We start from the raw sequence: 65,171 nt of genomic DNA, 5'->3' as shown, positions 1-65,171 counted from the left end.
AGAGTCAGAATGAACAGGGGAAGCAAGTTGTCCTTCTACAGGGGGATCAGAGTGAGATAATAGAAGATTAGAGACACTGCATTCAGCTTTTGAAAGATTAGAATTGGAGATAGAAGAATCACCCTTAGCAAGAGGGACATTGGTATCAAGAGAAGAACAAGAAGGTTCTTTACTGGAATCAGATTCATTAATGGAATTCTCAACCTTTGAAGGAGAAACAGTAGGCAGTGGGTTCAGAGTAGGATCAGTATCTCCAGGGAGATTATTAAGAGCAACAGTAGCACCATTTTTTCTCCAAATTTAAGAGGAAGTAGGGGAAGTTGTCGGTTTAACCAGACAACCTTTCTCACTATGACCAAATATATTACATTTTCTACAGCAATTTGGATACCAAGGAACTTCAACAAAAATCATGGTTGATTGACCATTAGCAAGAACCACTTCAACAGTTTTAGGAATTTCTTTATTCAATCCTATCTCAACACAGATTTTAGAAAATTCAAGTCTAGTTTTTGAGGCAGTGACTAAATCCATTGTTAAAGGATTTCCTACGGCACTAGCTATGTAACTTAAGCCTTCTCTCGAAAATAATTCAAGAGGTATATTATAGAGATGAACTCATAGTAGAATACAAGATAAATCAAAGTGAAGCCTTTCTAAATTAGGTTCTCATTTCCTTAAGATTAGAGGCTTGTTAAGGATGTGCCAAGGACCATTTTCCAGCACCCAGTCTCTAGCAGTATCTGAATTGTGGTAAAATCAGGAGCAGCCCCGAGGAATTGTCCCACAAGAGATGTTTTCTATTCAGCAATACCAGCTTCAAAGACTTTGGGGGAGGATGAACAGTGGGAGTTGGGTCGCAAGATTTTGGAGGAAAATAATTTAACTCCTGCCCAGCTTGACATCCGAATAATTTCCTTCAATCCATGAATCGATGGAGAGAAAGCAACAATAAAAGGTACAAGGAGTAACAATTAGAGAAAGAACAATCCCTTTACCGGAAGCACAACGGAGATCTCAATTCTGTTAGTCCTGCTAACGTGCACCCAGAGAAAACCTGCTATCGTGTGCCCAGTTGGTGATGAACTAACTTTTACCCAAATGTTTTGTTCATATTTTACTTTAAAATATTACCTTCATCCACCACGTTATTTTCTTCGTCTGGTCGTTGCTTATCTACTAGTGCCACGACAAATTCTTCTTCTTGATCTATTGCTAGAGTATGAATTTATATATTAATGATGAACTAACTATATATTATCTTATTTTTAAAATTAAAAAATAGTTTAAATTTTTTTATGTTATTCATTCATTTTATTGTTGTGTCCGACTTTCTTAAATTTTGAAAGACCCTTTTGTTTGATAATAAGAGCATTTATTGTTAGAAATATTGAGTTATCTTAATGGTTAAATTGAGTACTGTTTTTCCTTAAGCTTTTTATTTTGATTAGTTGCATTTGTAGGCTGTGTGTTATCAATGACTTAAAAGATTATGAACATGTATTATCTTATAATTATTTCATATTATTTTTAAGAAACATTTATCATGATACGTTGAACAACCTCAGTAGTTAAAATATTAGGGGAGACAAACATATAGAATTTTAGGGGCATATTATAAATAGAAAGTATAAATAAAATATTTAAAATATATGAGAATTTAAAGGTCTGTTTGGTTTTAAAAAAATATTTTCTATTTTTATTTTCAAAATATAGTTTTTATTATCAGTTTTTTTGAAAATTATAAAACATGTTTGGTTAATATAATAAAATCTAGAATTCATAAATAAAAATAGTAAAATATGTTCTATATCTATTTTTTAAAAATAAAGATGAACAAATATACATTCAATAATTATTAAAAAATTATTACATAAATTAAACATGTGAGTTATGTAAATATAAAACAAAAAAATTTCTAAAAAAAAATATATGACACAACTTTAAATTTATAATAAGAATATAATGTTATTGTATATTGGACATCAATTAAGCTAAAAAATACATAAAAAAAATATTGTTCTAAGCAAGAACATAAAAAAATGTCATTAAAATAAAAAAATATTCAATAATATGTAATCCTCAAACTTGGGGGACTAGTGTAGCCCCTGAATTTGTTTTACACCAAATGTGACCCTTAATTTGAGGGGGAAATTAATATAATCTTTTGACCGACAGAATCAAATATTGACAGTTTACAAAGTTTATATGGTAATCTAAAATATTGATGTGATAGTTCACAATGGACATGATGTGATAGACGAACTTAATTGGTTTTTGGCTAAGTTCGAGCCTAATTAATTTTTCAGAAAGTTTGAGGACTTATTTAATTTTTTAGAAAAGTTAAGAAATTATTTAAATTTAAAACAAAAATAAAACATTTAGTAAGATACTCAATTCATTAAATATTAAAATACTACAAAAATAAATTAGTTAAAAAATTAGTTTAAGAATCACATTGAGTATAAAAAAATTTAGGGACCATACTATTTTTTTTAAAAAAAAGATTGAAAGTTTCAAGATCATTAAGTCAAAAAGTTATTGTAAGAAGGATTTAAATCCATATAAGTTAAGTTTATATAAATAATTTTTAAAGGAACGATCCACTTGTTTTTGTCATTATTGTTTATGATATAAATATTTTTATATTATGCGACATATTTATATAATTTATTCATAATATTATCTCGTATCATAACTTACTCATGCCTTGTTTATGTTGTTTAATATAATTTATTATAATAGTTTAATTTTAATTATAAACTAACTAATTTGAAAATTGATTAATTTCATCTATCATACACTAATTAAATATATTTTTATAAGAAATCATTAATAATAATATTTAAAGTTTTAGTATAATATTTTGAAACATGGAAAGAGACACATCTTTTTTAATAATATATGGCGATTATAAGATAATATCCGTTTAAAATATTTTTTAAGCATTGATATTGAACACACACATTACATACACGCTGCTCGAACTTATAATTTTTAAAGAGAACAATACTCTTCGATTATTGAAATCACTTAATTGATTCAACTGAGACACAGCAACTGATAAGGATATACAATCAAATTGAGAAAGTCAAAGGAGAAAATCAAGGGATTTGTTAAAAATATACAATCAAGTTGAGAAAGTCAAAGGAGGAAATCAAGAGATTTTCACTTTTGAATATTTATTTGTAATTATCTGTAGTATCTGGCAGTCACTCAATTTATTTTGATTTCTTTTTATTAGTAATTATTTTCCTTCTTTTATACTCACATAATCTGTATATATACTGCCCATATCAATAACAACTGCAAAGCCATATATTTCTTCATCCTGTTATCTTCTTTATGGTATCAGCGCCACGGTTTGGTCTTTGATCTCTAGCAAGCTTCTCATCTTTTTTTTTCTTTCCAATGACCAATGAGAATAACCAAGTCATCATCCCCAATGCCCAAGAACCCACAAAATCGCTATCCATGATCACTATCCATAACTCCATTAAACTCATACCCGCCAACTATCTTTCTTGGAAGACCCAAGTGGAAGCCATTCTCATAGGCTACGACTTATAAAAAATCATTGATGGATTCTACCCTGCTCTTCCACCCACCAACACCACCAATAATGTTATCTCTATTAACCCTGCATACCAGACATGGTTACGTCAAGACAAACTATTATTTGGAGCACTTGTCGGCACTCTTTCACCCTCTTTAGTTCCTCTCATCACCCAATCCAAAACCTCCTATGAAGCATGGCAAGTCCTTGCCAACACCTATGCTCGCCCATCTCGTGGCCATATCAAGCAACTCAAAAACCATCTTAAAAATATTACCAAAGGTTCTCAATCCATTACAGACTACATGCAGTCCATTAAAATACGGGCCGACAAACTTGCTACTCTCGGTAAGCCTCTTGACCATAAAGATCTAATTGAAAAAGTACTTGAAGGCCTTGATGAAAATTATCAGTCTATCATTGATTCTGTCAATGGTTGTGATTCCACCATCTCTTTTGATGAACTCCATGAAAAACTCATCAATAAAGAATTGTCACTCCGCAACAAGACAAATCATTCACCTCTATCGGCATCAGCTCATCTCACCAATGTTCGTTCTACTCCATGGTTCGCTACCAATCGGACTCCTTGGCTCCCTGGTTACACATCCATACCCACTTAAGATATCACAAGAAGTTCTCCTAGCAACACTCGAGACAATCGTTCTCCTACTCGTACATTCCTTGGTTGCTGCCAATGGAGTAGTACTCAAGGTCATGTAGTCTCCCGCTATCCTTTGTTCCGAAAACAGTTTCCACATGTGCAACCACCTCCTCGTCCTAACAACACATCACAGTATCGACCACCATCTCCTAGGCAAGCTCAAGCAAATATTGCCACCACTCATCCCTCTAACACTACATGGATACTTGACAGTGGTGCCTCACATCATGTCATAACTGACCTTAACAATATTTCCCTCCACAGTCCTTATGATGGCACAGATGAAATTATGATCGGCGATGGCTCTTGACTCCCTATATCCCACACTGGTTCCACCTCTCTTACCATTCCCTCTCACTCATTTTCCCTTTCTAATGTTTTATGTGTTCCCACCATGAAACGTAATCTTATTTCTATTTCTCAATTTTGCAAAACCAACAATACTTCCATTGAGTTCTTACCATCTTCTTTTCATGTGAAGGATCTTTGCACGGGGGCAATCCTTTTGCAGGGTCGGACTAAGGATGGTGTGTATGAATGGCTGCTCTCCACTACTCAGTCACCTTTAATCGCCTTTTCCAGTGTCAAAACCACTTTGTCCGAGTGGCATCATAGGCTAGGTCATTATTCTTTATCAATCTTCAAAAATATTATGTCTTCGTTTCATTTAGATGTTTCTCGTCCTTCCAATTTCAATTTCAATTGCAATTTATGTCAATGCAATAAAAGTCATAAATTACCATTCTCTACTTCTACTCTCTCCACTTCTTCACCACTTGAAGTTATATTTATCGATATATGGACATCACCAGTCTACTTTGTTGATAATTTCAAATACTATGTTATATTTGTCGATAATTTTACCAAATATATATGGCTTTATCCCCTCAAACGCAAATCTGACACACATGATGTCTTTGTGCGCTTCAAGGCCCTCGTCGAAAAATTCTTTAACTGTCCAATCATAACTCTCTATTCTGATAATAGGGAAGGGAATATCAATAACTCTCTTCATTCTTAACTATCAATGGAGTCTTATATCTCACTTCTCCACCTCACACTCCAGAACACAATGGGTACTCTGAATGTCGTCATCGACAAATTGTCGAAACGAGTCTCTCTCCTTACCCATGCATCCATGCCTCTATCATATTGGCCTTTTGCCTTTTCTAATGCCGTCTACCTCATCAATTGCCTTCCTACACCAACTTTAAACCACCTTTCACCATATCTCAAACTCTTTGGCACATCTTCCAACTACTCCAAACTTTGAAGTTTTAGATGTCTTTGCTATCCTTGGCTTCGCTCATACACTTCCCACAAACTTGAGTCTCGCTCTTCTCCTTGCATCTTTTTCGGGTATTCCCCCACTCAAAGAGCTTATCTCTGTCTTAACATATATACTGCTCATTCATACACTTCTTGACATGTCCGCTTTGTTGAGTCTATTTTTCCTTTTGCCACTTCTCAAACTTCTCTTTCTCGTGTCACTCCATCCACCGTTTCTGAGTGGTACTCTATGACTTTACCAGTTGTGAAAACACCATCCTTAAATGTCGTCTCTACTCCCCCACAGAATCTTCATACTCCCCAAGCCAACCCCAATACTCAGCTCAAAACAATGCCACCTGCATCACACCTACACCAGAGTCTACCAATCATTCTATTGAAACCGAGCGTGACCTTGGTAGTGACCCACCGCCCTCGTCTCCTCACAATGACCCTAATCTACCTCTCGACCCCTTAGCCTCACCTCGTGTTATAGTCACTCGCTCCAAACACAACATCCATAAACCAATTCAAAAGCTTTAATTCGTAATGGTACATGGGAACTAGTTCCATTTCATCCCACTCAAAATTTGGTTGGTTGTAAGTGGATCTTTCGTACTAAATATCTCCCTAATGGCTATGTTGATAGGTACAAAGCTCGATTGGTTGCTAAAGGCTTTCACCAACGCCCTGGAGTTGACTACTCCAAAACTTTTAGTCCAGTCATCAAACCTACCACTCTTCGTCTTGTTCTCAGCCTTGTGGTTAGTCAGGGTTGGTCACTCAGACAACTTGATATCAACAATGCCTTCCTTCAGGGAACTCTCATTGAGGATATGTTTATGTCTCAACCTCCGGGCTTCATTGATCGTGATCATCCTTATTATGTCTGCAAGCTACGCAAGGCTATTTATGGCCTCAAGCAAGCTCCTTGTGCTTGGTATCACGAGTTGTACCAATTTCTTCTCCAATCAGGCTTCACCAATTCAGTTGCCGACACCTCCTTTTTCATCTTCAACGATCGTTGCACCACTCTTTATCTTCTAGTCTATGTCGATGATATCATTATCATTGGGCACAATACTGACGCTACACAGGACTTCATCAACAACTCTCTCAGCGCTTCTCTCTCAAGGACCTTGGCCCCCTTACATACTTCCTTGGAGTGGAAGTCACCTCCAACAACAATGGTATTTTCCTCAGTCAACATAAATGCATTGTTGATCTCCTTAATAGAACTCACATGACTGAAGCCAAGCCTGCTCCTACACCACTAGCAACTAGCCTGACTCTCACTTTACAATTTGGGACTCCACTATCTGATCCGACCGAGTATCGAACAATTGTTGGTAGCCTTCAATATCTCTCACTCACTCGGGCTGACGTTGCCTATACAGTGAACAAGCTCTCTCAGTTTATGTATCAACCAACTAGTGACCACTGAAATGTGGTCAAACGTCTATTACGGTATCTCTGTGGCACTTTAGAGCATGGCATCACATTACGTCACACCTCCCCACTAGCACTTCATGCCTTTTCAGACGCTGATTGGGCAGGTACCAAAAATGATTTTACCTCCACTAGTGCATACATAGTCTATCTCGGTCACAATCCTATTTCTTGGAGCTCCAAGAAACATCTTATAGTGGCTCGCTCTTCCACTGAGGCGGAGTACCGATCGGTTGCCTCCACAGCTACTGAAATTCAATGGATTTTCTCTCTCCTTATAGAACTAGATGTCACTTTTCCCCAACAACCAGTTATTTATTGTGATAATGTTGGATCCACAAATCTCTCTTCCAATCCAGTCTTCCACTCGTGCATGAAACATGTCGCTCTTGACTATCACTTCATCCGAGAAAAAGTTCAAAATGGTTTGCTTCGAGTGTCACACATCTTTGCAGCTGATCAACTTGCCGATGCTCTTACCAAACCTCTTGCTCGTCCTCAATTTGACTCTCTTAAGGTCAAGATTAGACTTGCTTCATGACCGTTCATCTTGCGGGGGCATTATAAGGATATACAATCAAATTGAGAAAGTCAAAGGAGAAAATCAAGGGATTTGATAAGGATACACAATCAAGTTGAGAAAGTCAAAGGAGAAAATCAAGGGATTTTCACTTTTGAATATTCTTTGTAATTATCTGTAGTATCTGGCAGTTACTCAATTTATTTTGATTCCTTTTTATTAGTAATTATTTTCCTTCTTTTGTACTCACATAATCTGTATATATACTGCCCATATCAATAAGAACTGCAAAGCTATATATTTCTTCATCCTATTATCTTCTTTATCAACGATATAAACATATAATTTGTCAAGCATATGATCCAATACAAAATCTAACAATAAAAATCCAATCATAACAGTGTGTGGTTTGAGATTTGAGAATCCAAAACACACAGTTGAACATGTCTGCCCATAACCGTAACCCCCAACTAGACTAGATTCTTATTAGTAGCAAAATATCAACTTTGAAACATACCCAAAATGTTTCATTCCATGCCAACAAAAAAAAATACAATTATCATCTTCTTATTATATGGTGTTATTTTATTAAATCTTTTGAATATTAAAAGTTATAAAATGGTTTATCGAGTATTTATATGATCTAAACTCGTCATTTTTCGTTAAACTATTGAGTCTCCTGACTATTAAAAGTTATAAAACGGTTCACTGACTATTCATATGTTTTAAGTTGGATGTTAACTTGTTGATTGAGATATGATAAAATCTAATCCAAAAATTGTTTGACCTATATTTTTTTCGCTCAACTCTCCGTTTACATTATGTCATCGAGTCAATGCTTGAAACATTATGTTGTCGAACCAATACTTGAAAGCAACGACGATGCCAATAAACATAATTAAAATATAATTTTATCATATCTCAGTCACCATGTTAGCATCCAACTCAAAAGATTATTAATGTTTAACAAAAAAAGGGATGAACTTTGGAATATATGAATAATCGTGTGACTATTTTATAACTTTTAATATTATGAGGACTCAATAAAATAATACATATAGTTGGATGATCATTTATAACTTTCTTATTATCGGATGACTGAATAAAATAGCAACAGATGATAATCAGAGAACCAATTGTGTACTTCAACCTAATTTTTAATTAGTAGATGTAAAAAATAATAGAGAATAAAAACAGTAGTCCAGGGTTGCACGGCTTTGATGGTGAGGTTTCAAATGGGCACCGTTGGATGGCCCCACCAGCAGATTCCTAGGCCTCAAATCAGTTGATAACGAAGTTTTTTCTTTTTTTTGGGCAGAAAATGATATTTCATTTTTGTTTGGACTCTGAACTTCTCCATTCATCTCAAATTGGTCCCCCCAATGAAAACAAAATGAATCAATTCATTAAAACTAGTGATTAATTGAATTATATTATTTTGGAATATCAAGTGCATTCTTGAGTCCAGACCGGTTCAATTATCATATCATTCGTTTGCTTTTGCAAGTTTGGTTTGTACCGGTTGGATTTTACAAAATGGAATTCATATGGTCATGTCCAAATTTTTATATAAATTTAATGTTAATGTAATTTTATCTAATGTACAAAAATATATCATTAACTGTATACTAAAAAGATATATATATATCTATTTATAAATATGAACATATTTTTAATATTATTTTAATTAATGAAACACATCGACATAAATCTAAATTCGAATTTGAAAGAGAAAAGTTAAAATTAAAAAAAAAATCGCAGGCTCACCCATATAGAGACATCTACTCAACTCAAACTCAGTTAATATTTCTACTTCTGGAGACAAGTGCTAGAAATCTCCAAGCTGTCAAGACGAATACAATGAAAATAGTCGTTATCCCATTAGTTAACTATTGTGCACAAACAAGACCTATACAATATCTCTTACATACCCACCATATTCAAAGTCTGATTACTAAATCTGTCTAGTATCTGTCAGCCTAATAATCATGAAAATCACACAACTAACATTCACACTAGGAATCACTATAAATATTCCCAACCAATATTAATAAAAGGGGTATACATACACACACTTCATCTTGTCTTCTTCATTCTCCATACTCCTCTCTGTAATATAAAAATATCGATCAACGACCGTCTCTCCACCCAAATTAAAAGCGATGAACTATTCACAACCAACAAAACTCTTTTGTCTCGTCAATAATTTTATTTGCTATTGTTTAAAAACATATAGGGTCAACATAAAGAAATCGTTTATGTTTTAAAATTATGCATATATATATATATATCCAAGGTGATTCTAGCAATTAGTGGAATAAAAACATTTCCTAACGGAAAGATTAAGTGTCAATCAATTTCGATAAACTTTTCCATTGAAATAAAAGCATCAATATGCATGCAACATGCAGAAATAAAATTATTAATATATATTTTACATTTATAGTTAAATTAGTTCTCAAGAAATAAAACTTAATACTATTAATTACTTGTGTCAGTCACCCAATACATTATATATGAATGAAATAGGTACAATAATTTGTTGAAGTTGTCCGTCTACATGAAAATGACAAATTTTACACAGTTTTTTTTAAACTAAAAAGTAAAAAAGAAGACAGACAAATTTTACGTAATTCCTCTTTATTAACAAATCGCCAAGAAAGGGACCTTTTTAGCTAAATATAGTGAAAAAAATATTACTTAAGTAACACTAATTTCTAGTTATTTCTCTAAAAAAATATTTTATACAGGGAACGCCTTAAGCATACACCACGATATCCATAAAATGTTCATTTGTTAAAAAATGTCTTTCAGTACTTAAAATCACCTCCGATTTTTCATTAAATGATTACTCAATCATTTTTCTAAAGTTTCAAGACTCGTTTTTATATATCATTCTCAACACTAATTTTCATATTAATTTCTAAAATGTCTATACCAATTTGTTAATCTTTTTGAGTTGTCTTTATGGCTACTGAAATTTGACTACTTAAAATTTTATCGGATATCATAAAACACATTATTAAATATTCTACTCTTGAAATTCATTGTGTAGCTTCAGTGTTTAAAGAAAAAATGTTCTACTTTGAGGTATTGGAATCAAACAGTTGCATTTGCAAGGTGTGTATGTTATCAATGACTAAAAAAGATTGTAAACAATATTATCTTATAATCACATCAGACTATTAAAAAAATATTATACTCTTGATATCTGATATGATAATAGACGCCTTAATATTATACTACATTGTCGATATGTTATTAAGTGTACGATCACAAATTTAAGGGTTACCTACCATTCCAACTGTAACACAATACATTTGTAGGTGTAATGAGATTATGACTTACATTTTGATGTCCAAATTATTATTGAGTCATTAAGGTATGATATCTATTCAACTTTACTGATTTTATGTCTGTTATGATATCTATTAAACCAGTTAACTGTTTAAAACTCTGGGAGTCTAAGCTTCAGCAGCCACTTGTCCAAGGAAGATGAAGAGATCTCTAAGTATGCTCTTTCCACTTTCAGAGCCAAAGAAGAAGAGATCGAGAGGAAGAAGATGGAAGTTAGAGAAAAAGTTCAGCTTCAGTTAGGCCGTGTTGAAGAGGAAACTAAACGCTTGGCCGTGATTCGTGAGGTATGTTTCAAAGAAAATTTCCCTTTTTTTCTTCTTGATTTTGACATGGAAAGATACAATTTTTAATGTTTATATTATAGCTTTTGGTTTTCAAACAAGTTTACCTTTTTTTGGTCAATTTCTGCAAAAAAAAAAGAGTTTAGAGGGTAACATGGCGATGAGAAGTCTGTTGGAAATAAAACACTCACACAAACAACTTTTATTGAAACTCAAACAAATATTACAAAAGCATTCTCACTCAAAAACAAGAAAGACGACTCACTCTTATAAGACTTTACTTCTTCACTCACTTAGAAGCTCTTAATTTTTCTTGATGCTTAAACTAAAATGGGGAGGGGTATTTATACTACTCAAAAACAATCCTACACCACACAAATAAAATAATTTAAACCTTTAAAGTCCACAAATACCTAACTCTCACCTAACTAAATTGATGTAAGCAATGACATCTTCATCTAATTGATGTAAGCAATAACATCAATTTAGTTTGGGTTTGGGTTTAGGCTCCCAAAATGGATCAAGTTTATGATCCAACACCCCCCTTAAACTTGATCTTGTGATTCCTAGTAAGTTCCTTAATCTTATGAAGTCTTCGCTTATTAGTGGCTTGGTAAAAATATTGGCAACTTGATCTTGTGACTTCACGTATTCAACTTCCACATCGTTTCTTGCAACACACTCCCTTATATAGTGGTAGCGAATATCGATGTGCTTGCTTCGATCATGGAATACGGGATTCTTTGCTAAAGCAATGGATGACTTGTTGTCGACACAAACCTTGGTAGGCTCTTCTTGTATCAAACATATCTCCTTCAATAGATTTCTAAGCCAAATTACATGACAAATGCATGAGGTAGCAGCAACATATTCCGCTTCACAAGTGGACAATGTGACAATCGGTTGTTTATTTGACATCCATGTGAAAGCAGTATCTCCCATGAAAAATACGAATCCAGTAGTGCTCCTTCGATTATCTATGTCTCCACCCCAATCACTGTCACTATATCCAAAAAGCTTGTAATAATTAGAAACTGAATAGAACAAGCCAAAGTCAATTGTACCTTTCAGATAGCGAAGAATTCTCTTTGCGGCTTTAAAATGGGTGGTTATTGGAGATTCTATATAACGACTAACCAATCCAACTGCGTGAAGAATATCAGGCCTCGTGCAAGTTAGATAGCGTAGACTTCCCACCAAACTTTTGAAGAATGTTGGATCTATACTTTCGCCTTCTTCATGTTTGGACATCTTGATCCCATATTCTGTCGGTGTGCTTATTGGCATACAGTTCTCCATCTTGAACTTCTTCAGGATCTCCTTTGCATAGCTTTCCTGTGAAATGAAAATTCCATCCTTTTGTTGCTTAACTTCAATGCCAAGATAGTATGCCATGAGCCCCATGTCTGTCATCTCGAATTCTTTCATCATTACATCCTTGAATTCATTAAACGTGCTTGGGTTACTTCCGGTGAAGATCAAATCGTCCATGTAGAGGCACACGATCAAAATATCTCCATCTTTGATCTTGATATATAGAGCGTGCTCGTAGGGACACTTGTTGAACTCATTCTCTTGAAAGTACTTGTCGATTCGACTATTCCATGCCCTTGGTGCTTGTTTTAGCCCGTAAATAGCCTTATTCAACTTTAACACCTTGTCTTTGTGCCCTTTGACTTCGTAGCCTGATGGTTGCTGAATGTAGACTTCCTCTTCAAGAACTTTGTTTAGGAAGGCATACTTTACATCCATTTGTTGTATCTTCCACTTGTTTTGAGCTGCCAAAGAAATGATTAGTCTGTTAGTCTCTAATTGAGCAAGAGGAGCGAATACCTCATCATAGTCAATTCTAACCTTTTGACTATAGCCTTTAGCAACTAGCCTCACCTTGTGCCTTTCAATATCTCTTTTGGCGTTTTGCTTTATTTTGTACACCCATTTGACATCTATCGCCTTATGTCTCTTGGGAAGTGAGGTAAGTTCTCATGTTTCATTCTTCTCGATGGCCTTGATTTCTTCGCCCATCGCATCTCTCCATTTCTTTTCTTGTACCGCTTCTTGAAAGCTCACTGGTTCACAATCAACAAACAGACAAAATAATGTAAGATTATCTTGTCGTTCAGTTACCTCATAGAGATCTCTAAGGTTTCTTGTACGTTGCACAACTCTTTCACTTTGACTCCCACTTGACGATGACGAAGGTGATGAGTCTCCTTGAGTGGTTGATGTTGGTGAAGTGGTTGATGTTGGTGAAGTGGGTAGAGTCTCAAGCTCTTGTTGAGGTTCACCTAGTTGTTCCCTCATTGTTTGCTCATCTTCTTCAAACTGAGGAAAGAAATTGAAGTCTTCTACATGAGAGTTAAAATCCCATTCTCCTTCTTCGTTGAAGTCCACATCTCGACTAATCATAAACTTTTTATTGTCTGGATTGTACAGCTTATAGCCTTTCGAATTAGTATCATAATCGATGAAGATAAAACTCTCGCTTTTATCATCAAGCTTCATTCTTCTCTCGTCTGGTATGTGAACATGGGCTATACTTCCAAAGGTTCTCAAGTGGGAAATGTCAGGCTTTCTTCCACTCCATGCCTCTTGTGGTGTCTTTCTTTCCCCATACACTTCTTGTTGGAGATCGGTTTGACAAGTAGATTGCGTACGCTACTACTTTCACCCAAAATTCCTTGGGTAGTTTCTTGCTTTTGAGCATGCTTTGTGTCATGTCGAGGATAGTTCTGTTCTTTCTTTCTGTCACACCATTTTGCTGAGGGGATCTAGGAATTGTCATTGGTCGACGAATTCCATTTACTTCACAAAACTCTTGAAACTCCCTGGAAGTAAATTCTCCTCCTCGGTCGGATCTTATAGCTTTGATATTTCTACCACTTTCTCTCTCCACTGCTTCTTTGAACTTCTTGAAGACTTTGAAAACTTTTGACTTCTGTTTCAAGAAATATACCCAGGTTTTTCTTGAAAAATCATCAGTGAAGAGAAGAAAATAGTTACTGTTACCGAGAGAGCTTAGCTTGATCGATCCACACACATCGGTATGGATGAGCTCAAGTGGCTTCTTGGCTCTTGTCTCTGACTCCTTTGGAAAGCTTTTCCTAAATTGTTTCCCTACTAGACACCCTTCACAAAGCTGGTCAGGATGGTTGATGCAAGGTAGTCCCTTCACCATCTCCTTTTTAAATAGCAGCTATAGTCCTCCAAAATTGAGATGCCCAAATCGAAGATGTCAAAGCCATGATGCATCTTTGTAGCAAGCTTTCATGCACTTTGCAACATCATTTTGTTTTTTGATCAAGAACATTATATTCTTTGACATCGGCACTTTAGCAATGAATTTATTCTTATCATCTTTTATAGAAAGATTATAATTATTCATATGAATATCATAACCTTTCTCTACCAGTTTCCCTAAAACTAAGATGTTACATTTCATATTGGGCACATAGTAGACATTTGAAATAAATTGATGTCTCTCATCTTTCAAACGGATAAGAATGTTACCTCTTCCTTTCACTGCTATTGTGGAATCATCTCCAAACGAAACATTTCTGCTTACTGACTCATCTAGCTCCACGAACATGTCTTTCCTTCCACACATGTGATTGCTTGCACCACTGTCAAGATACCAGGAATTTGCTTGGCTACCATCAGCTTCTTTTTATGCTAGATGAAGAGTTTCTTTTCCATCTGTCTTTTCCTCCACGTAGTTGGCCTTCTCCTCAATTTTGTTGTTGGGAGCTCTACATTCTGAAGCATAATGCCTAAACTTCTGACAATTATAACATCGAACTTGAGATTTGTCATATCTTGAGTTCGGATTGATTCTTCCACGGCCTCGTGTTGAGCTTTCTCCTTTCTCTTAGTTGTTGTTGTTGTAATTCCAACCTCGTCCACGTCCGCGACTTCCACCTCGTCCATGGCCTCTACCTCTGCCTAGGCCACGTTGGTTTCTATCATTGTGTTGAGTTTCATGCATATCTTTGAGTTGTAGCTTGAGGAGTTGCTCAGTAAACCCATGCTTCTTCTTATGCTTCTCTTCGTATGCTTGCAATTATCCTTGGAGTTGCTCGATCGTCATTTCTTCCAAGTCTTTAGTTTCTTCAATCGTCACAACTATGTGCTCAAATTTGGGATCCAACGAACGGAGTATCTTCTTTATTATCCTCACATCTTCCAACTTTTCACCATTTCTTTTTAATTGATTAGAAATAGCTACTACTCTTGAGAAATAATCTAAAATAGACTCGGATACTTTCATGTGTAAGGATTCGAATTCACCTCTTAATGTTTGGAGACGAACCTTCTTCACTTGCTCAAATCCTTTATAAGAGGTTTGCAGCTTCTCCCACGCTTCCTTGCTAGAGGTTGCACTCGAAATCTTTTCAAAACCATCATCATCTAATGCTTGATAGATGAGGTAGAGAGCCTTGTTGTCTTTCTTTCTTGAATCCTTCAAAGTTGTCTTTTGATCTAGTGTAAGAGTAGCAAAAGCATCATCATCTGTAGGCTCGTTATAGCCTTTCTCTATGATATCCCACACATCTTGTGATCCAAGAAGTGCCTTCATTTTGATACTCTAATTGTCGTAGTTGTTTTTGTTGAGTGTTGGAACTTGGAATGGTGTCATACCATTTGCCATATCTCTCAATATAATGACTTGATTTTCTGACAGCAGTCCTCCGGCGGCGCGTGGCGGCGCGTTAGAACTCAGATTAGGAAGATTTTGGCGGCGGCGGATTCCTCTCGTCGAGATCTTCGATCTTTCCAACTCTCTCTGATGCCACTTTGTTGGAAATAAAACACTCACACAAACAACTTTTATTGAAACTCAAACAAATATTATAAGAGCACTCTCACTCAAAAAACAAGAACTACAACTCACTCTTATAAGACTTTGCTTCTTCACTCACTTAGAAGCTCTTAATTTTTCTTGATGCTTAAACTAAAATGGGGAGGGGTATTTATACTACTCAAGAACAATCCTATACCACACAAATAAAATAATTTAAACCTTTAAAGTCTACAAATACCTAACTCTCACCTAACTAAATTGATGTAAGCAATGATATCTTCATCTAATTTATGTAAGCAATGACATCAATTTAGTTTGAGTTTGGGTTTAGGCTCCCATAATGGATCAAGTTTATGATCCAACAAAGTCATGATCTGGGCATGGATTTAAAATTTTGGAAGAGGGTTTTCCGGTTTAACCTTCATAATAAATTTCTGCTAGAGATTAAGAGTATTTTATCTGTCAGATTTGTAGTTCAAGGATTCAATATAAATTAAGAAATTGTTAGTTAATTTTTGGGCATTACATCTTGTTGCAAAAACAACCATTTAAGTTAATAGATCAAGGTTATCTTTAAATGGTTTACTATTTTAGCACATAAAGGACTTTTTTTTTTGGTTTTATAGTTTCAAACACGAAGATGTTCTTAAGTTCCACATGATAATTTTATTGTCACTGTCTCTCATTTTAAATAAAACCGTGTGAATCTACAGGAGCTTGAAGCACTTGCAGATCCTATGAGGAAGGAAGTTGCTCAGGTTAGGAAGAAGATTGATGCAGTTAACAAAGAATTCAAGCCATTAGGGAACACGTGCCAGAAAAATGTTCCTACTTTACCCAACTTTGAAGCTAATAATTGAACTTTTCCATCAAATTTCATTGTAAATTATGGGGCACTTGTTAATTATGGTACCCATTACGCCACTGAGTTCGGGTTTTTTTGGCATTCTGTAATTGGAAAGGGAGTACAAGGAAGCTCTCGAGGTCTTTAACGAAAAGAACAAGGAAAAAGTAAAGCTAATCACAAAGTTGATGGAGGCTAGTTTTTATAATTGCATTGTAGAAAACAAAATTCCAGATTCAAAGCAACGTAAATTCGAATCTCACCTTGTTGTTATCTGTTTTTATTGATTGAACAGCTTGTGAGTGAAAGTGGAAGGTTGAGGATGAAGAAGCTCGAGGAGCTCAGTAAGAACATAGATTCCATACACTGATCATAATTAAAATCCTTTATCTTTGTTTAACTGATTAGGTATAATGTGATGTATTTAAGGTGACTTCGAATATCTATATATGGGTGTTGATGTTTTTCGGGTTTGGTGTATTGTATGTTAATCTTTTGGTTGTTTCGTTAGACATTCGGTGAAGAATTTTAGCTGATTTAGAAGGAGAAATACCTATAAACAGATATGTAACTAAATGCCTCCGGATCTATTGTACCTTTTGTTTAGTTCTTTCAAGTTTCCTGTAATCCGAAGTTTGTTTCGAGGCAAAAGGCTTGGAAGGGGCCTTTGACTTGCAGTCTGTAATTAATCCACAATACCCTTTAGCTGTTCGTTGAAATTCTTGGTGAAAACTGCTTTGATGAAGATTGATTTGCTTTTGAAAGTTAACTGGTAAAAAGCTTTGTTAATGTATTCTTCCTTGAAGTTTCTTGTGAATGAATTATGGTTGGCTGTTGCAGTAACTTTGTTAATGTGGTCAAATATCAATGTAATGGTTTTCACTCCATCCAGATTCTTCAATCCGAAGAATCCTTATTGTATACTAGAATTTGAATACAATAAATATTCAGTCGGAACCAAGGATGGACCGAGGTGGTGGATGGGAGCAGTCGTCCCCTTGAAAATTTAAAATTGTCATATATTTTAGATTTTTTATATATATTTTCTATTAAAAATCTGTTTTTATTCTCCTGAGATTTTATTTCGCCCCCTAAGTTTAAGTTTATCCCTCTAACATAAAATTTTGTGTCTGTCAGGAACTTGAAGGTTTGAGAGTCAGATGTAAGTATTTTGTGGAAGAGGCATTTTGCCAAATTCGTATCCTTAATAAAAATAGCGTTCAAACACCCTCTTTGGAAGCAATAGGGATGTCTGGTGGAGATTAGATGCAATTTTTGGCCTTTATACATGATATTTGCCAATTAAACATTAAAGAAAATAAGCAGAAGAAATCTTGGTCATTTTGGATTCTATTAGAGGGTGTTGAACCCGTCAAACATAGTTGATGCGATTGCTCTAATTTGATTTGGAAAATGACTCGAAAATCAATGTCAACAGTTATGGTTTTTTGTCTTTGAGAAAAAAGAAAAAAAAATCTGAGAGGCATAATCATACAAAGATTTGTCTGTTTTCTGCAACAAAGTTGTTTGCCCATTCTGTCCATGTGTTTAAACGATTGTGTTATCAAAAGAAGGGCATTTATCTAGCATTCCACATCATGTTCTACGATAAAAGCTATCACTAATTATTATAAACTTTAATTTTATTATATTCTCTATTAATAATTTATTTTTATCCTTAGACTTTTATAGGTTCGTTTATTCTTAAAAATTTAGTAATATAAAATTTTACGTCTATCTGACACTCTAATCAATTTTATGTGCTTTTTTTTTGTCATATCAAACAAACTGAAACAGCCAATTTACACATGGATTGAGGGAATATATTGCTAGCCGGGGAGTGTATATATGAATTAAAAGACGTGGGCTTTTCTTTGAAAGGCGAAATGCTGCACTTTTATAAGTTGCAGAGCATCTTATGATCTTACTTAAGTACTGGCTTTTTCCAGGAAAACCTGAGAAAGATGAGCCACCTGACATTTTTATTGAGATCTTTTTCAACTAATAATAATGCAGATCTGACTGTTGGGGAAGATGGTCTACTATGTAATCAAATTGTTAAGCAAGGACGTGTTGGGGGAAAAGAAAATAAATATCTATTTGAATGCATGTATAAAACGCTGTTTTTAAGAATATTATTTTTCTTATAAAGCATCCTTATGATCAACAAGTTTTTAGTTATAAAACAAGCTTAAAAAATCAATAATAATTCTCCATATAAATATTCAATAAATTCGAAAGCACTGAAGATAACACGAGAAATGATAGGTTCTATTTTTTTAACGTCTCTTAAAATGATAATGAGAATTATTTATAGGCTGGGAAATGGTGGCAAACGGGTCATTCGGTTCAGGTCATTTTAATTTAGATTTAATTCAGGTTGGGTCATTTTGGATTTCAGTTTTATTTAGGTTTATAGTAAGTAGGGTCGGGTCGGGTCATTTTGGGTTTCGGTTTTATTCGAGTCTATAGTAAGTCGGGTCAGTTCGGGTATCGAGTCGGGTCAATATCAGATCGATTGATTTTGGGTCGGATCAAATCGTATCAGTTGATTTTCAAATCTGGTTAATATCCAGTCAATTGTTTTCGGTTTGGGTCAACTTTGTATCTTCAAGTCAATTTAGATTGAGTCGGGTACAAGTCAAATAATTTATATATAGAATTATTGATATATTTTTGTAAAAAACATGTTTTTTTATCTTATCATTTGTGTTCAATTTCGCTCAAATTCAATTATCATTTATGAATTATAATTTAACTGAAACTTGGCCTATAAGATATGTTAGAGTTTGTGATATTTTTTTATTGTTCCGGTCTGAAAAGTTTATGATACAATCTATTTTATTAAAAAATAAAATTTTTAATTATATATTTTACTATCTATTAAAATTTTAAATTAAATACTTAACATTTACTTATAAATATAATATTTCTATTAAATTTAAAAGTAATAATAATATAATATTTATGTTTGAATAAATATTATTATAAATATATTTATAAATGATATTATATTATTATATCATCGATAATATTTTGATTTTAAATTATAAATAAAATATATATCTTGATATTGTAAAAATAAGTTATTTGTATAGTAGTTTTGGAAAATTATTTTAGTAGTTCCAAAGTAAAATATTAAATTAATATTGAGTTAACTGTATAATATGTCCTTAAACTACGACTTTTATATTAAATTAGTCTTTAACTTTTTAAATATTTCAGTTTCATCCTTAAACTATGACTTTTATTCTAAATTAGTCATTAAACTTTTGAACAATTAATTTTATCCCCAAACTATAAATCTCATTCTAAATTGGTTCCTAAACTTTTAGACCTTTCAATTTCATCCCCAAATTCATCCAAATATGTAATCCATTTCAACCATAGTTTAACCTAATTTTTTTTCCTAACATATAATAATATAACTTGCCTAATGATTTTATTAACAAGAGATGTGATTTCATCTTACTGTTGCGTTCAGAGGTCGCATGAATCAGATTTCGAAATTGAAGGTGCATAACTCGGTGTTCAAAAATCAAGTAGGGATTCAACAAGCTTTTGCCAACCATTTCCGCTATTACTATAACGATGTGAATACCATTCCGATCAAGAGGATTGATATTCCGTTTAAAAGGATATGCACTGCCACTAGAAAATGGATCGAACGATTGTTCTCTGAAGAGGAAGTGTGGTCTATAATAAATTTATCGGATGGTACAAGAGCTACTGGTCCAGATGGTTTTAGCTTGGATTTTTTCAAGAAATTCTGGAAGGTTATTAAATCAGACGTAATGAAGTTTATGGTGGATTTTTACTGGGGTAAAATTGTAGATTTTTCCTTTAACAAGTCCTTCATTGCTCTAATTCCAAAGAAAACTCAAGTTGTCCATCCCGATGATTTCAGACCTATTTCGTTGGTGGGAAGTATCTTTAAAATTGTGGCGCGTTTATTGGCGAAGAGATTGGCTTATTGTATGAATAAAGTGATTGGCGAGAACCAGTTCGCCTTTATGGCCGGGAAACAGATAACAGATTTTAGATTGTTCCATGATAGCGAATAAGATTGTTGATGATCTGAAAAAGAAGAAGTGTGAACAGTCATGGTTAAAGCAGATTTCAGCAAGGCATATGATGTTGTTGACTGGGTCTTTTTGAATTTGATTATAAAGAAAATGGGTTTTGGCAGTAAGTGGAGGAAATGGATTAACTTATGTATTTCGACGCCTAATATTGTTGTTTTGGTTAATGGTGTCCATCGAAATATTTTTCTATTAAAAGGGGCCTGAGGCAAGGCTTCCTGCTGTCGCCATTTCTGTTTAATGTAGTGGGCGAGGCACTTAGTGGATTGTTCAAGAAAGCGGTTGATCTAGGTTTTTGTCAAGGGGCGTATATTGGGTCAAGTAAAGTAGGGGCCTTCCACATTCAGTTTGCTGATGATTTAATCATTTTTTCGGAAGCTAAAGAAGAGAAAATCTATAATTTGTTTCGTGTCCTTTGAATTTTCGAGGTCGCAGCTGGTCTGAAGTTGAATATGCAGAAGAAGAAATTATTCGGTATTAATGTGGAGGACAACAGAGTTAAAGGGTGGGCAGATTCGTTGTTATGCGATTGGGCTAAGCTGCCGATGACGTACTTGGGGTTGCCTTTAGGTTATAAAAAAACCAAAAGTTGATGTGGCATCCGATATTGGAGAAAGTCAGAAATCGTCTACAAAGCTGGAAATGTAAGTTTCTATCATTCGGGGGAAGGATTACATTGATTAAATCAGTGTTGGCTAACGTACCGGTGTATTACATGTCTTTATTTTCCATGCCCAAGTCTATAGCAGAGTCGTTAAATAAAAGTATAGCAAGATTTCTGTGGAACGTTAAATCTAATAGAGGTATTCATTGGATTAAGTGGGATATGGTTAGTGGGTCGAAATCTCATGGTGGTCTTGGTATTTTTGATGTTAGTGTCAGAAATCGAGCATTGTTGAATAAATGGATTTGGCATTTTAGTGAGGATATTGAAAGTTTTTGGAAAATGATTATTGTCGCTAAGTATAATTACAATCCTCAAGCGATTCTACCTAATGGTATTAGCGTGCGTAGATCGAATGGTTTGTGGTATGACATAGTGCACCCGTTTTTATCGATTAAGGATGATTTCCTTGTCGATGTTCATTGTGTGATGGGGAATGGTTCTAGAATTGATTTCTAGCTCGACCATTGGTCCGAGGTTCGTTCTCTAAAATTAGCATTCCCAAGAATCTATGGGATGGCTATTAAGAAAAAGGGGAAGATTAGTGAGTTTGGGAGTTGGGTGAATGGAGTTTGGATATGGAGGATTGAGTTAAGGCGTGGACTGTTCTCTTGGGAGGTTTCGATTTGGAATCAATTTAATCAAGTTATCAACAGAGGTGTTTCTGCTAGGCCAGGGTTCGATAGATTGGTGTGGCTAGGTGCTTCTAATGGATTTTATAACTCTAAAGATTTCTGCATCAAGTTGGTATTGACCGGCAAGTTTCAAGACCCTTTATGGAGTAAAGTTTGAAATAAGTTCGTACCTCCTAAAATGGCTGCTTTTGTTTGGAAAATGGTTTATAACAGGCTGCCGGTTGCGACCGAATTGATTAAGAGAGAGATTAACGGTAATGTCTAGCTTCGTTGTGTATTTTGCAAAGATCACCCGGAAGATGTTAGCCATGCGATATGCCATTGTTTGCTCTTTCTCTCATTATCCTGATTGGTTTCTACTTGGATTTGAGTTTAGTCTTCAAGAAGCGTTTGGTGTTTCCATTTTTTAGTGTCGAGCTTCTCCTCATAGACTCTGGAAGTCCCATATGAAAGTCTTGTCTTGAGGTGAATCTTCTTTATTCTATATCTCAAGTATCGGGCTAGCTGCATAGAATTAAGAAGTTTTCGATCACGGGAAATAGGTTATGTCATTGGATGAGAATAGTTGCAAATCAGTTATCGGCTCGTTCTATTTTTTTGAATGTTGTATTTTTAGGATTGATTTGTTGTGAGGTGCATCAAATTTCTTCCATGCCTGTCGATTGGGGTCTCTTAGTAAGATTTGCATTGTTATCATCCCAGGTTATTATGGTTTTGTTCTTGCTTGAGATTGGTGGATACAGTTTAATTCGGGGAGCTGTCCTGATGGAAGTTAGCAAGTGTTCGATTATTTATTTTTGTTTCAAACACTGCATGCTCTTAAGTTTTATGCTTCATGTTAGTCATTCTTCATTGTCACTGATTCAAAATAGTGCTTGGCATTGCTCATAGTCAGGGTGATGATGCTGGTTCGTTTTGTGGTGTTGTTTCTGCTCATTGGTGTGTTATCTGTGTTTTCTAGTCTTCCATTCTGTTATTTGGGTTGTATATGTTCGTCTTTCTTGCGTTGGTTTGGGGAGTATAGTCGGAAGGTGTATGGACTGTATTATGTACGACTATTATGTGTATATACCCTTACCACCTCAGGGTTTCACTCTTTTTCCTCTATATAGGATTAGGGAGGGTTTTTAATAAGGTCCTTGAGGTGGTGTACTTTGTTATCCTTTCTAATACAAAGTACCATATTTCAAAAAATATATATATATGAATAATTTAGGATAAAACTAAAACATTAAAAAATTTGAGAACCAATTTAGTATGGAGATCATATCTTGGGGATGAAAAATGAAATGTTTAAAAGTTTAAGGACTAATTTAGAATAATACTCATTGTTTAAGGATGAAATTGAAATGTTTAAAAGTTTATGGACTAATTTGAAATAAGGGTCATAGATTGGAGACATATGATTCAATTAACTCGTTAATAATTCGTAATTTGATTTAAATAAATTGAAACGCATCTAATAGGTTATTTTAGTATTTTTTTATACACTTTAACTTAATTATCGGGTTAAAATCATGTCAATGTTCAGTTCATAATGGGTTTGGGTAAATTAAATTCAGGTTACTTTTGGTTCACGTTATTTTCGGTTTGGTCACTTTTGGTTTAGTTTGCTTTTGGTTTGAGTTACTTTTGGTTTGACAAATTCGGGTCGATTTCAAGTTGGTTCGGGTTACTTTCGGTTTGGCTAAAATTTGGGGCAATTTTAGTTTGATTCGATTTTTTGAGTTTCGGGTCAAATTTGGATCATCATGTTCGGATCTATTTTGGGTCTCGATTCGAGTAAATTGATTCGGATAATCGGGTTCGAGTCAAATTTATCAGGTCTACTAGACATTGGTTAAAAATAGAATATATGTTGAGATAATTAAGGTTAGATGGATTCTAATTTTTTTAAAATAGATATAGAGAGTTTTGGGAGTTTGAAATAGTGTAAAAATAGTTATTACATTTAAAAGTAACCATTAAAAGTTTTAAACTTTCTTACATAAGTCTAAGTTTTTTTAGACTTTTATTTGATTATTAAATTCCATGGGATATTGTATCAATAATAAAATGGTATCAATACTTGCTTTTATTATCAGGGCTAATTTAAGGTTTAAAAACCCAATTAGTGATTCCCTATATTAGGTAACGGTACTCTAGAATCTGAATTATATTTTTGTTTACAAACCCGAAAAGAATAATAACTAATTCTACCTGAAGTCTCTGGGAAAAAGCCACTCCTCTAGAATCCGCTTTCAAGAGAGAGGATACTTCGGTTGGAGGGGATCTAAATAACATGAAATCGTCATCCAGGGAACATCCCATCTTGGATAGGGCATTAGCATAAAATTTCCCCTCACGTTATGTTGGAAGTATAAGATCTAATTACGAGCTTTGAAACTTTGAATATCTTCAATTAAATTCCTAAAGGGTGTAACGAGCTCTCTCATTCCCCAATAAGCCGAAGAACCACTTTGTCATCAACTTCACAAACAGTGCAATTCTAGCCAAACTTTCGAACCAGAGATAAACCAATACGGATGTCATACCGTTCAACTGCCACGCTTGTACATATATACCCAAGTGAGTCGCGAACCCCAACACCCAAACACCAACTTCATCACGAAGTAAACTACCTGGTCGAGCAACACCTTGATTTCCTTTGCTCGCCCCATCAACGTTGAGTTTTAGATAGCCACTCAACGAGGGAGTGTTGGAAATGAAACACTCACACAAACAACTTTTATTGAAACTCAAACAAATATTACAAGAGCACTCTCACTCAAAAACAAGAACTACAACTCACTCTTATAAAACTTTGTTTCTTCACTCACTTAGAAGCACTTAATTTTTCTTGATGCTTAAACTAAAATAGGGAGGGGTATTTATACTACTCAAAAACAATCCTACACCATACAAATAAAATAATTTAAACCATTAAAGTCTACAAATACCTAACTCTCACCTAACTAAATTGATGTAAGCAATGACATCTTCATCTAATTGATGTAAGTAATGACATCAATTTAGTTTGGGTTTGGGTTTAGGCTCCCATAATGGATCAAGTTTATGATCCAATACCCCCCTTAAACTTGATCTTGTGATTCCTATTTAGTTCCTTAATCTTATGAAGTCTTCGCTTGTCAATGGCTTGGTAAAAATATCGGCAACTTGATCTTGTGACTTCACGTATTCAACTTCCACATTATTTCTTGCAACACACTCCCTTATATAGCGGTAGCGAATATCGATGTGCTTGCTTCGATCATGGAATACTGGATTCTTTGCTAAGGCAATGACTGACTTGTTGACGAAACAAACCTTGGTAGGCTCTTCTTGTATCAAACATATCTCCTTCAATAGATTTCTAAGCCAAATTGCATGACAAATGCATCAGGTAGCAGCAACATATTCCGCTTCACAAGTGGACAATGTGACAATCGGTTGTTTCTTTGACATCCATGTGAAAGCAGTATCTCCCATGAAAAATATGAATCCCAGTAGTGCTCTTTCGATTATCTATGTCTCCACCCCAATCACAATCGCTACATCCAACAAGCTTGAAATCATTAGAAACTGAATAGAGCACGCCAAAGTCAATTGTACCTTTCAGATAGCGAAGAATTCTCTTTGCGGCTTTAAAATGGGTGGTTGTTAGAGATTCCATATAACGACTAACCAATCCAACTGCGCGAAGAATATCAGGCCTCGTGCAAGTTAGATAGCGTAGACTTCCTACCAAAATTTTGAAGAATGTTGGATCTATACTTTCGTATTCTTCATGTTTGGACATCTTGATCTCTTATTCTGTCAGTGTGCTAATTGGCTTACAGTTCTCCATCTTGAACTTCTTCAGGATCTCCTTTGCATAGCTTTCCTGTGAAATGAAAATTCCATCCTTTTTTTACTTAACTTCAATGCCAAGGTAGTACGCCATGAGCCCCATGTCTATCATCTAAAATTCCTTCATCGTCACATCCTTGAATTCATTAAACATGTTTGGGTTGCTTCCGCTGAAGATCAAATCATCCATGTAGAGGCACACGATCAAGATATCTCCATATTTGATCTTGATATATAGAGTGTGCTCGTAGGGACACTTGTTGAAGCCATTCTCTTGGAAGTACTTGTCGATTCGGCTATTCCATGCCCTTGGTGCTTGTTTTAGCCCGTAAAGAGCCTTATTAAACTTCAACACCTTATTTTCGTGCCCTTTGACTTCGTAGCCAGATGGTTGCTGAATGTAGACTTCCTTTTCAAGAACTCCATTTAGGAAGGCAGACTTTACATCCATTTGTTGTATCTTCCACTTGTTTTGAGCTGCCAAAGAAATGATTAGTCTGATAGTCTCCAATCGAGCAATAGGAGCAAATACCTCATCATAGTAAATTCCAGCCTTTTGACTATAGCCTTTAGCAACTAGCCTCGCCTTGTGCCTTTCAATATCTCCTTTGGCGTTTTGCTTTGTTTTGTACACCCATTTGACACCTATCGCCTTATGTCTCTTGGGAAGTGAGGTAAGTTCCCATGTGTCATTCTTCTCGATGGCCTTGATTTCTTCGTCCATCGCATCTCTCCATTTCTTTTTTTGTACCGCTTCTTGAAAGCTTACTAGTTCACAATTGGCAAATAGACAAAATAATGTAAGATTATCTTGTCGTTCAGTTACCTCATAGAGATCTCTAAGGCTTCTTGTACGTTGCACAACTCTTTCACTTTGACTCCCATTTGACGATGACAAAGGTGATGAGTCTCCTTGAGTGGTTGATATTGGTGATGTGGGTGGAGTTTCAAGCTCTTGTTGAGGTTCACCTAGTTGTTCCCTCATTGTCTGCTCATCTTCTTCAAACTGAGGAAAGAAATTGAAGTCATCTACATGAGAGTTAAAATCCCATTCTCCTTCTTCGTTGAAGACCACATCTCAACTAATCAAAAACTTCTTATTGTACAAATTGTAGCCTTTCGAATTAGTATCATAGCCAATGAAGATAAAACTCTTGCTTTTATCATCAAGCTTCGTTCTTCTCTCGTCTGGTACGTGAACATGGGCTATACTTCCAAAGGTTCTCAAGTGGGAAATGCCAGGCTTTCTTCCACTCCATGCCTCTTGTGGTGTCTTTCCCCATACACTTCTTGTTGGAGATCAGTTTGACAAGTAGACTGCACACACTACTACTTCCGCCCAAAACTCATTGGGTAGTTTCTTGCTTTTGAGCATGCTTCGTGCCATGTCGATGATTGTTATGTTCTTTTTTTCTATCACACCATTTTGTTGGGGGGATCTAGGAACTGTCATTGGTCGACGATCTCCATTTTCTTCACAGAACTCTTGAAACTCCCTGGAAGTAAATTCTCCTCCTCGATCGGATCTCATGGCTTTGATCTTTCTACCACTTTCTCTCTCCACTGCTGCTTTGAACTTCTTGAAGACTTTGAAAACTTCTGACTTGTGTTTCAAGAAATATACCCAGGTTTTTCTTGAAAAATCATGAATGAAGAGAAGAAAATAGTTACTGTTATCGAGAGAGCTTGGCTTGATCGGTCCACACACATCGGTATGAATCCTTTAGAAAGCTTTTCCTGAATTGTTTCCCGACTAGACCCTTCACAAAGTTGGTCATGATGGTTGATGTGAGGTAGTCTCTTCACCATCTCCTTCTTAGATAGCAGCTCTAGACCTCTAAAATTGAGATGCCCAAATCGAAGATGCCAAAACCATGTTGCATCTTTGTAGCAAACTTTCAGGCACTTTGCAACATCATTTTGTATGTTGATCAAGAACATTCTATTCTTTGACATCGGCACTTTAGCAATGAAGTTATTCTTATCATCTTTTATAGAAAGATAATAATTATTCATATGAATATCATAACCTTTCTCTACCAGTTGCCATAAACTTAAGATGTTACTTTTTTATATTGGGCACATAGTAGACATTTGAAATAAATTAATGTCTCCCATCTTTCAAACGGATAAGATTGTTACCTCTCCCTTTCACTGCTATTGTGAAATCATCTCCAAATGAAACATTTCCACTTTCTGACTCGTCTAGCTCCATGAACATGTCTTTCCTTCCACACATGTGATTGCTTGCACCACTGTCAAGATCCCAAGAATTTGCTTGGCCACCATCAGTTTCCTTTCGTGCTAGAAGAAGAGTTTCTTTGCCATCTTTCTTTTCCTCCACATAGTTGGCCTTCTCCTCAATTTTGTTGTTGGGAGATCTACATTCTGAAGCATAATGCCCAAACTTCTGACAATTATAACATCGAACTTGAGATTTGTCATATCTTGAGTTCGGATTGATTCTTCCATGACCTCGTATTGAGCTTTCTCCTTTCTCATAGTTGTTGTTGGAATTGTTGTTGTTGTAATTCCAGCCTCGTCCACATCCACGACTTCCACCTTGTCCATGGCCTCTACCTCTGCCTAGGCCACGTTGGTTTCTATCATTGTGTTGGGTTTCATGTATAACTTTGAGTTGCAGCTTGAGGAGTTGCTCAGTAAACCCATGCTTCTTCTTATGCTTCTCTTCGTATGCTTGCAATGATCCTTGGAGTTGCTCGATCGTCATTTCTTCCAAGTCTTTAGTTTCTTCAATTGTCACAACTATGTGCTCAAATTTGGGATCCAACAAACGGAGTATCTTCTCTATTATCCTCACATCTTCCAACTTTTCACCATTTCTTTTTAATTGATTAAAAATAGCTACTACTCTTGAGAAATAATCTAAAATACACTCGGATGCTTTCATGTGTAAGGATTCGAATTCACCTCTTAATGTTTGGAAACGAACCTTGTTCACTTGGTCGGATCCTTTATAGGAGGTTTGCAACTTCTCCCACGCTTCCTTGCTAGAGCTTGCACTCGAAATCTTTTCAAAACCATCCTCATCTAATGCTTGATAGATGAGGTAGAGAGTCTTCTTGTCTCTCTTTCTTGAATCCTTCAAAGTTATCTTTTGATATGGTGTAAGAGTAGCAAAAGCATCATCATCTGCAGGCTCGTTATAGCCTTTCTCTATGATATCCCACATCTTGTGATCCAAGAAGTGCTGTTGTTGAGTGTCACAACTTGGAATGGTGCAATACCATTTGTCATATCTCTCAATATAATGACTTGATTTTCTGGGAGCAGTCTTCTGGCGGTGTGTGGCGGCGCGTCATAACTCATATTGGGAAGATTTTGGCGGCGGTGGATTCCTCTTGTCGAGATCTTCGATCTTTCTAACTCTCACTGATGCCACTTTGTTGGAAATGAAACACTCACACAAACAACTTTTATTGAAACTCAAACAAATATTACAAGAGCACTCTCACTCAAAAACAAGAACTACAACTCACTCTTGTAAAACTTTGCTTCTTTACTCACTTAGAAGCTCTTAATTTTTCTTGATGCGTAAACTAAAATGGGGAGGGGTACTACTCAAGAACAATCCTACACCACACAAATAAAATAATTTAAACCATTAAAGTCTACAAATACCTAACTCTCACCTATCTAAATTGATGTAAGCAATGACATCTTCATCTAATTGATGTAAGCAATGACATCAATTTAGTTTGGGTTTGGGTTTAGGCTCCCATAATGGATCAAGTTTATGATCCAAGAGGGAGACGACGCGACCAGGGAAGACAAAATAGGGGCTATTGTAGGTTTGATGTTGACCCGAATCAGTTCGTTAGAGGAAGAGGCAATCACTTCACATTGACATATAAGTCACCAATATTAAGATTCAGTAAAATATAAATTTATATATAAAAAAGGATGACTTATAACTTAATAACCATATGATCACGATCTAATCAAACTTATTTGTAACCTGCAAATTAGACAAAGCACACAGAGTGAGTTTTCACAAATTCGGTGCCAAATTACAATGATAAACTATACGAATGGTCCCATGTTTTTTCGATTCAACCGATTTTGGTCATCGGTTTAAAAAAAACCATCATTTTTTGTCCCTTATGTTATTAGTTCGTTAGATTTTAATCCCTCGGCTGTTAACTCCCGTTGACTCAATAATGAAAGTGTGGGTTGATAATTAAAAAAAAAAAAAGAGTTAATTTACGTGTCTTCTTCTTCCATTAAAGCTGCCACTCAACATTTGTTACCAGCCAACGATCGAGGAACGCTATGAAAGGTGTTCTGTAGTATACTAGTATTCGAACGAGAGGGTGTAGTTGTGGAACTTGATTGAAAGAAAGCCTCTGCTTATGAGGTTCCCATTTTGTTCGAAGATTGTAGATTTGTTAGAAATTGCTTGAGCTAATGTGCAAGCAAGGACTCCCATTGGTTTCTTCCCACCGAATCACCTGCAAAAAATATCTATCTGTTTCGACTCCATTCCAAGAAATCGGTGGCATTGAATCTGTGGTTGAAATAAATTAAACAACCCTAAGTCCCTAACAACCACACTTACTCTTCCATTTTGTTGCGACAATGGCAATCTGCATGCATGGAGAGAAGGGAAGGCAAAGAAAATGTTTAAACTCTCGCACCTTCGAACATAACAACCTTGTGGTTGCCATTTCCAGTTCAAATACTCGACGTTTTTTCTTCCACTCGGACGACACTAAATTTGGGATCGAGAAACAGACAGTTTTCGACGTACATGTGAACCTAATTTGTGTCGTTGACCCGAACCCATTCGTCGTGGGAGTAATCACAGGGTCGTAAGGGTTGTTTATGATTATTGTATATTGGGTTCTGAGGAAAATAATGAACGAAACGGAACAAAGTGAAGGACTTCGAAGATCTCAAGGTTCAAAACCAAGATGGAAGAGATCAAGATGAAGATGAAACAAATAGTGCAACAAATATGTCTCTTGATAGTGGAGGAAGTAGAGGGAAGTTGGTGGGTTGTTTGATCCATAAGAAATAATAAAAATGAAACGTAAAAGAGGATGGTTTTTTATTTGAAACGGAGAAAAAGTAAAGAACTGAGAAATTTGATTCGCTAATTATAATCGTTTCAATTCATGTCAGTTTTTGAGTTTTTCTTTCCTGGGTTTAGCTGAATTAACGTCTGTTAATTATTTGACGTGTTGCGAACTATTTCCATTACAGTAAAACAGATTTGTAACTGCGTTTTTAGTGATATTTTAAGAGTAAATGTCGTTAACTTTAAACATATAACAGTGTTTTTAACCTAACACCACAAAATGATAACACTAATTACTAGTCACGTTTCTTAAAAAACTCCGTTATAAACTATTACTTTAGTAGCGTTTTACAATACAAATATCATAATTGGTTCATATCTAATGGCCTTTTTTATTAAACGTCATAAATTTTAGTACGTTAGTGGCGTTTGTAATTACAAATTCCGAGAGTTTTGAGTCTATTATCGTTGGCACACTAGTGTGATATCACTATAATCTTCCATCACAACCTTGACACACGACACGCGCGTGACAACACTCTGATAGTTGGAAACCAACGCATTTGGAAAGGCACCTACAAAATAGATTGAAAGAGGAAAAGAAATATAGGCTAAAAGTTATTGAGGCCCTTTACCGTGAAGCTCAATTTATATAGCCCAAGGTTAGCGTAGTGGATCAACACTTGACAGTTTGACCCAGGTTCCTTAACCTGTTTTCTCAGTTTTCTACCGTTCACCCTTTACCCACCAAGTTGCAGATTCACAAAGGTTCGTTTCAATTGAATACATTAGTTTTCCTTTAAGTGCTCGAGTTCTTTAATTTAATCTTTGCCATTCAACTTAAATTTCATGGTTGTCCAAGCTCTTATTGCCATCTGTTTGATTACTTTAGGATGTTATATCTCTCTATCTTTAATCTAATAATATCCCTAATGTCCTCAACGGCCGGCGGAGGTCCTGGCCTTTCCAGGGAGGCAAGAGAGCAAAATCCTAATGCTTTCGTGGTCGGGAAAGAAGACCCGCTCATGCATGTAACTAAAATTAGCCCTAACCCATGCTTCGCAAACAAGCTTCCCAATAATAAAATAAATTACATCCGCCACGGGATACTTCAATTCTCATGGTGTGACAACAACATTTGCAGGCATTAATAGTTGGCGTTTTATAAGCGAAACTCACCAACCTGAGGTTCATTAATTAGATTACCAAAACAAACTTTGCTTTTCATGCAGATTTGCAACTGCATGAGAATCAGGGACGTGAAACCTTCAAAGTCCAACTTACAATTATGGTCAGGCACTCTCTCTTATTTTTTATTGTTTTTCCTTCTTCTGTTTTTTAGTAAAAGGTTGTGTCCCGAGCCGACATTATCTAGAAATGAGTTTATTATGAGAAGCATTTGATTATACACCGTCAATTAAATATAAAGTAACATTAATAAGATAAATTATTTTTTAATGTGGTAAATAAAATTGTTTAAAAGATTTGAAACCTTATATAAATGATTGCATGCCACAGTTTATGTCAGTTTAACAATTAATAAGTTTTAGTTTTTCTCTCTAAATTGATTCTTTAGTTTTTCTTTCAAATTACGACTATAGAAGGCGGTCTAGTATTTATTATCATCTTCTTTTCATTTCTTTTTTTGTTTATTTTTATTTAAATATAAATAAATATATAATTATATATAATTGTTAGTTTTTAGAAAATAATATATATATATATATATATATATATATTAAAAATAAATGGATAAATAACGGTACTTGCAAAATCTAAAAATTATTAGTGTGTTTCGAGCGTATCCATGCAGGTACGTTGACATGGTCAGAGTAAGAAAAAAGGCCAAGTCAAATGTACTCAAGTCACATCAATTAAAAATGTTTTTGTTACTTTTATTGAGTCGAAAAAGAAAAAAAGAGCAAGTATTACCCCCACGTGAATCACATATATATTTCTCCAATGAGACACGTGGGAAAGAACAAATAACGAAAAACCTGCCATTGAACCATTCTTACTAATTTCTCCCATGCAAATTTTGATTCCTTTTCCCCTTCTTATACTTCTCTTATAAAACACACATCACTAGCTTCTTCGGAGAGTCAAAAACAATGGAACAAAGGGAAGATAAGCAACAAGTTTTAAGTTCAGAAATCTCGGAAATTTCTTCTTTTTCTTCTTTAGGACTAGCTGAAGCACAATCCCATAAACGAAAAGATGGAAGGAAGATATTTAAAGAGACTCGACATCCGGTATTCAAAGGTGTAAGAAGAAGGAAAGGAAAGTGGGTGTGTGAGGTTAGAGAGCCAAACAAGAAGTCTCGAATATGGCTGGGGACATTCTCGAGCCCAGAAATGGCGGCTAAGGCCTACGATGCAGCCGCTTTGGCACTCAAAGGAGACTCGGCTTCTTTAAACTTTCCCGAGTCTGCTCATACATTGCCACGTCCTAGGTCATCTTCGGTGAGGGATATTCAGATCGCCGCCATGGAGGCTGCTGAGGCAAGTTCAAAGACATTGTTTATAGATGAAGAGGAGGTGTTTAATATGCCGGGGATACTTGAAAGTATGGCGGAAGGGTTGATGATAACTCCACCGTCTATGCAAAATGGGTACTATCCCCACGATGATGCCGATGATTACGAGGAATTCACTCTCTGGGATGATTAAGTTGGTCAGTTTTTAGTATTTACGACCGACCCCTTCTTAACTATTTCTTATGAGAAGGCAAGTTTTCATCTCAGTTTTGAAATTTTCATCGGATAAATTTGTACCCGGTTAAATAAATATGATGCAATGGTGTCGGTAAGTTCAAAAGAGAATCATAAAATGTCGTCAAATCACGTCTTTATTTTAAATTAATCTAAAGGAGAGTTTTGATACATCTTACCCAGAGTTTGAAAACTTGGGACAAAGTCTTGAGACTTCCACTCCAATGTGTATAAGAGTATCTGAATCACTATGAAGGTTTCAATGCCTATAGTATCAAGTTTCGTTACTTGGTGCAAAGGTTTCGACACTTACATTCCAATAGCCATAAGAGTTTCGATACAATGAACGAAGACTCCCTTGCTTCTTCGCAAAAATCTGAATTGTTTGCAATTTAGTTCTTATATTATTACGAAATGATTAATTCAATGTTTGAATTTCCGATTCAAAATCTAATAGATTAAGTCTAAGTTTCATCTCCATGTATGACACCTTCAATCTAATTTTTGATCAAGCTGAATTTGGGGTGTTACACTGCATGATGAAGAAGAGCTTGTATAGTTTGAAGTAAATTTTAAAGAGAAATGACATAAGAAGTTTGAATCTTTTATGGGAAGGATGGCTACAGGAAGACTATGTAATGACCTAAAATTTAACTAGTGACTAAAATATAATTTTTGAAAGTTTGATGGCTAAAGTAAAAATTTAAAAATGTTTAAGGACCAAAGCAATAATTTTTTCAAAAAAAATTATTGCATAAACGAATAGTTCATCCTTAAGAATAAATTCTATATGGAATATAGATTTTGGTTTGGAGATTGTGTAAAAATATATGAAGAGATAAATTTCAATAAAATATTTGAATAACTGGATCGAATTGAGAAATTAGGAAAAATTGAAAGATGATGGAAAAAGGTTAGAGATATTACTTCTATATTTTAGAATGTTAAACTTTGACATGTATCCCTGAAATTTAGATGAAATTTCCATGTTAAATTGAAATTATTAATTATGGTGACTAGTTAGTAATTTTAAAAAATTAAAAGGGTAAATTAGAAAAGTATGAAATAGTTTGTTCATTTTTAACTTTGAAAATGGTAAAAGGAAGATGATATGGACAAGCGATATGGTAATTATATAATTATCATTATTTTTAAAGAATAAAGTTGTAGTTTTGCATTAAATTTTTTTTATATTCAATTAAATAATTTTTTCAAGTGTACAAAAGATATTTTATAGGAGATATCTAGAAAACTTGTTTCTTCCTCGATAAATACGTGAACTACAAAGAAGAAAGAAGGCAAGGTAAGTTTTCTTATTTTCTTTATTTTAGTCCATTTCCTTTAATTTTTGGAATATGCTATGAAATAAAAAAAATAATTTATATTAAATTCTCTATCAATTGGTGGTAATATTTCATTGTTTTCAAGCTTGAATCATTGGTTTGGTTGTTAGAGTGAATGATGAACAAGTTGAATGTTAATGATTTAACGATAGATTGTTGTGTTGGTAATATTATAGAGATGATTCTAAACTTGAATAATGATTAAAATCAATTGAAAATGTTTAAAACTGAACTTGATAAAGGTTACGGTTTAAGGAATTGATTGAGATTGCATTGAAATGATGATAGAAACTTGAATTTACGTAGACATGTTCATTTGATAAGCTAATAGAATTAATGAATAAGCTAAGAAATGTAATTTAGCAAAATCTGTTTAAATGAGAAATCTGAATAGTAAGTTTATAAATTCACCATAAATTATACAAAAATAATTATAAGATTATTTTTATACTGTTTGATTCTTATATCAGTCTAGTTTTATTTAAAACAAACGTATAATGATTTGGAATTGTATAAAAAATATATATGAATTTTTAACCGATGAAAGATCAGAAATTTGAGCAGCAGATTCTGTTCAAAACAGATTCTGTAAGTTGGATTAGAAAATTTGTCATAAATTGTACAAGTTGAACTAGAAGAAGTGCCTTATATGGTTAAATTCTTATTTGAGTCTAATTTCTAATGGTATAAACGGAATAATTTTTAAGTGGTTAGACTAATGCAGAATAATATTTCTTTTAGAGTAGTGCAAACTGTCAGAATATGAAATTGAGGTAAATTATGCATTTTGTGATATTTTTATGTTATATGCTATCTTAATTGTTTGAAATGAGCCAACTTTATTATATTAACATGATAATTATGACATTTATCATATGATGAAATGATGAGAATTTCATGAAAATGTTGTTTAGAGGAAGAATTAATGCTTGAATCAAAATATAATCCATGTTAGGAAAACTTATAAATATTCGTCCAAGGGAAAGAAATAGGGAAAATCCATGGTAAAAATTATACAAGATTTAGAAATTGGAAAATTGTGAAAGTATAGGGACTTAATAGCATAAATTGAGAAATATGGAGATTAAAAGTTGTTTATATGCACTTGTTTGATAATTGATGTATCATGTTGAAATTAAAAGTTGGAGTGCTAAATTTGATGTTTAGATGGTGATTTGGATTAAATTGAAAATTTGAGAAATTATAAGGGCCTACTTAAAATTTATGGAAAAATTGGGGATTGAAGTTTAATTATTTAATAGATGATGTAATATGCTGGAATTTAAAAGTTAGAATGCTAAATTTGATGCTAGAGCATCAAATTAGACTAATTTGGAAATTTGATAAAGTTTGGGTACTAAATCATAAATTATTGATAAAATAGGGACTTTCGTGAAAATTGTAAAATTATCGAGGCATTATGTTTTAGTTAAAATGATGGAAATTTGGCTATATTAATTAAAGCTTGAATTAAAGTTAAATTTATAAATTTGTTAAGATCGAGGACTAAATTATAAATTATATAAGTTGTGGGTTTGAAATTGAAAATGTGTATAAGTTAAGAAATAGAAATTAAACATCTTGGAATATGTGAAATGGTAAAAAGGACTATATTAAATAAAATAGAAAAGTTGAGATGAAAATTTAAAAGAATTTAACTTATGGTTAAAATTATGATATTATGGCTTTAGAATCAAATTTGGAAGAATGTATAAGCTAAAGAAATAAATTGTAAATATGGAGAAATTAAGGATTAAAGTAGAGATTGAATACTAGATAATGTGTAAAGTCTAAATAATTATTAAGGGACTTGAATAGTTAAATTTGAATTTGGCTCATGTGGAAAGTTGTATAAAATAGAGATCTAATTCGAAAGTTGTAAGAAAGTTAGTGGTGAAATGACAATTGTGTAAAGTTAATGCATTAGATTGGATAAAATGTGAAAATAATTTATATGGATTTAAATTGAATATTAAGGAACTAATTTGGATTATTCAAAATATTGGGTTTATAATTGAAAGAAAAGTTTATTAGTGGTTAAATGTGAAATGTTGAAAAGTCAAGTGAATGATTGTAAAAATAATAATAATGATTATTTAAGGGGCATAGAAGGATAATTTGATGAAAGTAAAGCTAGGTAGAATTAAAGTTAGTTTCGATTTGGTAAAAGAAATTAGTACCGAATATATGTTAATAATACTTTTAGAATATTTATATGAACATGAGTTATTAAGTTAATTAAATTATTAATATATGTTAAAATAATGTATGAAGTTGATGATTATTCTATAAATGTTTTATATTAAAAAGGATATAAAATATTATATATGTTATATGATATGAAATAGATCACTCATATGACTCATGTACCTTTGTGGTGCATGAGGTGGAGTGATAATTGAATACTGAACAGATCACTTATATGACTCATGTACTTTTGTGGTGCATAAGGTGGATTGTTAATTAAATACTGTACAAACCACTCATATGACTCATGTACTTTTGTGGTGCATAAGGTGGAGTGTTAATTGAATACTGTACAAACCACTCATATGACTCATGTACCTTTGTGGTGCATGAGGTGGAATGATAATTGAATATTGTACAGACCACTCATATGACTCATGTATCTTTGTGGTGCATGAGGTGGAGTGACTATATGATATATGTTTATATGGCACCTATGGTTCAATTCTACGAGGAACTTTCGAGTGCAAATATATCTACGAGGCACTTTTAAGTGCATACAAGTGTTCACTCAATGAGACTCGGGTATCATACATTCTCATGATTTTATAATGGGCTATAAAATGAAATTAAAGAAATAATGTAGTGAATGGTATAGTATATGAAACAATATAGTAAAAGAATTAGTACAAAAAAAAAAGCAACGAGGAAGGAAAAAGAATAGTGCAGTGAGAGGATTAGTACAAGAAAAAGAGCAAGTATGGGAAAAGAAATGGTAAAAGTTTAATCATTATATTTTACAGTAAAATTTTATGAACATAGTATAAATTACATTAAATGAATTATAGATAAGGAGATATATTGGGTTGAATAGCTATATGATTGATAAGTATATTTGTGTGAGTAATATGAAGTAAAATATGAAAGTTATGACAAGTATATGAAAGAAAAGAATATGAGAATGAAATGAATGTTCTAAAAGACATACGAATAAACAAAATATGAAATGTTTGTTAAAATCTGACGTTAGTTTACATGATTCTTGATAAAATTATGAGATGACGATTATCAGATTTCCAAAGAGGAAATTGGCTTGAATAGTTCGATTTGAAAATGACACACACATATGTATGTGTGCGCGTGCGCATAATGTGAAATTTATAATAATAATAGTTGTTTTCAGTGGGTGGTCGTGTAGCGGTAGGCAACAACCAACAGAATTTGTTTCTAATTAATCGACTATGAACATTATAAGGTGTCGTGGCCGTATTTCGGGTGGGCCCGGAATTGGGCTTCGACGTGAATGAATTGGGTTAGAGTCGCCACCGATAATTTTAAAACGATATTTAAGTAGATTAGACATCATCTTACCTGATCTGTGTTTTACCATAAATGTGTCGGCTTCGGCAGTCGGTTACGATCAAGGAAGGATTAGCACCCTTGAACTGCCCTTTTAGTACCAATTAATTTGTCGGTTGTCTTTAATTGCCAAAATTAAGAATTTAAATTAAAATTTAAAAATCTGATTCGAATTGCTTACCTTTGATTGGTTGGAGTTCTTCTAAAAAAACTCGAAAACGTTAGATAAAAATATAATAAATAAATATTAATAAATAAAAAAAAACATAAAAATATAAATATAAATCAAAAAGGAAAAAGGAAAAATAAATAAGTAAAAAAGAAAAGAAAATATAAATAAAAATATAAACAAAAAACAAAAAATAAAATAATAAATCAAAGGGAAATAAGATAAAAAAATAAATAAGTAAATAAAGGAAAATAATAAAAAATATTAAAATAAAATTGTTAAATAAAAATAATATGGAAAAAATAAAAAAAATAAAATAAAAAAAACTGTGAGGGTCAAATTGGAATATTATCACAAAAAAAACATAAGACATAAAAACAGGACTAAAATGTAAATACTGAAACATTAATGCTCAGAATGAAATAAGGCGAAAGTTCATTGAATGGCTGCAACATAACATTACAATAGAAGAAGGGACTTGCCGCAATTATCCCACGCGCTGAAAATACGCAAACAGTCTCTGGGGATATCGACGTCGTTTTGCATTTTGTATTTAATCCCAAAAACAAGATTTGTTTTCTCATTCCCCCTCATTCGGTTGAAACTATGAAAATGAAGGGAGAGAGAGAGTAGAAAAACTCTTTCAACTCTCCGCTGGAGAAAAAAGAGTGGCCACCGCCGGACCACCGCTCCAGCCACCGGCGATGGTGGTCGGAAAAAAATCGTAACCCCAAAATGATCCCCAACCTCTCCTAAGGCCAAATCTAAACGTCACTCAACCTAAATCTTACCCAAATGTTATAGATCTAGACATTTACCTTCGAAAAATCGGTGCTTCCGATGACCCTTTCAACTTCCTGCGACCGCTCTTCTAAAGCTTCTGGCCTTTCGTGGTGATACATGCACCAGAGTCCATAATACATGCTTCTTTGGACTAATGTTTCTACTCGAACCTATTAGAAGAACAAAGTCTCGAAGATTCAAAGTATATCTATTCGGTAAGTATAATGTGAATGAATCATTAAACGATTCTAATGTTGCTCCCTTTAATGTTTCAGATTCGAGGTCGAATCTTTTTGAAGAAAGGGAGGATGATACATGCATCACAAGGCTCACATCAAAGGAAGAAGTAATAACTCTTCCAAATGATACACTCGTCCAAGCATTGGAAAAGAAGATCAGAACAGAAGCAGACTTACGATGACTTTTTGAATAGGATCCTTATCTTATTTAGTCAAGATGTCTTCTGGAGATACAATCGTCCGTCTCTTATCTTTCCAACGGTTCTTGAATCACATCAATCCGATATCAGGAACTCAAGATATGGCTATTTTACTGAAGACAGTGCATGCAGAAAATCCTATACGGGATTTTGTAAATATTACGAATTTTCAATATTTTTATTGATTATTTGTAATATAACTTAATATAGGATAATGCATTATCTTTAGGATTAGATTTATTATTTTATTAGGAATTAAGGTTGGGTTAAAAATATTATCTTTAGTTATTATTATTTTATTAGGAATTAGAGTTAAGATATGTTTAGTTTATTATTATTTTATTCATTAGTTATTTAGGACCTTTAGAACTCAGCCCCTATATAAGGAGGCTTCATTAAACTTTGTAATTCAAGATTTCTTTGATTAATAATACAACGAGAGTTTGTTTTTGCAAGTGTTGATTGCCTTATGCCTTCGAAGCTTCTTCTCCTTAAGTTCTTTCAAGTTCTTGTGAGGGAGATTAATCTTCACACTCCAATTTGCCTTTTCATCGCGACTAGGAGGATTGGTTAGAATCACATTATCGTGTTTGCCTTTTCATTGCGACTAGGAGGGCTCGATAGGACAATTATCCATCTATTTTCCATAAATCCATCCTCACCATCATCATCTTTACCGTTCACCTTCATAAGGGAGATCTTTTGATTTCTTGGTTATCTTATTTTATTTTCAATTTCTTTATCTTTTGTTTATCTTGTTCTAATATTGTTTCTTACCTTGTTTTCAGCACCTCAAAAAAACCCTAAAAGAACCCTAGCTATTGCCGCCACCTTCTCTATTCATTCATCATTGTTTTTCATCGAGTCTAGAGCTTTCTAGGTTTGATTCTTCAACAAGAGCAACATTCATTAACCCACCACCACTTCCCTATCAATTGGTATTAGATTTGGGCCGATTCTTGGAAAGAAGCAAGCAATCTTGTTTGTTCTTGCACACAACACCGTCAAGGTACCCAACGGAGCTAGTTCAGAGAAGATTCATCGTTTCAGGTTATTTTTATTTAACTTCAATTTAGATTCAAATCATTCTTGTTAGTTTGCTATTTTTTTTCCAAAAAAAAAGGCAAAAAAATCAAAACAAAAAAAAAAACAAAAAAGCCAAAATTTCAAAAAAATTGCAAACGAATGTATTTAGGGCTTATTTTCTCCAGATATCATATTCATCTTAAGTGAAATCTCCAGTCCAAAATTCACTTCAATCAGAGTTCATTAGAGCCTTCAAATACATCATTCAAGTTTTATCAGCAGATTCGGGCTAGAATATTGTCGAATTTCTTGAAAATTCTACAGGAAGAATTTTGTGGTGAAAGTTTCCAGATTGAAACTTCAGATATTGGAGATAATTCAAACAAAACATCAGAATTTTTGGAGATCAAGAACAACTTCAAACAAAGCGATCAAGAAAAACAGATTGTTTGAGGACTCACCGTTCAACAGAGTCTACTGGATACTACTGAAAGTATTTGGTTCTTCAATTTTACAGATGGTTTCTTGACGCATCGAAAGAAATTCAAGAATTTTTCCAGAATTTTTGGACACCGGTAACCCCCTAAAAAACGTTTCTCAAGTTGATCCAGCATTTTTTAGGTTTTCTGTTTTGGTCCCTTTTTCTTTGACTCTTAGTGCTTTAGGTTCTTTTGTTTTTCCTTGTTATTGTTCTTTTGCATTATCTAACACATTATCTTCCTTGTGTTAGTAGGACTAAAGAGTTTGCATACTTCTTCCTTCTTTGCATTCTCGTTCTCTTGGAGTCTAACCCTTGTTTAGCCTCTTAGAACTTTTAAGTTTTTTCTTATCGCCTTTTCTAGTAATCAAACTTCGATACGAACTGTAGAAGACTACTTGGTAAAGTGAGTTTTAAAGAGTACAAGATCGGCTTACTTGCCTCTCGTTGTGTTACTTTCTTGGAGTGACTTGTGAGGTTTCTTGTTTTGTTGAATTTTCTTCCTTTTATTTTTATTTTACTTTAAATTTTCTTTTGAGTGTTATGATTTCAGGATGGGCGACAATAACAACAAGACACTTACGACTATCTTAGCCACACTTACCCGACTAACGACTCAAGTTGAAAGATTTGATGAAATCGTGAGAGAACAACAAAAACCACAACTGGATCTACCAAACCAGAATCCAAGACCAAACAATGCTGAACTTTTGGTACCCGGGCGAGAACAACCACGTTTTCAAGCACCCGAACTCTTTGCAAAACCAAAGTTCATGATCCCGTCTTTCAAAGGAGACAATGATCCAGACAAGTACATCGAATGGGAAGGAAAAGTTGATCTCATGTTTGCATACCATGACTGCCCCCAGGCTAAACAAGTTCACCTCATCACCACACAATTCGAAGGATATGCTCGAACTTGGTGGATGCAAACAAGGAAAAAGATCCAGAACTTCCAAATTCCAACAATCACTTCTTGGACCGACCTCAAACAAACCATGAGGAAGCGATTCCTACCGATACATTATACACGAGAAGTTAAACTACGACTAGACCAACTTCGACAAGGTAGAAGTTCAGTTGAAGAGTACTATAAGGAGATGCAGTCCTTACTCAATAGGGCTAACATAACCGAAAAAGAAGAGGTCATCGTGTCAAGATTCATCATCAGCTTAAACTCAAACATCATTGATCTTCTTGATCTACAAGGGTATGAAAACCTTGAAGATGCACTAAAGAAAGCAATGACAATCGAAGCACAAATCCAAAGGAGATCATGATTCAGTGAACATTACCAAGGTACTTCATCCTCTTACCAAGGTAATCCTTTAAATCCTTCCCCATCTTCTACTCCATCTTCGCTAAAAAAGACAAGAGATGACAAACCTGACAAGGAGAAAGAACGACCAACAAAGAATGGCACACTTCCAGTCCCTAAAGATCAAATGATAATTTGTGAGGAGGTACGGAAAGCAAAAAAAGAAAAAGTTGAGAAAGAGGCAAAAACAAAAGAGGTCACTAGTTATAAAAGCCAAAAGAATAATGACCCATGGGAGGTGAGTGAACCTAAATGAGAGAAGAAAATAGTGTCTCAAAATCTATGTGTGAGCACAAAAAGAATTAAGAGAGAACCTTATTTACAAACAGCCTTGCATCCTTGTTCGCTTTAGGGAATCAATTGTTTCGATTTCTAACATTAACAAGGATTTGCCTAGTGTGTTTTCATCTCTTTTACAGGATTTTTGAGAAGTCTTAGGTGATCTACCTAATGAACTACCACTGAAAAGAGGAAAACAACGCCAAACCAATCTAATTCAAGGTTCCATCATACTTCGTCAAACATACAATCTCGAAGAAACCAAAGAGTTAGATTTGTTACAAAAAGGCTACATCCAGGAAAGCCTTAGTCGTGATGCCATCTTAATGACGAAACATGATTTCAACAACTCTACAGGCTTTATAGTTCGTGCACAGGAAATCCACGTAAATGATGAAATAGTAAAAGCAACACGAGACTGGCCCACACCATCTTCCATAGCCAAGAGTTGTCGAATAATATTAGGTGACCCTCCTGACGGGTTACCACCTGAAAGCCCTAATCACTATGCCATATCAATGAAGAGTCACGATTTACGGGAGTCCAAAGGTAAGTATTTTATTACTCATTTTAATGACATTGTAACTCCTTCTTACAAGGTAAGGCTCGTGAAGTTGTCATCCATACTAAACACAACTCCTTTAAGTGAGTAGCTGACCGAGGCAAGCAAAACACATTAGACGATGCACTACCACAAAGGTATACTCTTAAGCATTCTACTATTCCAAGAATTGAACATATAAAAGATGTATATCACTATAACTTGGATATTTCTGATATTTCTACCCATACTTTTAAAAGTACTTTTAATGAGTTTTATCTTGTATATGAGTTTCCTTGCCAACTAAATAGGTTCTACAATCAACAAATCTCCTGCCGAGAATTATTAATTCATGAACCACACTTAGGAGACTTAAGGGATTACTTTAACAAACCAGTTGACATGGTTTTTAAACACTCATTCGTACCACACACGAATAAAACCATGGAGAAATTATCTGAAGAAATCATACAGAAAGCAAACAGTGGTCGACACCATGTTGAATTTCAACCTAAACATCAGATTACAAGACTTGTATGCAAAAGAGGATTTCAAGACTACAAGAAATCAGTTCCTACAAAGAAGAAACCTTGACTAAAACGCATAAAGATACATCACATTGATCCTGGTAAATGTTTCACAAGTTTTCCTTTCAACACATCTAAGTCTCTTTCTCTTGGATTTTCAGATTCGAAGACGAATCCTTTTGAGGAGTGGGGGAATGATACATGCACCAGAGTCCATAATACATGCTTCTTTGGACTAATGTTTCTACTCGAACCTATTAGAAGAACAAAGTCTCGAAGATTCAAAGCATATCTATTCGGTAAGTATAATGTGAATGAATCATTAAACGATTCTAATGTTGCTCCCTTTAATGTTTTATATTCGAGGTAGAATCTTTTTGAAGAAAGGGAGGATGATACATGCATCACAAGGCTCACATCAAAGGAAGAAGTAATAACTCTTCCAAATGATCCACTCGTCCAAGCATTGGAAAAGAAGATCAGAACAGAAGCAGACTTACGACGACTTTTTGAATGGGATACTTATCTTATTTAGTCAAGATGTCTTCTGGAGATATAACCGTCTGTCTCTTATATTTCCAAAAGTTCTTGAATCGCATCAATCCGATATAGAGAACTCAAGATATGGCTATTTTACTGAAGACGGTGCATGCAGAAAATCCTATACGGGATTTTGTAAATATTACGAATTTTCAATATTTTTATTGATTATTTGTAATATAACTTAATATAGGATGATGCATTATCTTTTAGTATTAGATTTATTATTTTATTAGGAATTAAGGTTGGGTTAAAAATATTATCTTTAGTTATTATTATTTTATTAGGAATTAGAGTTAAGATATGTTTAGTTTTTTATTATTTTACTCATTAGTTATTTAGGACCTTTAGAACTCAGCCCCTATATAAAGGAGGCTTCATTAAACTTTTTAATTCAAGATTTCTTTGATTAATAATACAACGAGAGTTTGTTTTTGCAAGTGCTGATTGCCTTGTGCCTTCGAAGCTTCTTCTCCTTGAGTTCTTTCAAGTTCTTGTGAGGGAGATTAATCTTCACACTCCAATTTGCCTTTTCATCGCGACTAGGAGGGTTGGTTAGAGCCACATTATCTTGTTTGCCTTTTCATTGCGACTAGGAGGGCTCGATAGGACACTTATCCATCTATTTTCCACAAATCCATCCTCACCATCATCATCTTTACCGTTCACCTCCATAAGGGAGATCTTTTGATTTCTTGGTTATCTTATTTTATTTTCAATTTCTTTATCTTTTGTTTATCTTGTTCTAATATTGTTTCTTACCTTGTTTTTCAGTACCTCAAAAAAACCCTAAAAGAACCCTAGCTATTGCCGCCACCTTCTTTATTCATTCATCATTGTTCTTCATCGAGTTTAGAGCTTTCTAGGTTTGATTCTTCAACAAGAGCAACGTTCATTAATTCACCACCGCTTCCCTATCACGTGGTATATTTTCGGGAATGCTTGAATGCTTTTCGATTTTTAATTGTTTTTTTGTCTATGTTTCTGTTCGATTTTTCTAGGTTTTTTGCTTGATGGCTCTCTTGTATTTTGGGTGTTGGTTTGATTTTTCTCTGTTGTTGTCCGGTGACGTTCACCATGGCTTTGCTTCTCGGTGTTGTTTTTTTGGTCGTGGCGCGCTGTTGATCGATTATTGTCCCTTGCTTGGCCTCACCGGGGGCTTTTTATAGCCCTGATGTTGGCCTTTTCTAGCCCCGAAATAGTTTGGATTATGGTCGTTGTGTGACCGGTCACCCCGGCATGGGTCAATCCCCGGGATCTCGGCCGGTCGTTTCCTGTGACTCTGTTGGTTGTTTGGGCACGTGGCCTCACGTTCCCCCTTGATTCCCTCTATGCGATGCCATGCTAAAGACATGAAACCCTAATCTGCCTTTGGGCATAACTGGGCCTGCTGGGTCAGGCTACCCGGTTTATCCTGTTGAACTTGGACCAAATGGACCCTGAAAAATAAGGAAAAAAATATTGATAAAATAAATAAAAAAGAACATTAATAATAATAAAATAAAAAATAATTAAATTGTTTTTCAAAAACTATATAATATATTTTCAAGAAATGTTTTTAAAAACTATATAATATATAAGTTTTCAAATTTTAAAAAAAAACTATATAATATATATATATTTTCAAAAATGTTTTAAAAACTATATATTATATATAGGTTTTCAAAAATGTTTTTAAAAGCTATAATATATATATATATATATATATATATATATTCAAAAATGTTTTTTAAAAAACTATATATCATATATAAGTTTTCAAAAATGTTTTAAAAACTATATAATATATATATTTTCAAAAATGTTTTAAAAACTATAATATATATATATATATATATATATATAATTTCAAAAATGTTTCAAAAACTATATAATATATATATATTCAAAAATATTTTAAAAACTATATATTATATATAAGTTTCCAATATCATTTTCAATATATATATATAATATAAAAAAGGAAAAAAATCCGGACGAAAATGAGTGTTTATAGCTGCCCCTCTTTGTCATTTTTCGTGTAACGAAAAATGAGAAAACGATAAAAGGACACAAATTTTCGTTCGATGGAGTTGAAAATTGATTTTGATAGTTCAATTAAGAATAACTCCTTGTTGAATTGAGTTGTGGATGGCTCATCCGTTGCGAAGTCGAGTTTATCTTGAAATGATATGGAATTGAAGCCGTAATTCGGAATTTGAATCGGAATGTGGCTTCTCGTTGCCAAATTGTAACCAATTTTGGTTTAAAGACCTTGGTTTAAACTTTAGCCGAAAAGTAGTCGATAAGCTGAATGGAATCGAACTCGAAAGTTTTCATTAACAGATAACCCTTTTCACCTTGAGTTATGTTGTAATGAGCTGAGAGATTGCCCCAGATCTTGTTATTGACTTGAAGACCTCGGCTTCAACCAGAAAGTAGTTTATCGATGCTACCATGTGGTTGATGTGTCTTTGAGATGAATGGAATTGAACTCGACAGTTTCTTGTTATCTGATAACTTTTCTGGACTTAAGCTATTCTGTAAATTTGACATGCCCTTGAGCTGAATAGAATCGAACTCAAAGGTTTTTATTGATAGATAACCCTTCTGGCCTTGAGTTATGCTGTAAAATGGATATGCCTTTGAGCTGAATGTAATCGAACTCGAAGGTCTTAGTTGACAGATAACCCTTCTCGCCTTGAGTTATGCTATAAATTGAATGTGCCTTTGAGATGAGTGTAATCAAACTCGAAGGTCTTTTGTTGGAAGATAACCCTTCTCGCCTTGAGTTATGCTATAAAATGGATATACCTTTGAGCTGAATGTAATCAAACTTAAAGGTCTTTTGTTGGCAGATATCCCTTCCCGCCTTGAGCTATGATGCAAATGATGTGCCTTTGAGCTAAGTGTAATCGAACTCGAAGGTCTTTTGTTCGCAGATAACCCTTCTCGCCTTGAGCTATGCTGCAAATGATGTGCCTTTGAGCTGAATGTAATCGAACTCGAAGGTTTTTGTTGGCAGATAACCATTCTCGCCTTGAGTTATGCTGCAAATGATGTGCCTTTGAGCTGAGTGTAATCGAACTCGAAGGTCTTTTGTTGGAAAATAACCCTTTTTGCCTTGAGCTATGCTACAAATGATGTGAATTTGAGCTGAGTGTAATCGAAATTGAAGGTTTTTTGTTGGCAGATAGGCCTTCTCACCTTGAGCTATGATACAAATGATGTGCCTTTGAGCTAAGTGTAATCGAACTCGAAGGTCTTTTATTCGCAGATAACCCTTCTCACCTTGAGCTATGCTGCAATTGATGTGCCTTTGAGCTGAATGTAATCGAACTCGAAAGTTTTTTGTTGGCAGATAACCCTTCTCGCCTTGAGTTATGCTGCAAATGATGTACCTTTGAGCTGAGTGTAATCGAACTCAAAGGTCTTTTGTTGGCAAATAACCCTTTTCGCCTTGAGCTACGCTGCAAATGATGTGCATTTGAGATGAGTGTAATCGAACTTGAAGGTTTTTTGTTGGCAGATAGCCCTTCTCACCTCGAGCTATGCTGCAAATGATGTGCCTTGAGCTGAGTGTAATCGAACTCGAAGGTCTTTTGTTGGCAGATAGCCCTTCTCGCCTTGAGCTATGTTGCAAATGATGTGCCTTTGAGCTGAGTGTAATCGAACTCGAAGGTCTTTTATTGACAGATAACCCTTCTCGCCTTGAGCTATGTTGCAAATGATGTGCCTTTGAGCTGAGTGTAATCGAACTCAAAGGTCTTTTGTTGGCAGATAAGCCTTCTCGCCTAGTGCTATGCTACAAATAATGTGCCTTTGAGCTGAGTGTAATCGAACTTGAAGGTCTTGGTTGACAGATAACCCTTCTTACCTTGAGTAACACTATAAATTGGATATGCCTTTGAGCTGAGTGTAATTGAACTCGAAGGTCTTTTGTTGTAGATAGCCCTTCTCACCTTGAGCTATGCTGCAAATGATATGCCTTTAACCTGAATGGAATCGAACTCGAAGGTCTTTGTTGAAGGTGCTTTTGAATCGAGTATCTTTCATCTTTGAGTGGAAACTTGACTCTAAAAGCTGCAAAAAAAATTATGTATGCTAAAAAGAATAATAAATGGGATGCTCTTAAGTATGCCTAAGATGAATGCAACATGAATTGGTTCTATTTTATCTTCTGGATGGAGCCTCATTTTGTCTGTCGATCTTGTACTTGGAATCGACTATACCCCATTTTCTTCTCGGGTTGCAGCCTTTCACATTTGAGATTGTTCTGTTTGAAAATGTTTTTCTCCTTTCTCTTATTTTAGGAGGGAAAATGATATGATCATATAATAATTCTGTAAAATATTGCTCCTTAATTCAGGCTCACAATCGAATCAAATTATAGACATGAGTTCAAAGAATATCAAAGGAATCAATAGCTCTTTTAATACTTTCAGAGTTATAATTCTTTGACAAATATTCAAGTTGATGAGTTGGTTTTAGGTTGGCTTCCTATTTTCTAAGGTTTCAGCCCTCAAGAAATGTCATTTTTTGGTCATTACAATATGTTTTTTTCTCGGCTTGGCATTTTAATTAGATGTGGACAAAATGACACAACTAGCATGATCAATTACTAAACCTTCTATTTCGGTCCTCTAAAATCTTCCATTTGTTCAAGCTTTGCAGACTCCTCTAACAAAGACAGTGTAAAAATATCGGTCTAAAAATGAAATTCTTGAGTGCTCGTGTGAAATTGACTATAACAAGTGTTTCTTAACTCCCTTAGTCCATCATTACCGAAAATTTCTTGTTTAGATAAATTTGACTTAATTTGCCGTTATCTGGCTAGTCAAATCCATAAAGCTGGGGCATTTAACCAATTACTTTAGAGGGACAACTTAATATTATAATCACTTTTATCAGGTTAACTGAAGGGTTCATCTCATCATAAAGTCTTCGGTTGAACAATAGTAGTGGAGCAAACACCGAATTTGCCAAGTATCTGAGTAATGCCATGGTTTGAACGTAATCTATTCATAAAGCCAGGGCTTTCGAGTTTCCTCTATAACCAATTGCCTTAGTGGAATAGCTTAGCTTTAAGGATTTAATTTCATAAGATTGTCAAGAAGAACCTGTTATAGTCTAGGTGTTGTTGAAAGTCAAAAATTTCATCTTTAGAGTTCAATTTCCAAGCAACTGACCTAGACTAGATTCACCTACTCGACTATTCTATCTGTAAAGATCTTGATCATCATTGAACATCTTAAACTAAAAGTATAGTAATGTTATATACAAAAGATGCCCCATGTTGTCCGCACCTATGCACATATAAATACCAAGCCTATTTTTCATTTCCTTATGAGATGAGAAGGCTATATCGATTATTCGCAAGAGAAGGGTATGGTGTTTGAGCGTATCTTCTTGGGTAAGGTCAAAACAACTTTTAAATCATGTTACTTTGTCAAAGATCTGTAATTTTGAATCATTTACAGAGTTTTTTTAATTCATTTGATATTCAAAGAATTTCAAGTTTGCAAATTTGATTCATTTCTCACCATCTTTAAAGTAATATAAATTTATTTAAATGTCCTTATAAAAAGTTGAGAAAAGATGAAAAAAATAAATTCAAACAAAAATGCCTCAAATGATGAAATGATCTTCCTCACTTGGATGCCCTCAATATGTTGAAGTCGATCCAGTTCTTCTTACGCATCTTCTGCACGATTCTCTTGAATGCATAACAGTTCTCAATAGTGTGCACTGGGACACCACCATGATATTCACAATGGACACTCTCATCATACCAGTTGAGGTATGGGGGCTTCATGGGTTCCACCGGATATGGCGACACTACGTGAGTGTCAAAGAGTTGTTGATAAAGCTCTTCGTATGTCATTGGAATAGGGTCGAAATGCTCACATTCCTTCCTAAGTTCTCTGGAATCTTGTTTAGAAGTACCTGATGGTACAACTGCATTTGATTTTGGGCTGGAGATTGTAACACCTTTATTGACATGGTTGATATTGTTAATCTCTTCATCCCTCTCCATCCTTAATTTTACCTTACTTTATGACCGACTCGATCACTTCTCCTGCTATAACTAAGTCTAAAAAGCTTCCTGATGTGATTGTAACCAGGTGTCCGAAATATGGAGCCTTCAGGGTCTGTACAAAAAGCTTCCTGGTTTCCTTTTCATCCAAGGGTGGATGAACTTGCACAGCCAAATCCCTCCATCTTTGTGTGTATTGCCTGAAACTCTCGTTATGCTTCTTTTCCATGCTTTGTAGCATAACTCGATATGTCCTCATGTCATTGACGTGCTTGTATTGTTCCAGAAATGACTTGGCCAAGTCCTTCCAAGTCTTGGTATGGGATCGGCTTAGCTGGTTGTACCACCGGATGGCTGAGCTCGACAGACTCTCCTGGAAGCAGTGGATCAGGAGTTGGTCGTTTCCTCTATATCCTGTCATCTTTCGGCAGAACGTGGTGATGTGAGCGGATAGACAATTGTTTCCGTCAAACTTCTCAAATTCTGGGGACTTGAATTTCGGAGGAAGAACCAAGTCTGGGACTAGACTGAGTTCTGCGGCATCGACTCCATGGTAGTCATGGTCTCCTTTAGCTACCTTTATTTGGTCCTCCAATTGCTTTATTTTCTCCTCCATCCTCTTTGCTTTGTCCTCTTCGTCCAAATCTGATATATGATAATAACCTGGATTGTTCTCAGGGTTAAATATAGCAGTCTGTATCTTTATAGCAGATGAGGTCTTCATTTTTGCAGTGGATGAGTCCCCTTGAAGTTTCGGTAAGATTCTGGGTAAGACATCCACTTGTAGGGTAGGTTGTATAGCAACCCCTTCCGATGAACCTGCCCCAGGTGCACTCACTTGATGTAGAGCAGATAACTTGGCCATAATTTGATTGACCAAGGATTCTTGGGTTTTCATGATTGTATCCAGAGTACTCATACTGCTCTGGTTTATCTTATCTTCTAGATCTCTCTATAACTTCAACATATTTTCCTCGAGTTGAGCAATTTTTGCTTCCATATTCTTTTTTTTCAAGCGGGTGTTATTAGAATGGGGTGTTTCCAATGCTTGAGGTGGTGTATCTAGTATTTGTTCCTTGATGAGACATTCTTTTGTTAGTTAATGTGAATGCAAAGAAATGAAAAACAAAATGCAAAATATGTCTAAATGTATGATGTATGAAATGTTCGAGTCATTGATCCAAAAATGTGTTTGTTATTATAAATAATCCTTATTGGGGACAAAAGTGTTACGCCTTAAGAGACAAAAAACATTTTAAAGGTATAGACCCCGAACAACTTCTGACAGGTTAAGTTGAATACCCTGTTGAATCGCTCTGGCTTCTCTAGCTAAACCGTGCAGGTGACGAGCTGTTTTTTATACTTTCCCAAGAAGTTTCGAATTCTATTTTTACTCTATGTTGAGTTTGTTCCCTAATGGAAACACCATTAGAAGAACTATCTGAAGCCTGTTTCTTGAATTCGTCAGTAATGGCCACCCATCTCAGCTATCGCTTTGCCATCTTGTTCTTGTTGCCTTTGAAGGAACTCCCCAGGTCAGTAACCTTTTTCTCATCTTCCCCCTGCAACTTTCTCCAACCCGTTCTGGAAAAGTTGACTTTTGACGTGCTTGGTGTAAATCCCGGTCCATTTTGAGTATTCTCTTACCATAGCTGGACTTCTGAGCTTTTCATCTCTTGTATTTTAACCCCTTTATCCATTAATGCAAATTATTTACGCTTAACGAACACGTTTTTGGTGGATCAACACTTCTTTTGAATGATGCAAATGATGAAAATAAAATGAAAGAGAACAAAAATGAAAAGAGTTAGTGAGGTAGATCAAAACAATAAGGAAAATAAAAAATTCTACCCCGCATGATATCTACCCCACATGCTTATTATTCCTACCCGGACATGATCTCTATCCCGTAAGTTGATTTCAAACAAGTCCTAACCGCATAAATTTCTAGTTCACATGCTTTCAACAGAAAAAAACAGGAAATAATCTCAAAACAACCTAGGGTTTGAAATGAGGTTTTCGGGTGGGCTCTAATTCCATGTAGTCTCCCGATTTAGGTTCTAAAAAAGGCACCCGAGTTCTTCTTGCTGGTGCCCCCTTGGGCTTGCTAGACCCTCAGTCCTAAGCCCATTACAAGCTTATGTGGACTAAGTTAAACTCGAGAGGGTGCATTCCCATATGCCTATGCGGTGAATAAATTCACAAGAAGACATAAGATATATAAATCCCGAAGGTTACTTGCTAGGCTTGTACGGAGAATAAATTCTCACGAAGGCGTCGTTTTCACCCCTACTTAAAAAGGGTATAGGGCATAAGATGAAAATTTTGAGAATATGAAATCATTAAAAAAACGTCAGTACAACTATTTATTTGAAAAATAATCAACGATAAATAATTGGAATCGAATAAATAAATTAAAATTAAAACTTACCATTTTCGCTTAAAAAGACAACCGAAAATTAATTTCGGCTTGACTCACTTACTAGTCCCCAGCAGAGTCGCCAAGTTGTCGCAGTCGTCTTTCGGGTGGTCCCGGAATTGGGCTTCGACATGAATGAATTGGGTTAGAGTCGCCGCCAATCATTTTAAAACGATATTTAGGTAAATCAGACACCATCTTACCTGATCTGTGTTTTACCAGAAATGTGTCGGGTTCGGGAGTCGATTACGGTCAAGGAAGGATTAGAATCCTTGAACCGCACTTTTGGTACCAATTAATTTTTCGTTTGTCTTTAATTGTGAAAATTAAGAATTTAAATTAAAATTTAAAAATCCGATTTGAATTGCTTACCTTTTATTAGTTGGAGTTCTTCTATAAAAGGTTGAAAAGGTTAGATAAAAAATAATAAATAAATATTAATAAATAAAAAAAACATAAAACATAAAAAATATAAATATAAATCAAAAAGGAAAAAATAAATAAGTAAAAAAATAAAAAATAAAAAAAATAATAAAAATAATAAATCAAAAAATAAATCAAAGAGAAATAAGATAAAATAAATAGATAAATAAAGGAAAAATTAAAAAAAATATCAAAATAAAAATGTTAAATAAAAACAATATGGAAAAAAATAAATAAAAAATAAATAAAAAATTAAGGGGGTCAAATTGGAATATTAACACAAAAAAACATAAGACATAAAAAATGGACTAAAATGTAAATACTAAAACATTAATGGTCAGAATGAAATAAGGCGAAAGTTCATTAAATGGTTGCAACATAACATTACAATAAAAGAAGGCCCATGCTGTAATTATCCCACGTGCTGAAGATACGCAAACAGCCCCTAGGGAAAACGACGTCGTTTTGCATTTTGTATTTAATCCCAAAAACAAGCTTTGTTTTCTCATTCCCCCTCATTCGGTTGAAACTATGAAAATGAAGGGAGAGAGAGAGTAGAAAAACTCTCTCAACTCTCCGTCGGAGAAGAAAGAGTGGCCACAGCCAGACCGCCGCTCCGGCCACCAGCGATGGTGGCCGAAAAATAATCATAACCCCAAAATGATTCCCAGTCTCCCCTAAGGTCAAATCTAAACGTCACTCAACCTAAATCTTACCCAAAAGTTGTAGATCTAGACATTTACCTTCGAAAAATCGGTGCTTCCGACGACCTTTTCGACTTCCTACTACCGCTCTTCTAAAGCTTCTGGCTTTTCGTGGTATCCTTTCGGAAATGCTTGAATGCTTTTCGATTTTTTATTGTTTTTTGTCTATGTTTACGTTCGATTTTTCTGGGGTTTTTTTGCTTGATGGCTCTCTTGTATTTTGGGTGTTGGTTCGATTGTTTCTCTGTTGTTGTTCAGTGACGTTCACCGTGGCTTTGCTTCTCGGTATTGCTTTTTAGTCGTGGCCCACTGTTGATCGATTTTTGTCCCTTGCTTGGCCTCACCGGGGGCTTTTAATAGCCCCAATGTTGGCCGTTTCTAGCCTTGAAATAGTTGGTATTGTGGTCGTTGTATGACCAGTCACCCCGAGATGGGTTATTCCCGGGGATCTCGGCCGGTCGTTTCGCGTGACTCTGTTGGTTGTTTGGACGCATGGCCTCACACACCCCTTGATTCCCTCTATGCGATGTCGTGCTAAAGACATGAAACCCTAATATGCCTTTGGGCCTAACCGGGTCTGTTGGGTCAGGCTATCCGATTGGGCCTGCTGAACTTGGACCAAATGGACCCTGAAAAACAAGAAAAAAATAAAATAAATAATAAATAATAAAAAAGAATATCAATAATAATAAAATAAATAAATAAATAATGTTTCAAAAACTATATAATATATTTTCAAAAAATAGTTTTAAAAACTATATAATATATAAGTTTTCAAAAATGTTTTTTAAAAGCTATAATATATATATATATATATATATATATATATATATATTCAAAAATGTTTTTTAAAAAACTATATATTATATATAAGTTTTCAAAAATGTTTTAAAAACTATATAATATATATTTTTTCAAAATTTTTTTAAAAACTATGTATTATATATAAGTTTTCAAAAATGTTTTAAAAACTATATAATATATATATATATTTTTCAAAAAGAATTTAAAAACTATATATTATATATAAGTTTCCAAAATCATTTTCAAAACTATATATATATATAATATAATATAATATAAAAAAAAGAAAAAAAACAGAACAAAAATGAGTGTTTACATAAGGTTTGATGAGATAAAAGATATATGCGAATTATAAAATGTGCATTAATATAGCATGAGAAAGCGTAATAAAAAAAAGTGAAAATATGATAAGATGCTAAATGGATGTGTATGAATGCGATAATAAATTATGTTATAAAGACTAATTGGTTGAGTTTTAAAATTAGACAGTTTTAATTGTGATATGAAACAATATTAAATTGTCCGGTGGCTACCTAAAAACTGATGTTAATTGGAAATTAAAATATATCAATACGAATTTTTGTTACTAAATAGTATGATAATAAATGTTAAATTAGGAGATTTTAAAAGAAACAAAATGTTATTGGCCTTTAAACAGTAAATGTTATACATAAACATGTGACATCTTTAATTTGTATTCGGATTTGAATATAAGTTAAGGGTGTTATAAAAAATTTCTTATCATATTCTCTAGTGATGATTTTATTCCAATAGATGATATGTTTATTATTGGTTTTAATGCTTCTAAAATTGAAAAGTAAAAGCAATAGCTGAGTAAGTCTTTTATAATGATGGACATAGACCATGCAAAGCCAATTCTTAAGAGAAAGTTGACATGTTATAGAAATACCAAAAAATTATAGCTAATGCATGACAAGTATACTAAAAAGGTACTTACAGGTTTAATATGGACAGAGCTAAAGCGGTGAGCACACCCTTAATTTACTACATATTTTAGATTGAGTGTCAAGAAAATTTCTTCAATATGAAAAGATAAGAAGACATGCAAAGATTTTTTAGTCTTAATTCTTGTAGTTTAATCTATGAAATGATATTCATGAAACCAAACTTAACCTATTGAATTGGTGTAGTTAATTAGTTGGATTTGTTCTAATCCAAGTAAAGTCAATAACTTTTTATTCTAGAATAAGAGTATTAGAACGTAGTGAAGTGAATTATGAGTGTAACACCCTAATTTCCCCCAAATTTAAAACTCATAGAATTTAATTTTCCTAAAATTTGATTTTTGGACTAAACTGAATCGGCATAAATTTATATGACCTTTTTGCAAAGAAAATAGAGTTTTAGACCACTTTCTTAAAACCCTATTAAAACAAGAGACTAACCTAGTAGTTTACCCATTTTTTATTAGAAATCAAATCCCTACGGCACCCCTGTTTCTTCACGTGGCCGCGACTGTGCATCCCTTTGTCTTCTTTTTCTTTTCTTTGCCAGTGTGCCTCTCACCGTTCGCTTCACGTCTTTTCATCGTCGTTAAACTTCTCAACATGATAAGGTCATAGGTGAACCGTTCATCGCGCAACCTTCTTCTCGTCGCGACCCTTTTCGTGTTGTCCTCGTTTTTGCTTGGTAAGGGAAAGAAATGGAAGCCTCGCCATCTCTCATAGCGTCTATGGCCGTTCACGGCTGTCCTCGGCCGTTCAGTGATCGGGGCTTCACGTGGGGTGGTCTAACTGACTCAGTGTGGTGCCGAGAAGTCCTGTCGTGGTTGGGGCTGCTGTTTTCGGCTAGTTTAGTTCCGATCCGCCACCGCATTGTCGCTGGTCGCGCAGTGGAGGCCGTGTGTCGCCGGTTTCTCGACGTTTCCGAGGGTTCTGTCGCCGATAGCCTTGGTGGAAGAACCGGAGGGCCACTGTTCGAATTGGTAGTTGTTGCTCGGATCATCATTCGAACTGAATATTATAAATATCGTTTTAACGACGTATTATAGTGAAATATTAACGATCGTATTTTTGCAGGAGGCTTAGACTCAGAATCGGAATTATCGTCATCTCCGTAGTTATCCACCAATTTTGAAATGACTCAAATTACGAGAATCAACCGATAATCGTGAGCTTTAGATCGTACTTTAGTTCTAAATTCGGTTTGTTGATATCGTTAGTTATTTTGTCGAGGTGTATCTCTATCGGCTGTTACCTTTTTGTTTGTGATTTATCTAGTTGTTTGGTATATCTTGTTAATTGTGTTGCAACCCTTTGTCTAGTTTATGTTTCGGTTTTTGTTATGTGAAATCTAATAGTATGTCATATCTCGGGAAATGATATATGTTGAATGTGATCAGTCGGACATAAATTTGTGTTATGTGAAGCATGATGATTTATCCTATTCAAAATTTTATGCTATGCATTCGAACTTTGAAAGTATGTAAATATTTTTACGTTAACATCAGAATTTAAATATGTATATCATGTTGCCATGTCATATTGGGATGGAATTGATAGGGGAAGCTCAGTGCATTCACTCGACGGGGTGAATATCACTTGAGATTTAGTGACCTCTGCCTTTGTGGCAGATGCCACTTTGGATATTTGCATTTCATTCGAACCATTAACAATATGACTTGGATTGTGACTTGGGTTGTGATCATGTTTGTGTTTTGAACTTGTTTGTATATTTGGACTTCAGAGATATACTAAGCTTAATAGCTTACACCCTTATAATTTTCTTTTTTAGATACTTAGATTTAGGTGATCCGGTACTTGAAGAGTTTCAACATTTATTTTCAGATAAATTTGTCAAAATAGGAGAAGAGGAGAGACGAGGAACCGAAGAAGAATTAAGAATTGAAGGGCAAGGGTTAGGGATTGAAGGAGAAAAATTGGGAATTACATCAATTACACGTGAAGGCACAAGACTCTCATCAGGACCCGAGAAGTTATTGGACCAACCCAGACTAGGGAGCCCAACATCTGCAGAAGAAAAAGAAAGTTAGTTAGCAAGTTAGTTAACAAGGACAACCATCTGACATTCCTTAGAATCTCAGTATTATTGTACATAAATAAAACATGTATTGATGAGGCTATTTTGGATATGAAATGAATGAATGAAATCTCCCTTTCTTTGAATTCATATTTTCTCTTCTGAAACCTTTTCTTTCGATAATTCCATTTTTTACTTGAGCTATAACAATCGGTATCTAGAGACACCATTCCTGGCAAGTTTTGAGTGGGTATGCCAAAGAAGAACCAGAATATGGCTGACACTGACCTCTCTAGTTGCAAAAACAAATTGAAGATCTAGCTACATTGGTGAAACAAGACTAGGAAGAAACTAACCCTCCAAAATGGTGCCAAAATCAGGAAACATGTATTACCTCATTAGAATCCAGAATGGCCACAAACCAAGGTTATATGGAGGAACTTTTGAAGATTTTGTAGGCATAAATGATGATCAAGATCTTTCTTCTAGTGACCATGTACAAACTTGTAAAACTTCAAGAAATGAGGGAAAGAAACCTGTGATGGTCTCGGTGATTAATGACAATAATCAATATTCTTATAAACATGATGAACATGGATTTTAAAGGCTAAACCAGATGATTTTCCGACCAACAAAAACATTTTTAAGCTTGACAATCAAATGGATGATAACAGTATATTTAGACCCAATATGATTGGCTTGGAGGATGATAAATGAAGCACAAGAGGTTTATCGGGGTCTATGTGAAATTGACCTAAGATTGAATTAACCTTTTTTGATGGGGTCAATCCAAGGGGGTGGATACAAAAATGCCTTAAGTATTTTTCCATCTGTAGTATTCCTGCCGATCAACGAGTAGAACTAGCCAATATGAATTTAACAGGTAAGGCAAAGATTTGGTTTGATGGCTACATCATGCAGAAACACCATGTGATGTGGCACGAGTTTGAGGCAAATATCTGTCACAGGATTATTGATCGATCATTTTCTGATATAGTGGAGGAATTTACAAAATTGGTCCAGAAAGGTTCGATTGCGGTTGCAGATTATCATGATCGATTTGAAGAGCTACATCCTCACATGCTATTAGAAAATCCTATCTTAGGTGAGGACTTCTTTGTATCACTTTTTATCAGTGGACTTAGAGAAGACATTAAACACAAGGTTAAGGCTCTAGACCCTAAAACACTTTCTGAAGTATGCATGCAAGTTAAGCTGTATGAATTATCTGTTGAGTTTGAGAATAGAAGAATGAGGCAACCTTTTAAAAGGCTACCCAAACCCAGTACCTTCTTCTAAACAAACCCCACAGCCATTACCTCACAAGAGCACATTGATACCACCTCCAAAACAAAATCTTCTTGACTATAGAAGGTAAAACAATATATGTTTTATATGTGGTGAGAAATTTTCCTCGAGTCATCAGTGTAAACCAAGACATCTGAACATGATTATTGAGGAAGAGAACACTACACCTTTGGAAGCTCTACCTAATGATTTAGACCAACTTGTACTACAAGAAGAAGAAAACCTTGAGATTTCCATGAATGCTATTATTGGCTGCATTAGCCAAAATACATTGAGGATCCAAGGAACTATTCAGGGTAAGCTCTTGAATATTTTGATTGATAGTGGCAATACATATAATTTTTTAACACCACAATGGGTTGATGCTGGTACTCAAGTAACTGCACCTTATCCTTTGGCCATTACAGTAGCTAATGGACAATAATTTTTTAGCTCAGCTAGATGTAACAAGATGGAATGGAAGATGCAGGGCCACTCCTTTTTATATGATTTTAGACTACTTAAATTGGGTGGAAGTGACATGGTCCTAGGGGATGATTTGATGAAATTGTTTAGTCCAATCTTGATGGACTTCAACAATTTGACTTTGAGCTTTGTATAACAAGGAGAACATATTATTATTCAAGGACAACAACCTTCTACAATATTACAACAGATCTCAGGGGCCACCTTACTAAAAATAAAAGCCGTGTATTCATTTATTTTGGGTCACATTGTTATAATGAGTATAATATGGACTTCTCAACCTATTCCTACAGAAATCCAACCCCTATTAGAGAAATTTAATGTCATTTTTCTGAACCTGAATGCCTACCACCTAAAAGAAGCCATGATCATGCTATTCCGCTTAAACCTGATTCTACACCTGTTGATTTAAGACCCTATAGATTTGCTCACAACCAGAAGTCTGAGGTAGAAAGACAGATTGCTAGCATGGTCTATTCATATATTATACAACCTAGTAAGAGACCATTTGCCTCTCCATGTCTCCTTATTAAAAATAAGGATGGTACTTGGAGATTTTATGTAGGCTACAGGCAGTTAAACAGTATGACAGTGAAAGATAAATTTCATATTCTTATGGTTGAGGATTTACTGGATAAATTAAATGGGCCATTTTACTTTTCCAAAATTGACCTGAGATCAAGTTACTGGCATATCAAAATTAAAGAAGAAGACATCTACAAGAAAACATTCAGGACACATCAAGGCCATTATGAATTCAAGGTAATGCCTTTTAGCCTTACAAATGCTTCTGCTACATTTCAGGCACTCATGAATGATTTGTTTAGTTTCTTCCTTAGAAAATTTGTCTTGGTGTTCTTTGATGACATCCTAGTGTATAGTCACTCTATGCTAGACCATATTAATCATTTAAAAATGGTTTTAGAGGTTCTGCAAGAGAACCAATTATTTACCAAGTTGTCCAAATGTTTCTTTGGACAAACTCAGGTGGCGTATTTAGGCTACATTATTTCAGTTGTAGGAGTGGTTACTGATTCTAACAGAGCAGTGGCAATGAAGTATTGGCTTGTGTCTAAAACCTTAAAGTCTCTGCGTGGTTTTTGGGTTTAACACGTTACTACAGAAGATTTATCATAAACTATGGAACTATCAGCAAATCATTGACACAAATGCAAAAGAAAGACTGCTTTCAATGGAATACTTATGCTTTCAATGCCTTTGAGGAACTTAAAAAGGCTATGTGTTCTGCCCCTATCTTGGCATTACCAAAATTTTCTAATTGCTTTTATTTAGAAATAGTTACTAGTTCTGGGGGATTGGGTGCTATTCATTCTCAAGATGAAAGGCCTATTGCTTACCTTAGTAAGACTTTAAGTCCTAGACACTCTGCCCTTTCCATATATGAACAAGAATATCTTGCTATATTATTAGAAGTTTCTAAGTGGAGACATTATTTGAAAGATAACCCTTTTGTTATTAAGACAAATCATGAACCATTGAAGTATCTCTTGGAGCAGAAGTTAACTACCACAATACAAAAGAAATGGTTAACCAAACTGCTGGGACTAGACTACACTATTCAGTATAGAAAAGGCAAATCTAATGTGGTTGCAGATGCCTTATCAAGGCAGTGAGAAGATCAGGCTCAATGTCATACTATGTGAGTTGCCATCTTAATACCCAGCTGGGTTTAAGAGGTGGAAGAGAGTTATAAGGAAGAAAAATTATTTACTGAATGGATTTCAATCTTGGTTGTTAGCCCCACTGCTGATACTAAATAGAGGTGTTCCAAAGGTATCATCAGGTTTAAAGACAAGGTTTTTATTGGCACTGTTGGTAGTCTTAGACTACAACTTCTTCAAACACTACATGATTCCCCACATGGAGGTCATTATGGACCTCAGGCTACATATCACAATATTAAATCTTATATTTATTAGTCCTGACTTAAGGCTATGGTTGCTACTTATGTGCAGTTTGTCATCAAACTAAGGTTGAACATATAGAAAAGCTTGGTTTACTACAGCCCTTGCCTATCTCTAACCAGGCCTGGGAGACTATTACAATGGATTTTATTGAAGAACTGCCTACATCACTCAGGAAGAACTATATCCTGGTAGTAGTGGATAAATTCACTGAATACAATAATTTTTTGTCCCTGTCCTACCCTTATTCTACAACTGATGTGGCTAAATTATACTTGGATAATGTTTATAAACTATGTGGTCAGCCTAAATTTCCTATTTCAAACAGGGATATGATATTTACTAGTGTCTTTTGGAGGAACTAATGAACTACAACTCTGTTTAGTAATACTTACCATCCGGAAACATATGGGAAAATAGAGTGGGTCAATCAATGCCTAGAGCAATATCTCTGAGGACTTTGTTTTTTCAACCTAAGCAATGGGCTAAATGGTTGCCTCATGCCGAATGGTGGTATAATACCACCTACCACACATCCTTACAACTCACTCTTTTTTAGGCTCTATATGGCTATAAACCCCCAACTATGGTTTGACACACAGACTCACAAGTACAAAATGTTAGTGAAATAATGCATAGCAGAGAGGAAATTTGACAGCTAGTTAAACATCAGTTGGAATAGGCTAGCAATCGAATGAAGCAAAAAGTTGATAAACACATATCAGATCGTGTATTCGAAGTCGGGGATACTGTTTACCTCAAATTGCAACCTTACATGCATACTTCCCTTTCCTTGAGCAAAAACCTGAAATTGGCAGCCAAGTATTATGGTCCATATAAGATTTTAGAGAAAATCGGGGAAGTTGCATATCGTCTAAACTTACCTGAGACATCACGCTTTCACCAATTTTCCATGTTAGCCTTCTGAAGAAACATATTGGTGACTGATCCTCCTACAGTAGATGAAGATGTTCAGATCAAAATTGAACCCTCTAAAATATTGGGTCGACGAATTATTAATTGTGATAACAAACCAGTGACACAACTTTTAGTTCGCTGGACAAATTTGGATGACACATACAATACTTGGGAGGATTTCTCCATTCTCAAAGGCCAATTTCCCTCGTTTGATCCTTGGGGACAAGGATCGTCTCAAAGGGTGGGTATTGTCACACTAGAAGAAGAGGAGAGACGACGAACCGAAGAAGAATTGGGAATTGAAGGGCAAGGGTTGGGGATTGAAAGAGAAGAATTGAGAATTGCATCAGTTACACGTGAAGGTACGAGACTCTCATCATGTTCAAAAAATTATTGGACCAGCCTAGACTCGCGATCCCAACATTTATAGAAGAAAAATAGAGTTATTTAGCAAGGACAACCACCTGGGATTCCTTAGAATCTCAGTACTATTGTACACAAATAAAACATATACTGTTGAGGCTATTTTGGATATGAAATGAATGAATGAAATCTCCATTTCTCTGAATTCCTTTTTTCTCTTTTGAAACCTTTTCTTCCGATAATTCCCTTTTCTACTTGAGCTATAACAAAATTATTTTATCAGTATGTTTTTTGTTCTATTTTCCTTTTATCGAACTTTTGTTTCTATTTTGAAATTATTATATTTGTAAATGGGACTTTGAACATTACTGTTATTATTTTCTGAACTGTTTATACATACATTTATTAATATTTATTTATTTTATTACGTTGAATAATTTTAGTATTTGATATTAATAAATTGCGGAGTTTGAAATATTTCTAATTTTTTAAATGGTAATTTTTAGTTTTTAAATTGACCATGATTTTCTTGAGGGGCAAGTTTTAACATGACTCTCTAAATCCGACCTATTTCTTTTAGGTTGGGTAAAATAAATTACAACGAGGCATGTTAATGAAACTTCTTATTACCGTCAAAATTGAGAATCTCATTTTAGTTGATTGTATAAATTTAATCATGGTCAAGGATATTCACTCGAAAAGTTCTACTTCAGATTACTTGATTACTTTTGTAATGGAATTGTGTCTTCATAATCTAGGTTGCAAAAATGTTTTGCCCAGCGATTACCAAATCTGAGTTTATTATAGCTATCGAATGTGCAATGAATTACTTTGGATGAAACATTTTGCACAAAAACTTAACTTTAATGGAGAGAGAGATTTCTTGTTTTGTAATAGCCAAAGTGTTATTCATCTTCATCTTCGTAAGAATTTAACTTTTTATGTTCAGATTCAATATATTAAAAATGTAAGGTATATATCATTCGATAGGAAAAGTTCTTGAGACTAAGTTATTAGTGTTCAAGAAAATTCACACCAATGATAATTGTGTTAAATGTTAACGAAGGTATAAGATGGAAGTTTAACGTTTTTCACTCAATCACCGGTATAACTTGAACACCACGTAGTGAAGGGGAGATTTGTTGATTGTAGGTCCTATGTGGGGAAAGCCCACCTAATGACCTTGTCCTAAAGCCACTTTAATTTGTAAAATGTGTGTGGCGTCAGCGTGAGTTCACGAGATATAGGGAAAAAATGAGACCAAAACCACTTTAACACAAGTAATTTTGATCAATTCTTTGGTCGGAGTTTATATATGGTTCGATTGAATTGATTTTTAGGCCGTGATTAGATAGATATTTGTGTCTTGAGTTTGTTCAATCAAAATTTATATCCGAGTGTTGTAGTTTTAGGATTTCAATTTTAAGATCAATTGTTATTTTTAGTGATATTCCAAAAACAAATATTTTTTTTACATTCCGGATCTAATTATAGTTCTACGTTGAGATGGGATGAAGGGAAAATTTTAAGAGAAAAAGAGAGGATATTCTTAGTGAATCTGAAACTCTTCACTTAAGGAAAAAAAATGAGCAAATGAGTCATCCAGTCAAATGTAATTACTCTTTCTTTTAAGTTTGTTGAGATTAGATTTGGATGTTTATACTCATTTTTATACCTTTGCATTGAGATCTTATAATAAGATCTTTTTATTCCTAGTGAATATTTTGAGTTGATTCTCAAATCTCGTGATTTTTATCTTTTAATTTCAAAGCAGTTTTTTACCTAAAAATTATGTGTTTCATTTTTTTATCATTTGTGTTTATTATGTTTACTATTAATCGATTGCATTGCCTTTATATATATTTTTTATTATATTTTAGTTTAAGGCTACTTTTGTTCTTGTGGTAGATCTAATTTATTATTTTCGTTCTTATGGTATTTTTGTATCAATTTAGTACTCGAAGTTGTCTGTTTGCATCGTCATAAACCCTAAAGTATAAAACTTAAACTCTAAACCTACTTAAACCCTAAATCTCAAACTCTTAACCTACTTAAAACCCTAAATCTCAAACTCTAAACCTTAACCCATAAACCTTAAACCCAAACTTAAAACTCTAAACAATAGAAAATATTTTA

The 65,171-nt window shown here is 34.5% G+C and overlaps 2 protein-coding genes across 2 annotated transcripts; both read left to right on the top strand.

The window, feature by feature from the left end:
• The first annotated feature begins 10,905 nt into the window (after nucleotides 1–10,905).
• On the top strand, nucleotides 10,906–16,916 carry LOC120154983. The gene is made up of 2 exons (XM_039166583.1): nucleotides 10,906–11,099; nucleotides 16,611–16,916. Exons 1-2 carry the CDS (start codon nucleotides 11,022–11,024, stop codon nucleotides 16,755–16,757), a joined length of 225 nt encoding a protein of 74 aa, XP_039022514.1. The 5' UTR covers nucleotides 10,906–11,021; the 3' UTR covers nucleotides 16,758–16,916.
• A 16,186-nt stretch (nucleotides 16,917–33,102) lies between these two features.
• LOC120154359 (dehydration-responsive element-binding protein 1F-like) lies at nucleotides 33,103–33,660 on the top strand. The gene has a single exon (XM_039166139.1). The coding sequence runs from the start codon at nucleotides 33,103–33,105 to the stop codon at nucleotides 33,658–33,660; it is 558 nt and encodes a 185-aa protein (XP_039022070.1).
• Nucleotides 33,661–65,171: the final 31,511 nt, after the last annotated feature.

Source organism: Hibiscus syriacus, unplaced genomic scaffold (genome assembly GCF_006381635.1).
Source record: "Hibiscus syriacus cultivar Baekdansim isolate YM2019G1 unplaced genomic scaffold, ASM638163v2 tig00002840_pilon, whole genome shotgun sequence".
NCBI lineage: Eukaryota > Viridiplantae > Streptophyta > Magnoliopsida > Malvales > Malvaceae > Hibiscus > Hibiscus syriacus.
The sequence above is the reverse complement of the archived record's forward strand: the minus strand, read 5'-3'. Positions and strand labels throughout refer to the sequence as shown.

What these genes read in the sequence shown, in the direction of transcription:
- LOC120154983 (XM_039166583.1), top strand. Translation starts at nt 11,022, where the DNA reads ATGGAAGTTAGAGAAAAAGTTCAGCTTCAGTTAGGCCGTGTTGAAGAG. An exon ending in GCTTGGCCGTGATTCGTGAG is followed by an intron (nt 11,100 to 16,610) that starts GTATGTTTCAAA and finishes GTGAATCTACAG; the next exon opens with GAGCTTGAAGCACTTGCAGA.
- LOC120154359 (XM_039166139.1), top strand. Translation starts at nt 33,103, where the DNA reads ATGGAACAAAGGGAAGATAAGCAACAAGTTTTAAGTTCAGAAATCTCG.